Below are 72089 nucleotides of genomic sequence, written 5' to 3' on the forward strand. Positions count from 1 at the left end.
GTTTGAATGGTAACCAAATACACAACTTTTGACACTAACTAGGTACCACATGAATGTTGAAAAGTCATTTAACTTATGCTTTCTGAAGTTACTTCCAGCTACAAATTCTTAACTCAACTTATTAGCACCATACTTGAATTGAGAAGTGTCAGACATATGGCACAGTGTGGGCTCAATCAGAATAAAATGTAATTAGCAATATAAATTAAAATACAATAAAAAATAGTTAACATTACATTTTAAAACTAAGGCAATATGTGAGAATCTTTTAGGTATGGATTAGTATATTCCATTTCTATTTGAATTTGACATCATTGTTCTAAACATTACAACAGATAGAATAAACTTAGCTTGACAAATCCAATGACCAAAAAAATTAAGCTGAAACAATTATGCATACACATTAACGGTAAGCCAGACAAAGTTCCTTGCCTTCTGATAATGGTGAATAAAGGTAGAATAAAATCTATAATATAACTATTTTCAAACACCTTGCATTTTCAAAAGCAGTTTGCCAAAAATCAACAAAAATAACCCACAAAACCATTGTAGAGAATAATGATTTTATAACAAATAGAATACTGTTTTCAAACTTTTGGGAAAATGACTGCATCTTACCAAATACACCAAATGCCAAGATAAAGTTTCCATCTATATTCTAGTCTTATTTCACAATAAAAAGCATAAGGTTAAAGACTGAGATTAATAAACCAATGACTAAATTAAGATAAAAAATATTTTCTCCTTTGTCAAGAGTGAAAAAGATAACTTACGGAACTGTACTAAACAACTTGAGAGCAAGAAAAAAAAAAGAATTAGCTTTAACGTAATCTGGAAAAGTTTCAAAAAGTAGTATTAACTCACATTTATTTGAACAAATGAAAAGTAAGCATGGTGTGGAAAAGCCAAAAGTAAATTACCTGTGTTTTTTTTTTTTTTTTAAACATTTATCATTGTAATACTTCAGAGGACCACTTCATTTTCTGGTTAATATTAAAATTAAAAGGGAATAGAATAAGTATGTATGACAGTGTCTACTATGTACCAGGCACTGTGCTAAACAGTTTTTATAAATACTATCTCACAACAACCCTGTGAAATAAAGTACTATTATTATTCCCATTTTCAGTTGAGGAAACTAAGGCAAACAGATTTGTCCAGACTCAAGAGAATTTGGGAGAAAATTCAAACTTAGATCTCACTCTAGGCCCGATATAATATCCATTATACTGATAGCTGCCTAAGTAAATAATTTTGCATTTCCAATGTATATGACTCCTATAGATGGAAGCAACATAGTAGCACAGTGAGTAAAAAAACTAATTTGCTGAAGGGAAATTATGGTCAGTTAACATGTGGGAAAATTTTTAATACTGAAACATTTCCCCTTTTTTTTAACTCAGGTATTTTAGGTATTTGGCGGCTTCAAAAATCATACATTAGTTTTAAGGCACTAACAATCTTTTTTTTTGACCACAGAATTAAACTTGAGTTATGCCATCAAAATAACCTTATTTTAGTATTTATATTGGCCCATATTAAAGCAGCAAAAACTAAAGCCCAAAGTCAATGTCATTTTTCATTTCTCTTGATTTAGGATGTGAAAGACCTTTAGTTTACCAAATGAGGACAAAGGAGGAGGAAAAAAAATATCACTTAACTCTCCTCCAATGACCAGGTTTTTAAATTGTTTTGAAAATAATTGCTAAAAATTCAATGTTATTTAATAATACATGGTGACAAACGTTTTCAAAAAGCTATCAGGGTCCTACATAAGGAAAAGTTAAGGCATAACTCCTATATTTAAATTTTAGAAATTTTGCTTTTCCACATAAAGAATTCCAGTTAATATGCCTTTTCACTTTGGTAAGAAATGAATCCAATCCTTGTAAGCATGGCCCATGTTTCACAAAGGTTTGACAAGTTCCAATAATAGCACTTTTTAGATAAAAGCAACTTTTGGGTGATTAACATCTTTACAAATTAGAAATCTGACTCTCAGTGAAGCAAAGGACTTCAGAGATTAATCCAGTGAATCTCCTAGATTTAACACAAAATGAGGGTGGAGAAATGATCTGCTTAAGACTAAATGGCTAATTAGTGGGAAAGAAAGATTAGAACCCAGAGGCTACAATTCACAGGATCAGATTTAGGGGTACAAGACTCCTCAGAGGCCAGGCAAATCCAAAGTCATTTTACAGATGAAGAAATTGAGCACCAAGGAAACTAAATGACTTGCCCAAGATCACACAGATATGTTAGAGGAAGGATTTAAACTTATCTCCTCTTTCTCTAGGGCCAGTGTTCTTTCTACCATAACACTCTTTATTAAATTTCTTTTAATAATACCCACTCTGAATCATTAACAATGGTAATTGATGATACAGTTGCATTTGAAATATTGTCTTAATTCTGAACATTTATAATTTATGACACAAGGGAGACAGGCATATCATTTGCATAAACATTCTCTACTAAGGTTGTCTGTATTACCCTGTTTATGGATAACTAAAACTACTCACTGAATAATACCCATGGTTTTGTATTTCCCTAATGCCCAGGGTCTGGCTTTAGTTCGAGTTGATATTCTAAGACTCCTGAGGTCCGAGAGTGACTACTAGGCTAACAGTTATTTTCAAGGAACTAAGCTGTTTCATTATCACCATCACTCTTTCAAAAGAGAAGCTAGCTATAGCTATCACCCCATCCCTAAATTTTCTTATGATGTTATGGATACAACCAACTCTTTACTATTTCATTTGTTAATTAGGTGTCCAGTTATAAGTTTTATGATTTAGGTATATCAGGCATAATCAAATTATAATACACAAAAACCTTGTGTATTAAAAATCTATGTCAAAGGTCACAGTCTCTTTTAAAAGTGATTTTATTTTTGTCACACTAATTTTTAAAGACAAAGGTAAGACTAGATTGCCAATGTCAATTATCTTAAGCTTTAGATTATATTAATAATCCTTATAGTACTCTGTGCAATACCATAAGATTTAGCTAATAGTAGAGAAATTAATGTTTTCAAACAGTTGAAGAGATCACTTGAATATACTATCACTTTCACTTCAGGTTAAGTAGTGAATAGATGTCTTGGAGGCTATTGTTATTAATGTAAATGGATTTCTTAGTAGATTAGAATTGCTTATGTTTAAACCTGCATACTAGTTGAACAATATAATCCTGAGGGTCTATGTCTGCTGCTACCAATTACTGTCAACCTATTTAGAAGAAATTTAGTTTCCGAAATGGAACCAAGACAAAAATTTTCATACAAATATACAGTATGGCCAACATACTTTATGAAATATATAAAAATTATAAAATCATAAAAAATAAAAAGCCCATATTTTGATTTTTAACGTTTGATGGTCTTTATTTACAACTTTGTTGGCAAAAAAATGCAGAGGGAAAATTTAAAATGGTTTACAAAGGGCATTCCAGATGATGCTGTCAGTTTAAAGAACCTGCATCTTTAATGTCCATCTGATTAATTATCCAAAGAAACCCAACACTGAATCTGCATAAGTAGTCTATTTATGAAGTACAGTGCTCTTATTTTAGGCAGTTTTTTTAAATATATAAATACAAATGAAATCAAATCACTCATTAAAAAGATGCAGCTTAAATGAGGGATATCTTCAATATGTATGTTGTACTTAGTAATAACACATGCCCAATGAAACTCACAAGTTGGAAAAACGCAGTTATACTTTCTACTTCGATTATTTACAAAATCTTTTCTGTAATGACCATTATATTTCGGATTTCTTGTGACCTACTCTGAACTTACTATGAGGTGTAGTCAAGGTCAGAATAGAGTTGGTAAGGGTGAATATTCTTTTTTTTTTTTTTTTTTTTTTTTTTGGAGGAAAGGGTGCCTCCCCAAATCAGTATGAGAAACCATAAACATCCTGTTTAAGAATTCTAGACAGGAGAAAAAAAAAATTATTGTAGTCAATTTCTATTTATGCTGAGCTGAAAAATTTTTCCATCTGACTTGCTTGTTGTCATTCCTCTAGATCAAGTGTGTTTAATTCTTCTTCTAGTTCATCCAAATCCTCTCCAGTAAAAAGGTTTTCATCAACAGGAACAGCACCAATTACTCCATTTTCCTGTTCTTCTTCATTATTTTCTTCCAAATCACTTTGTTCTCCATTTTCTGCCCCACCTCCTGAAGCTTCACTCAACTTATTATCTGAAAATAAAGAAAAACCAATAAACCTGAAAACAGAATAGCCATTCCATCACTTGGCTGAAAATCTCCTATTTATTCTTTCTCCCACTTAAAAACTGGTTTATAAGACTCTTAGTATGTTTCACACTGCCATATATTATGGTATTACTGAGAACAAAACATATATGTCTTCCCAAAAACAAAATTCCTTGAAAGAAGAGATGTGTCTTACTCATTTCTATCTCTTCCTTAAGGATGTAGTACACTTGCTTGTACAAAGTAGATGTCAATTAATATTCAGTGAATTAGATACTTTTGGTGGATCTCTTTTGAAGAATGTATGCAGTATGTGGACAAGATTCAGACAGGATGAGAAGACAGATGGATGCAGTGGAATCTGTACAATATAGAGAGTACTTAAGTATTTAATGGAGAAAGTCCTACGATACAAGATCCATCACGGTATTGAAGTATGACTTTAATAAAAACCTTGTATATCAGCATGTCAAACTACCAAGTTGATTACACATTATATGTGTATTAAAAATCTAGTAACATTAAACAATATAAACCTATTACTAACATGGTAGAAACGATAAAATAAGCTGAAATATTGCCTTTTTTTTTTTTTAAATTATACGGAATAAAGTTTCTTTATGATAGACAATTCATTTAGTAGTTGCAGCATATTGCTGCAATTTGGAGTCTACAGACCTAGGTCCCAGATCTGCAACTTATAATCTTCTTACCATTTCATTGTTTGGTTCCTGATCTTCCTGTAAAACCAGTAGTTTGCTGCTAAAATCTATACAGATTCTGTAAGATGTTAAGTAATATTCGAAATAGAACTTTCAAATATATTGTATGTTTTGTGTACTTTCCAGTAATAATCTATGTCGATTGACTAATTTTTAAAAAATGGTGAAGTCTCAAAACTATTGTAATTATTAAATACGGCAAAAGCCTACACCAAAATTAAGGGAATATTGCAAAATAATGTTATCTAAGATATAAAGAAAATATACTTCATGTAGTTCTCAAGTGCCAGTTATAAACCAAGGGAAATACATATAATGTATATATACAACTATAACATTGTATATATTATAGTCATCTTTTACTATTACATTCTTCATTTCTTAACAATTAGGAGCAGAGATATATCACAAAACCACACATTTCTTGTGATTTCTAATTCTTGAGAAAAGTTTTTTTTTTTTTTTTTTTTTTTTTTTTACTATAACTTCATTCAATTTTTTCTATGTCTTGGAAATATTATAAATTAGTTTACTTACCATCCTTCTCTACTGAAGTATATGTACTGAATCTTTCAAGACTAGCCACAGTGATACCAGTTTCATCCACATCCTTTGGAATATACTGGCTCAAATCTATATCATTTACTCTTACCAGATCTTCAACCTTCAAAAAAAAAAAAAGCACAAAAATGAAAATTCTTTTAGAATTATGATTATAAACCAGTCACTAATGTAATTTTTGTACAACACTTTTCATAACTATCTAAAAATCAACTCTCAAATGGCCTCTCAGTAAACTAATGTTACATGATACTAGGTAAAAATCCTCAACTCTGAATGACAATCTAAGCAATTTATGCCTATTTAATTTCTTTTTGAGCTCCTGAGTACTACTTCTTAAAGGCAAATGGTCATTCCTTGAAATGTCATTTTATCCTTACTACCTTTTTTTCCAGCAGAATTTAGTCAGTCTATTTGCTATTATTGCCACGTGTATGCACAAACATGATTGCTTTGTTAACTCTGCTTACCCCTTTACTTCTTTTACATTCTTCTCCTCTACACTCCCCCTCCCTCCCAATAATTCTGTTCTGCTACTGATTTATTTTTTTTTTTTTTGGGGGGGGGGGGTTTACTTTATTTAGTTTTCTACAAAATCCTCTGGATTCTGTAGGCTGATCTGGTGGGTAGAGAATTTGATTCTGAAGTCAGAGGCCCTAGACTTGATTGTAGCTTTGTTACTTGTGTGATGTTAAGAAGCTTCATCTCCCTCATTTTAAATGAGGGGACTGGATTCAACACTATCTTTTAAATCTATCTTTCTTGTTTTTTTTAAACAACAACTAAGTCATAATTAGCCATCAAAAACATTCTTTTACCTCATCACCACCTGTTCCTTGGGTATACCGGGTATCATCTGCTTCTTCATCATCATCATCAACTAGCTCAGGACGAAATTCAAATACTTCACGGCCACTGATCTAGTCATGTATACACATACACACATTATATTACATACTCAATGTCAGAATTTCAGAATTAAAAAACAATGAAAAAACTTGTCTACAGCAAGTGTTTTGTCTAATGATCCATATATATATATATATATATATATATATATATATATATATATATATATATATATATATATATATATAATTAATAGTAACATAATTATTTTAGAACCTACCACCAGTGCTTTTCCTGCTTTAAAGTCTGCTTTTCTTCTTTCCATATCTTGTTCAAGCTTATCAATCTTTTCTTGTCTTTTCCTTTTCTTCCATGCAAGAAAAGACTCTAAAGTGATTTTGGTAACATTTGGTCCTAGGGCAGAACGCTAGGAGAGATTAAAAAATAGTTAAACACCTTTTTTTTTTTTTTTTTTTAAAAAGAAAGTCAGGTTTCCAATATTGTATCAAAAGGATAGCTTCTTTATAATGTCCCTGTTTCTAAGAACTATTAAATAAGGTTAACATTTAAGTTAGTTCCCCCCCAAAAAACACCAAAAGACAATAATTCTTTAAAAATGAGATTCAACTTAATGTATTAGACTCTAATTATATCATACTTTGAATAATGAAAAGGGTTTTTTTTTTATAAAATTAGAAGCAATTCTCAAAAGTACTTCATAGAATTATATTCTCAAGAGCCAAAAAAATTAAATCATACCACCCAAGAAAGCAGTGAAATAAAAGCTTTATTTAATGTTTTCTTGTAATTTAATTATTGATAAGGACAAATGAAAAATAAAAATGTTAACTGAAGATCGTGAATCATGTAATCTGTAAATCTACCAATTAGGTTTCTGATCATATAAACTGCCCATTTATATAATTTTACTGTATTGTAAATTATCCATGCTGAGACAGAAGGAACAAACCTTGAAACACCCAAACAATCCATATTTCATTTCAGTCAGTTTCTACGCCCTATTCTTCTTTCTTCCTTGGCTGAGCTGCTTGATTGCTGACAGGCCATAAATGAGGTGGTCATCAACAACTCCATTCCTTCTGATGAAATGGAGACCCACCAAGTCCTACATATCTCACTGGTGCCTGCTAAAGATGCTGCAGGCTGAGGAATCTTAACTTGAAATTAAACATCTCTATATACACATACACCCTTTTTCAATACAACTGGTTTCTTTTATAGTCCTAGTTATTTTATTTTATGAATTTATAAACATTATTCTTAGAAAGAGTTCATAGGTTTCAAATCCATTGACACATCAAATAAACTATTAGGTAACCTAATATTTTAGGGCCTTGCCATCTACCCTGCAGGTGAACTTTCTTTTATGTGTCATTTCCCCCAGGTCTTTGGGGGATTTTTCTAAGGTATACTAAGTGACACACATTAAGCACAATACTTTTAAATTGACTTGCTCATCCCTTTCTTTTTGATAAAACTCTCACTATAATTAAAGTTGCAAAAGAGAAAGATTTTTATTCTATCTCAAAATCTTTTCTTTTTCATATCTTCTTCAGTTATGTATGACTTTGTAATTCCACATGGATTTTCTTGGGAAAAGTTAGTGGAGTAGTATGCCTTTTCCTTTACCAATTGATTAAGGCAAACAGAGGTTAATTCACTGATCTGCTAGTGAGTATCTGAGAACTTAGGTCTTCCAAATTCAGTCCTAGCACTTTATTCATTGATCCAACTAGTTAATGAGAAAAAGCTTGAAGCTATCTCAATAAAAATAACATATGAGAGCTCAATGTCAGAACAATAAAATCTTTTCAATTAAACAGACTATATCAATCATATTTTTCAAACAAAACAGTGCTGCTGCCCCCAAGTGGCAAACATTAAAAACTCAAAATAAAGGCTTTCTTTAGGGTTAGAGAAAAACAAAACAAAATAAAACTTATAGTTACCTCTCTTTCTATTAAATCTTCTAATGAAATTTCATCTTCTTTTTCTTCTTTCTTCTTATCTTTTTTTAATACAAAACCAGGAGGAAGAGCATGACGATACATACAATTATCACCACCCCCTGGGCAAACCCAAAACCAGCCGTATTTGTTGTTTTCGATAGCATCAAGAAAATGCTTACACACCTGTAAAGAAATGATAATGTTCATGGATAATTGCTCCTCTGTCCTTGAACATTTTTTTTTTTTTTTTGCGACAATAGTAAGATTATAGAAAAGGCAAATTCTTGCCTATGGAAAATTTCAGCTTAAAAACAATTATGTTAAACACAATAAAAACACAGAGAAAAACTTTGGAGCTTTAAAATTGTAAAATAATGTAATGGTCAATTAAAAATTACACTTATACATACATACCCACCCACCATAGATTTAATTGAATCCTTAAAGAAATATTGTTAACATTTATAAAGTTTATGTTAATAGCCATCAAAGATAATAAAAATAACTTATCCTAAATGTTTATTTGCCTTACAAAATGCAAGTTTAGTAATCAGAGATAAATTATGTAGGCACTGTTAATTTCTAATGACAATTTAGGCATTAAGAAATATGAAGGCATGAAAGGACAAAGCATACTAAAGAATTATAAATTACAAATAACTACAAATTGTTATGATTATTAAAATTTTTATGATCTGCCCTAGTTCTTGACCTAAGGCAGATCATATGAACATCATATCAATACTTTGGATAGCTAAAGCCATTTCGTATCTAAAACTTGTCTCCCCAAATGGAAAAATGTTTCCTTCTAGTTTTAATAATTAGAAATTATACCAACTGAAATTTTAATTCCAAAATTTAAATCCAATTTGCATGGATAGGAAAAAAATAAAGGAAGGATTCTGATTTGCCTCTAAAATCATGTTTAGTTTTTAAGAAGTAATAAAATTTCAGGCAAAGCATGAAATGGGGAAGACATGATAAGTAAATAAATGAATGTTTTGGGGAAAATATCATGAAGGGTCCAAATATAAAAATCAACTCCTACAAATGGCAAGAACCTATTTTTACAAAGCAAACAGAAGGTGGGAATTGTGTGAGACAAAGAATTAATATTCAATTTTCCAGAGCCTAATGTCAGCATTTTTTTCCCAACAAAGTAGTTAAAATTTAATTCCCCTCAGAGAAACCAAGGGAACACAGGTACCAACTCTTCCTAAGAAGCTTACCTTTGACTCCCTGACCTAGGACAAGCAGTTAAACAGAAATGGGAGAATGAGATAATTCTCTTTGTGTCCTGCCATCCCCCCTCTTCCCAAAATCAAAGAAAAACATATCTGGCTTGGAGGTTTAAAATTTTAGGGAAATAAAATCCAGGAGATTGGAAAGACAGGGATTGCAATGGGGAAAGGGTGACAATACCTCCATCCTGTTGGCATTCTCATATCCCTCCCCAGGAACCCTTAAAAATCAGCCTAATAATCCACAGGAATTAAATGAATGAAAAAATATCTACTGTTCTGACTATGCCATGCATTTGAAAGACCAGATATTCTGGATAATTATTTTGGGCAGATGTTCTAGATAAACAATAAATTGGCCTATGAGATGGGATTGTAGAGAACAATTAGAATATGTACCATTGGATGGATAACCAAAGCAATGAAATAACAGATTAATTTAAGTCATGACCTATTTTAAAGAGGCACATTAATTTCTCCCTAATGATAACAAATACTGCAAACTCAATTCAAGAAAAGGACATACTATTTGAGTTTTTGGTTTTTTCTTTTCCGCCTCACCATGCTTCTTGTTCACCACTTCTTCTAGCTTTTTCTCATCCCAATTATCCATGGTATCTAGATATGAAAAATGTTAAAATTAATATAATTACAGTTTATCTCTCTACACATTTGTTCTAAGAAAAAACTGGATATTTTGTTAAAATTAAATAACATCACAAAAAGACTGCTGGTACAATTTATTGTTCTTTACATATTTTTAATTTAACAACCCCAAAATGATAAGGAATTATGACTTTACAAGTCAAAAGATAAAGGGCAATTTTTAGGCAAGTAATTCAAATTATATGTTTACTAAAGTTTTTTAAGATACTGAACACAACTACCAATGAACTAAAAAATGATATTCATATTTGATGCTAGGAAAAACTACATACCTTTTTCAAGTTCTTCATCTCTTGCATCTATATAAACACTTCGTTTTTCACATTTTCTTTCCAGAGATAAATCATGGGAGAACTTACATTTATCTCCTTTAGTACACTGCCCTTGTTTGAAAAATGCACATACTACTGATTTGGGATCTGCACCTATGTCAAATGAAAAGATAAAATTTGGCATTATAATCTATTGATCCTATTTGGAAGAAGGCAGGGTATAAATTCCAAATAAGTAAATCAGGTATTATTATCACCATCAGAAACAAGAGGAGCCATTTCAGTATGGACCATAATAAGTTTTGGAATAAACTTATGAGTTCAATGAACTGATAAAAAACAGAGCTATAATTATACGTAAATAATGCTATTTATTTTTAAAAGTCCAGATTTATGATACAGGGTAAATAATATGGAAACTCCTCCATAGCAGAATATTAGTAACTCATCTGGGTGAGAGGTTAAGATATTTGCCTGTGGTCAACAAATCTATTATGTATTAAGTCTTTCTGATAACTGCAAGATCACTTCACAACCATCAAATTTGGTTATCTCTTTACTATTTACTCTAATTCAACAAACCTCTTTAAACTACTTTGTGACAAGCACGTGCTACATACAAGCACACAAATATCAAAATAAAACCATCCCTGCCCTCAAAGAACTTTCTGAAAAATGAAATGTATACAATATGTTAATGCAAAGGGCAAAAAAAAGAAAAACATATACAATGTAATTTGCATGTGGACATTTTTATAAGCATGAAGTTTGAAAGAAGCTAAGGATTCTTTGAAAGAGGTGAAAAGACAACTCATTCTTTGTCAAGGGGCAAAACATGGAGATGAAATGTTACTAAGTCAGTTTGGCCAACTGACATAGGAAGAAACTATCTAGGAGATAAGGAATTGTATTGATAGTGTCAAAAACTGCACAAAGCATAAGAATTGAGAAAAGGATGACTGAATGAACAAGAGAGAAAGAGATCTAGGATGAAGGGGACTTTGTTAATGGCATGGAACAATGGCCCCTTTCTTCAAAGAGAAGAGAGCTGGAATGAAGTGAGGTGGCAAAGTTAGTTAAATACCTGATGAATGGGTTCTCTAGGCTGGTAACAAGCTTTCATGTAGCTTAGAGACATAGACTAAGGAGCTAATGCTTTGAATTACACAGGGTAACAGCCACGCAAAGATGAGGTACAGAAATAAAAACTTTTAGGGAAGAGGTCAGGTCATGTGTTGGGGTATTAGCAATAACAGTAACTCAAGTTTTTTCACTATTCTGACTTTTTTGGGAGAAAAGACTGGAAAAGCAGTCACAAAATTAATGTCTCAGACTACCTGTAGTTATCTTAAGGTATTCTACAAAAGTATAAAAATATTAATTCAATTTAAAAAATTTAAAATGTCACATATTATGCCATGTGTGAGCAATAAATAAATAGACTCAAACAAAAAAAAAATTATGCCAACTCTAAAGTTATAAAGTTGCTAGCAGAAATGATTATGTGGTTATTGCTTATAATTACAACAATACAACTTTCATGTTAATTCATAATACATGCCATAAAATGTGACTATTAATATCTTTGATGTACAGTTCAAATTAATTTGAAACTAGATTTTAAAATTTAATCTTTTCAATTAAAATCTCTTTCTCACTTGTTCTTTCTCCATTTGGGATGGAGGGGAGGAAAGAAAAAAAAAAAAAAACCCAATAACAAACATACACAGCAAGTAAAATACTCATTCCCAAACAGACCATGTTCAAAAACATATTTATATTAAATCTATACCCTAAGACTATTCTCCCTTTCAGGAAGTGAGTAATATTTTTCATCATGGATTTTCTGGAATTTGGATATACTGGAATGTTATTATATCACAGTGATAGTGTATAATAGGGAGGTCCTCCCAAGTTGAATAAATAATTAACACCAAGAAAGGAGTTATTAGTCAGTGGTAGACTGGGCCTAAAAGATCACTGATTAATTACAAGCTAGTTATTTTTAGCAAGTATGCTTTGAAAACACAAATACAAATAAAACGGATTAAAAGTTTTTAATGAGTTATGATTAACAATAAGAAACTGAATTTCCGATTTTACCTTTACTTATTTTCTGAGCAGCAACTACTGGTTTGAATAGTTCATTTAGCTCCTGAAGTTCTTTCTTCTTGTCATCTTTCTTCAATTTTTTATCACCTTCATTTTGTGCCGCCTATTATTTCAAATTTAAAGTATTAGTTTTAGATTACTTACACTCCAAAGACTAAATACAATAAAGCATTGCTATGCTATAAATTGGTTATATCATACATTAAGCTATGCTCCCATAGCACAGAGAAATTTTTATATCATACTATGCAAAGCATACAATGCAGGCATTATCCTTGTCCATCTAATAGTAATGGATTTTTCCTTTAGCTGGAATTGATAGCTGTGAAATAATTAGCATACAATAAACACAATAAAATCACTTTCTTAAAATAATATTTTTTTTCTTTTTGATTTTATAGTAATTCTTCAAAGTAAATATACAAACTGGAAAATACCTCAAAAAATTTCTTCTAAATATAGCAAACTCACAAAGGACTGTTAGCTCTGTTTATTAAAACATTTTGATTAATACGCATTTCCCAAGTACTTCATACACTTGTCAAAAATTTTCTGAACCATATTGTCTTGACTAAAACAATTAAATCAATTTTCCCCCCTACCAAGTTTCTCCCCCCCTCCCCCCCCCCCGGCTGGGGTTAAGTGACTTGCCCAGGGTAACATAGCTAGGAAGTGTTAAGTGTCTGAGACCAGATTTGAACTTGGGTCCTCCTGAATTCAAGGCTGGTGCTCTATCCACTGCGCAACCTTACCAAGTTTCTTTTAAGAGGTACATCTGTTAAAATCTTACTGCAAAGACTAACAGAAAAGTGATAATAGATGAAAGTTCCTATAGTCTTATGGCAGTCAGTATAGGTGTATTCCTCATAAATCCACATAATGAAAAATAACTTCCTAGTCTTATTGAATAAAGTAGAATCCTAATTCAATTCTACAGCCTTCTCAATAAAATACTTTCCCCCTTCTTTCCTTCCTCTCCCCAAGAGATTTCATGCACCCAGCAAAAGAATTTTCTAAACTAAGAAGAATGCTAGTTTTGTAAACTTGGCCAATACCACTTAAATTCAATTGTATGAATCTACTTGAACAAAGTTATGCACGTGAATTTATGGATGTATTCATGCAAACATTCTTGCAAAGTACATTATGTAACATTATTTATTTGGAACTATGTGATGACTATGAAGTATTTCACATAAAAGAAATTTTGAAAAGTAAGATGCACCCACTCTTGTACAATTCCTAGGCCACTTTAATTCTTGACACCATTTAATAAGTTCATGCCATACTTTAAAAAAAAAAATTCTTAATTTATTTGGTAATGAGCTTGCTCAGTTGACATACTAGTGCTTACACAAGCAAAGATGACAAAAAATAGGAATAGTAAATGTGGAATGGGTTGTGAAAGAGAGGCCTATTGATACCTTGTTGGTGAAGCTGTGAATTGGTTCAATTCTGAAAAGCAACTTGGAATCATGACAAAAATGCTCATATAGTTTGACCCAAATATTAGGACTTTTGGCATACATTCCAAGATTACTAATAATATACCAAAATATTTACAGCAAGACTTTTTGTATCAGTATAGAATTGTAAACAATATAGATGGTCATAGACTGGGTTATGACTGAAATGTCTCATATAGAGAAAAATGTAAAGGACTATTACTATGATTTAAGAATTAATAAAACTGAATTAAAAAACCTGAATTTTTGCATCAGGAAGACTGATGCAAAAGTTAAATAGGTAGAACTAGAAAAACAACATACAGAATGATTACAGTAATGTTAGTGAAGTACAAGAAAATATTTAAAGTTGCATGTAGAAAAATAATAATGTCCAATTTGGACCCCTCAAAAAAGAGAAGGCACCACTTTCTATTTCCTTAGAGAGTAGAGGAACAGGCACATGGAACACTACATGTAGTATCAGACTTTTAAAATATATTGGTTAGTTTTGCTGAACTGTTTTTCTCATCTTAAAAAATTTTTTTTTTGGTATAAAAGATGATGCTCAGGGAAGGGGAAGAAAGAACTTAACTTGACAAAAAACAAAAACTTATTTTATTATTATTATTATTTTGTAAATCTTGTCCTCTAGAAGTTATAGGCTAAAAAACAAGGTTATTCCCTCTTTGGAAGTCAGAAGTGTGCATATGGTTAATAGGAAAACGCCAACAGAATCAAAGGAAAAGGGAATCAATTTTCTGAATGAAGTTCCACTTAACAGATATTTCTTGTTCATAACAGTGTTAGAGCAAATACCATTCAAACCAAAGTCAAGGTAACTTAAAGGATGAAGGGGGCTCATTAAAATGCACAATAATAATTCATATAATAAAATACTATTTCATGGCTAAGTTATACAATTAAGCTTAACATGAAAATTACTTACCTGTCGTGGATTTTGTTGACCAAATTTAACTTGATGAGTCACAGCCTTGATGAACTTCTGTTGTTTTGCTCCTTTCTTATTCTTCAAACCAAAAGTTTTGTCCTAAATGAGGAATATCATAAATGAGTCTTCACCAAGAAAAAAGACAAAGGTTTTTACCCAGTCATTAAGTTCTCTCTTACATCAAGAAACTTTCTTTTATGCCTTATTTCCAATTGAGGTTCCTATTCAAAAATCACACTTAACATAGCTAATTGATCAATATATCTAATACCTGCAGATAAGAAAGATCAAAAAACAACTCCCCCTAGGAATTATATACACTCCTCAAAACCATTTGCACTGGTTAAAATACAGAAATGGGTATGCAGTATAAATAAATAAGGAACGGATTAAGATAAGCAAGACTCAAATATTATCAAATACAACAGTCTGGCATTCCACAAATTAATCTATTTGCATTTAGTATGCACCTACCATAAGCCAGGAAAACAAAACTAGAAAGTAGTATACTGTGGCAGAGATTTAGCACAGCATCATAAATTGCTTTAAAAAAAAAAAAAGATCATAAATAATAAGCTTCAAATATACACTCAACTTATATGTAAAAAAGTCCTATCATACAAAGATTTATGAGAATAGAAGGAAACCTTTTCATAGCTGTGGATTGTGAGAACCAAATAAGGGAGAAAGGTGATCATTAAAAAAATAATAATAATTTGCATTAAAAACAAAAATCTCATATCTAAGATGCATAGAGAAGGGGAAAAAATATTCAAGACAAGTAGAAAATGCTAATAGATGAAAAAGTCAAGGGACACATGTTTTCAGAACTCTATCCCTCAAATATAAGCTTGATATTATTAAAAGAAATAGGAGTTAAATATCTCACATTAACCAAACTGGCAAGGATGATAAAAGAAACAATGTTGGATAGATTTGGGGGAGACAAATTTACTAATAAGTACCAAGTTAGTAATTGGAAAGTTAGTACTTAGTCCAACTAATTTAGAAAATCAAATAAAGGATCACTGTAAAGGTCCAGAAGAGGTTTGTTAAGACCCTGAATTAACTAAGAGTGACTTCAACTTCTCTTATGGACTACAGTAATGGTTTTCTAATTGGTCAGTCTTCTTTCAATTTCTCCTCTTTCCATACTATCTGTAGCTGCTATTTCTGAAATATAAGTCTGAAGGAATGAAACCAAGATGCTAGGGGAAAAGGCAGGGACTTGCCTGAGTTCTCTTAAAACCTCTCTGAATATCTTCAGTAAAACAATTCCTGGAATAGCAGAACACACAAAAGGGTAGGTTAAAATAATTTTCCAACCAAAAACAACTTAGAAGGTCAGCAGGAAAGGTCTGTCACACCTGGGTGAGAGTAAAGCACAGTTCAGTACAGGTGCAGACCCAATTCTAGCAAAACAGATATATTTGAAACAAGGATACTTACAATAAGGTGTTAACTTGATGAGATAATGGTTCTCTAGTTCACATATATTTAATGTGCTGAAATCTGGAAATGAGACATTTTATCTTTGACCATCCTCCTGGTGGCTCTCCTGCCTCCTGCACTCCTCCACTAAGATCAAGACTAGGTCAGACTGTGACAGACACAGACTGTGAAGGAGACAATAAAAATCTATAGATTCTATTCCTATCGTGAGTCTATCCTGCTGAAACCTAGGCCTGTCCGGAGGTCCCCCAGAAAGCTAGCCTGGACATTACAACCATTAAATTAGTAGTTGTAAGAACTACTCCTGGAATTCTCAATCTACAGATAGTTGACTAATTGGAGTCTCTGTTAGCACTGAGACAGTACTGTTGCTTTGCCCATACTTGGAGAGAGATAAAAGTCCTAAGTGGCAGTCTCAGGGCGAGGAGGAGCACAAGCACATTAGAGCCTGTGGCCGCAGTGGAAGAAAAAAAGGGCAGAAAAAAAGTTCTTGTGGTCATTCCTAGACTAGTGTACACAGACTAGGAGTAAACGCACATCCTTAGATCATACTACCTTTGAAAAAACAAAAACTTATAAGTCCCTAGAAGTTGCACAAAACTCCTAAATATTGGAATAGTATACCCTCTATCCTGGAAGCAAAATCCTATTGTAACAAAGAATTAAAAATCAAGAAATAGGCTGGGGAAATAAGCCAACAAGAAAAAAACTCTGACCACAGAAAGTCACAAGGTGACAAGATTAAAACATATATGCAGAAGATACTGAAGAAAATTAAAATAAAAAGAGTAGGCCAAATGGTAAATAAGATACAAAAGCTCAATGAAGGAAATTCCTCAAAAATTAGAATTGAACAAATGAAATCTAACAACTTTTTGAGAAATCAAGAAACAACTTAAAAGCCCAAGAAAATGTTTTTTGTTTTTTTAAATAGAAGACAAGGTCTTTTCACTGGCCTGCATTTCTGAGGTGCAATTTTATTTTGTTACAGCAGAAATCTGGAGAACTTAGAATTTTCTGATCTGTTCTTTCTTCCCAGAAATCTTCTCTCCTCATTAACAGACTCCTTTTGTTTTTAGTTTTTCATACCCAATTCTAGCATACTGCTTGACACAGAGTAGGCATTTAATACTTACTTGACTGGAAGATGAATAGAGAAGGATTATAAGCAGCTTATAATCCTGCCATATTAGTGTCTGATAGTATCTAAACATCTCTAAAGAATTCATTTAGTTCAATTTCTTTGAAGATTAAGTGACTTGTCTAACACCACCTTGTTAATTAATAAGTAGTAAGGTGACTAGTACCTAGTTCTTACAAAGCCAAAACTCCTTTCAGTTAACAAATGTTTATAGAGAACTCTTATCTGATTTCAATGGCTAGACTTCTTAACTAGTACTTCTGTTCAATTGAAAATAAAATGTTTTTGATGCCGATTCCAAAGCACTTTCAAGATCCTAAAGAGTTTTTTAAAAGACGAAGATAAAAGTACATTTTTTCAAAGCCTGGTTTATTTTGTCATATTGCTTTTTTAATGTCATTTTTTGAATGCATGTTTATCTTGAGATACATTTGAACACATAGATGTGCATTTAGAATACAAACCAATCTTTATATCAATTCCACCCCAGCCTCAACCCATAGTATCTTATAGTCTAATGATAATTACCAATTATTCCTTCTCTTCCTATGTGTCACCCTTCCTAAACCAATTCTTTGCTCTTGAGACCTTCAATTCTTTCATCTCTTAGTACCAGCTCAGGCCGTGACCTTACCTTAGTTCATTTTTTCTTCTTTTGAATGCTGTCCTTAATTAGCCATGTTAACTCCATACTTACTGGGCTCTCAGCTCAATTTATCTCTTGCCAAATTTATCCTGGATTATCCAACTTTAATTAGGCCCTCTCAGCAAGACAGTCCTTTAACTCTTCTCCAATTGATTCTCCCATTCTTAAGAGAAGCTATTATAAACCGTCTTTGTCCTTAAACCTTTCATATCTCCCTCTTCTTCCACTTCTAAATTGAAGAACTTGCCTCTTAAATTTTACTGAAATAATTGATGCCTTTTAATTGAGTTACCTCTTCCATTCTCTTCATCTGAAAACTGCTCCCCATTAGTCCCCACTCTCCTTTTTCTAGTCTCTGATAGTTCTTCTCCCTGTCAAAGATAATTCTTCCACATTTGTATATGATTCCATGCCCTACCATCTTTTCCAGCAGACTTGCAAAGCCAATCATATCATTCACGAATCTTCAATCTCTCCTTATCTACAGATTTCTTCCCTGTTGCCTTAAAAACACGCTCATTTCCCTTAAATCCAGTAAAATAAACAACAACCCATAACTGTCAAGATATTAGGAGATACCTAGTTAACCAGAGATAAGACCTGCAAGCAAGCTGTGCCCTGACATTAGTACAAGTATTTGCATTCACCCTCTGAACAGATAAAGGTACCAGCAGAGAATTATTCCTCCAGAGTCTGATCCCACCCACTTTCTGTAGAGTCCCCTGCCCTTGTTTCTGCAGTAATCTGAGCTCCTGCCTTGGTTGAGGAAAAGTCCAACGCCCCTTCCTAGACGTGGATCATCTTCTTTCTAGTAAGAATACCCTTTCTTAACTGCACACCTCTTGTAAACTGGCCTCTCAGCATAACCCTGGTCCTTCATCACACAGTCCAGTAAAACCTGTGATTGTGTGCATGCCTTGGTACAATGTGCCTCAGTTCAACTAGTTAGAATCAGAATTGTAATTGTGTGTACTCCATTAGAATTGTTTGTGTGTTTATAACACATCTGCATTGTGATCTCTTACTTTGAAAGATTTAAAATACAGCTACCACTAACAGAAAGGTCTTGACACCAGCACCTGGGATCCCCATTTTGCGGCCAGTGCCTTCTGCCTCCCTCTCACACCACTCTAGCCTAATCAGCATCTTCAGTGCAGACCTAGCCCTTGACAAGCCTTGATGTTGCCCAGGAAGATCCTGGTGCCCTTGGCAGCACCTAGCATGTGTGTGGGCAAGGTAGCAGTGCCCAGGCAGCCTTTGCCCTTGGTAGAGAAGCCCGCCCTTCTCTATTTGCAGAATTTTTTTTTTAATTAACCTTCAGCAAGTTATTGTATCTGTTTGCCCCAGTTAATGTGTAAAGAGAAAATAGTGGTACTCTCTTTCCTTGTGTTTTTATGTTTGTGTGTACATCTATATATGTATTTTATATATTATATATTACATAGTGCAAAGTTTAATAGTAATTGTCATATGCTAAGCACTATATTATTATTATTGCTTTAATTGAATAAAATTGTGCCATACCTGATAACTCTAAAATGATTTTAAAATGTCAAAGGTAATAAGATCAATGGGTTTTATATGGGATAATTTGGAAATGTAATTGATATCACTAAAGTTTATTGTTTGTTATATCTAAAGTCCCTGAATATAAGTACTTTTAATTTATAAGTAAAGGATAAATGAAACGTTAATCATTAGGAAAACAGGAAAAATATTCAAGCCCTAAGTTGTGAAATTCTGCTATTTAAGGTAAAAATTCTTGGGAATGTAATTTTCTATTGTTTTGAGCTTTGATTACATGTATTTTTGTCTGTCTGAAGTGTCATGAAGCTAAGAGTAGAAAATGGCATGGGCTGTAATCAGGAAACTGCAAGTGGATATCCGTGCCAGGTAAAAGTTTTGGGGATGACTTAGGCTCAACCTAAGGTAGGTAGGAAGGATCATCTTCACCTTATTTTTCCATTGTGCTATTTCCTTTCCAAAAAGGAAATTTCCCCACCTGGTTGAGCCTGAAACTTGCTTTTGATACATTGTGATTACAAGATTGGTTATTGCAGCTGACTCATGCCTGGAATCAAACAACACCAAAGTAGTTTCTCCTCTTGTTATGACAACTTAGTTACATTTTTACCTTTTATAGCAAATTTCTACAATCAATAAGTTTTGTAAGTACAAATGTATCAGGTACTTGACATTGGGACATCTGAGTTACTATATAACAGGATACAAGTATGAACATCTTACAACTTCGACCTATATTTGTGGTCAAATTTTAATATAGAAAAGTTAATATTCTTCTAAGAGAAATGCTTAAAAAAATAACACAAAGCTGTAATATAAAAGTTTTCTAATTAAGTGGAACAATAAATTTTGAGAAAAATAACAGGATTAGACTTCTATAAGAATTATAAGCAGATGCAGAATTGGCTTCCAAAATTTATCTACCATAGAAATTCAGGCTTTGGATATGTTTTTGTGTTAAGTTCTCAAAATTGGATTTAACATGTAAAATTGTGTAATGGCAAAGTGGTAAATTTCACCATTACTAAAGTATCTGATAATTTTAAAAGGCAGAAGAGCTCATTTTGCAATTGGACCCTCATAAATTTCTAAAAGATTCTTATATCATATACAGTTTTAGGTAAGGGCAGAAATAGCATATAGTATGTAAAGTTAAGAATCAAATTTCAACGACTATACTAAACTTGATTATCAAGGAACCTCTAGATATGGAACCAGAGCCCATCTCAGAATTGTCCTGAGAATAAGTATACTGTCCAAGAAAATATTTATTTGGATCAGATGACTATGTGAGACATCTGGGACTTAAAAGATGTTGATTAAGAGGATATTGAGAATGCATTATTAGTACACAGAGACTAGTGAAGATAACCATCATTTTACCTTAGTATTTTGTTTTAAGATTTTTCTTGGTTACCTTGGTGACATGTAAATCCCTTTTTTAAAAATAGTCCACTGTGAGCCCTTTAGTGGTTTGATTTTTACCTGACTTTTAGGTAATTATGCAATTATGGAAATTGGGAGAAAACTTATTGCACTGTTTGAACCTAGTGCTATACATGGCAGGGAAACTGGACCATATCTCTCTGCTATTTAGAGACCTTTAATCAAGGGTAATGAGAAACTAAGATCCAAAGATTGATGCAAAGGAGTTTTCTCATAATTGCACATTTCAAGCAACCCATGTCTCCCCACACTAAAAGTAGGTCCCCCCACTAGGGCTAGGGCTCTAATAAAGATGTCTTTGCTTGTTCCTCACTTTGAAATAAACTTCTGTTTAACCCTTTACTCTTCTGTGTAGTCTACTTGGTTTGGTTCTGGCCACCCACAGATTAGAGGCTATCTGATCTTGCTGACAAAGAAAAACATTAGCTCTTACCATCTCCTTCAAGCTAATGTCCTTAATTTCTCCTCCCTTTATTGGCAAATATTCTGGGGAAAAAAATTGTCTTATCTACTTCTTGCCGCCTCCATTTCCTCTCTTCAAAATGACTTTTAAACTCATTACTCATCTAAAACTATTCTTTTCACCAATGAATAAAGATTACTGAATTTGTTTACTTTTTTTTCTCAGTCCATGTCCTTCTTAGGATCTATTTCTTTTTACATTTTTGAATACCTTTCCCAGTTATTTTCCTCCCTGTCTACCCACTTCTTTACTCAATCTCCTTTGCTGGTTCATCATTATTGCCATGTACTTTAAATTGTGAATGTTCTTCAAGACTATGTCCTATGACCTTTTCTCTATGCTCTCTTTTGGTAACTATCAACTTTCATATGTTCAAATCACCTGGATACAGATGATTTTTAGATGGACATATAAAGAACCACTCTATCTCTTGATTTTCAGCCCCACATCACCAATTATTGAACATTTTAAAATGCCTCAATCCCAACACATCCAAAACCAAAATCAATATCCTCTTCACAAACACCCCCCTCTCTCAAACTTTCCTATTTATGTCAAAGGCTCTATATTCTTATCTTCCAGGTTTCTAATTTAAATATTTTTCCTTTTCTGTCCTCTACTAGATACTGTAGACTATAAATTATTTCCTGTCTTTATGTATCCCAAATGTTTGGCATGGTTCTTTATACGAAGTAATCTCCTGATAAATGCTTACTGACAGAATGAGCAAACTTCAATATCTAATGAATTAGTTGTCAAATTCTATTTTTCACTCATACAACATTAAATATTATAGAAGGAAATGTTCATTCATCTGCATATAGTACAAAATTGAACTTAACCATTTCTTAAATTTCATAGGATTTGCACAACAAATCTGTTAACATGAAAATGTCTTTATATCAACAATAAAATAAAAACACAATGGTAGTAAAAACTTGTAGGTTGAAAAGATATAGAGGTATGGGGGAGAGAATTGGCTAAGCAAATTTAAGGCAAAACTAAATTAAAAAATTTAATATTTACTAAATAATTTAGGTTTTGAAACCTCAGTTACCCACTTTATTCTTCTTAACTTAAATAAGCTGTATATTTTTTGGGGGGGAGGGCTCTCATCTTAGTTGAATAGCTGTCTAGAGTTAAATTCTGATATGAAATTTGTCATGCTAATGCTTTTTTGGGACTTGAAATATAATCACTTTTATTTTTCTCTGGAGACTTTTCTATTGAGCAAAACAAACCTAAAGAGTTAGTTCAAATTTATTTTAAAAAGAAGTTTAATGTATTTGGACAAATTCAAAACTGCCCATCCTCAATTGGAAAATAAAAAATTAGATTAAATGACCTTTGAAGTTCTTTCTAGAAGCAATGATAGAATTACTTAGAAATGAAGCTTAAAATAAAAATTTGGTTCAGAAACAAGTTTGTTATTTGAATAGAACATACCTAGCAGAAAACACTCTGGCTGAAAATGGAAAACTGCAAGTGACTATAAACTTCTTAAAAACCAGAAAAGTCCAAATAAGCTAAAGAAAAAAAAAAATCCAACATTTATAACTGAAAGGTACATGAAATAGAAACTTAGATGGCTGAATGCAATGAGACAGCCCCAGAATACCTTTGTAATGTAAGTCCTGTTGTGTGAGATATGGTGCAATATATAGGACATGGATTTGGGGAAAGCAAATAGATGAGTAAAAGGCCATTCTACTTTCTTATCTCTAACTAGATAGAGGCAGGTGAAAAAAAAAAATCCAGAAATATTCCCAGTAAAGTGGGAGGCAGCCCATTCTCCACTTAATCTTTCAAATGTTAACAATTCTACCCCTACAACTCTTAACTGAAACACTGTATGACTTCAGGTGAAGTGAGACAAGATTTGAGATTTCTTAATGTTATTTTGTGACAATCTGAAAATGGAATAAGCTCTTCCTTTAAAAAAAAAAAAATCTGAGAGTGGAAATACCTTTTCTACTGTTACAAATTATTTTATCAAATACTTGTTCATAAATATTTTACTGAAACAAAATGTTTCAAATTGACATTGGATGGGGTTTAGTCTATATGTACTGAACTTTCATAACTATTACGTGGTAACAGAATCAACTAGACCCTAAGAGAACTAACTTTTAAAAGCATTGGAGAAATAAGAACCTCAAAATTTTTCTGATGGAAACAGATAAAAACTATTACATATATGTCTAGAAAATTTTACCTCTTTTAAAATTATAATTATGAGTAACACTAACACTAAGGAACAATAGGAATTTTAGGATAATCCTTTTAGGCAGTAAGAATTTTATGTCACTTTCTTCAGATTCTAGAACTAGAAGCATGGTAAGTTGAGCTATTTTCAAAAACTTCCAAATTTAAAAACTTGCTTTTGACTTTAACACCTCATAAATGAATAACTCTAAACAGACACCAAAAGTTTATGGCAGCATACAATTTGGAGGGACAAATTTTCTAAATTCTACTTTAATTACTCTGATCCTTCCCCCAAAACTATTTAAATCGGGTAAAACTTATAAGTTATTTTTGTAGTTTCCTTACAGAGGACATCAGAACGGCAATAATACTGGGAGAGTGGAACCAAAAAAACCTCTAAACATTTCTTGAAATCTTTTTTTCTTTGCATTTGTCTGTCTTTGTTTGAGCGACTATAGGGGAAGGGAGAAAGCCGAGGCCCAGAAAGTTGAAGGAATTGCTAGGCTAAAAGAAAAATCACTGGCGGGACCAAACATGACCCTTCCAACTCTTTAAGCACAGAGTGTACTGCACGGAAAGCACAAAGACCATTAGTCTATATAGGAGAGGACACAGGGGAATGGGGGTGGCGGGGATGGTCGTACTTCTACAAACTCCCCAAAGAGAATACAAAGTGAATGTGAGCACAGATTTTGCAAAGGTGGGGGAGGGGCAGCAAGAGCAGTAGCAGCCTCTCCTTTTCCCTCCCCCGCCCCTAGCGCATACCAGCCACTGGTCAGTCACTATGACGATTAGAAGAGAAGTGTTACTATAAGGATCAGGTAGAAGCGAAGTTAAGAGGGTGGGAAAGGGATGGGCGAGATGGTCACGAAGCTGGGAAGGTTGCGAGGGGACAGGGTTGGAAGTGAGATGAGACACGTGGACTCAAGGGATCGAAGGGCCTGCGAGACCCGGGCGCGGGCGCTCAGGAGGGCCCAGTTCCGGAGGGAAGAGGGAGGGGCCGCTGTCTTACCTCAATGATTTTCTCCTTTTTTTTCTGTTCTGCTTTCTTGTTGCCCCCGGCCTGAGCCTGTTTTTTGGGGGGCATGGCGGAGACGGCCCAGGCTCAGGGCACTGCACCGCTCAAACCCGAATGGAGGGGAAAAGGGGAAGGGAAGAAGGCCACCGCCGCCACCGCAGCCCAGCACGGAAGGCGAATCGCTCACGCACGGCCGAAAAGCGGCCTTTGCGACAGGTCGGAACCGGTGCCGCGAAGCATTGTGGGGGCTCCCTCTGTAGAAGCAACCGGAAGCAGGGATACGCATGCGCCGTTTTAGCGTGTTGGGAAGAGGGGAGGATAGAAAATCCCTCTGCGTCACGTCGTCCTACTACCTCTAGCCCCTTCTGGAGGTCCTGCGCGACTGACGTCTGGCAGGTACGCTTAGGACGCCCCGGAAGGCGTGGCTGAGAGAGCGGAAGTTCTAAGACGACCTCGTGGTTTCCTACGGGTAAGTAACTTCTTATTTTCCGAGTGACTTTACTACCTTCTTTCTGTTTGTCAAATAACTGTCAAATTAACTTTCACTTCTTGTTATCAGGTCAGGCACATTCTGGAGTGACCATCGTTCCTTGCGAATTGTGTGAACTAAAGCCGCGTTTCCTCCTTGAGTGAACTTGAGGTGGGTTCCAAATCTCCGATTTTACTCAGGCCACCTTGAGAACTTATCGAGAGACCCGAGGCTCATTTTACTGGTGCCCTTGACTCCAGGTGAGGATTTGGAGGAGAGGTTTGAAGGAGACCCTATTTCTCCGATTATGTGTTGGGTCTGGGGGCCCCAGGTATCTTAATTTTTCTGTATTGATGGTACCATTTTAAGAGGCCGGATTAATCTTAAGAAAACACCTTAAAAGTTGCAAACTGCCCATCCTCTTTGAAAAGTACCTGTGGCCTTAACGTCTCAGTAGCATCTTTAAAAGGAAACAAAACCACTCATTGATTTCCTCACGATAGTGTTGCAGTCCGAGTCATTTGTTGGAGTTTTTTTTTTTGTTTGTTTGTTTGGGTGAGGCAATTGGGGTTAAGTGACTTGCTCAGGGTCACACAGTTGGCAAGTGTTAAGTGTCTGAGACTCTGGTCCTCCTGACTTCAGGGCTGGTGTTTGAAATAATACTGATCTTGGGCAGCTAGGTGGCGCAGTAGATAGAGCACCAGCCTTGAATTCAGGAGGACCTGAGTTCAAATTTGGTATCAGACACTTAACACTTCCTAGCTGTGTGACCCTGAGCAAGCCACTTAATCCCAGCCTCAGGAAAAAAAAAAAAAAAAAAAAGAAAAAGAATTCTGATCTCTAAACTGTGAACCCCAGGAGGATTCCTTTCACTTTGTTGTCACCACTGACCTTTGAATTCAGTTTAATAAACCTTAAAAAGTTTAAAAAAAAAAAAAAGTTGAGTTCACTATTATGTGTAACTCCTAGAGGGGCATTTACCATTCAGCAGCTTATTTACTGGTAGTGGGGAGGTACAATAATATGATTAAAATTGGATCCCTATAGACTAAATGACATACTGGGAATAATTGCCAGATTGTGGATGGAAACTAAGGTCCTTTGATTCTCAAATCTTATCATTTTTTTTGTCTAGTATTCCAGTTACTATCTCTGCTAACAGTTATTATTTAATACTTATATAGCTTTTGTATATTAACTAATTTGATCACCATAGTTGTGTAGCTTTACTGAGTATCCCTGTTTCATAGATGAGGAAACTGCGGCTAAGGAGTTAATTGCACAGGATCCCACAATAAGACATATAGGCAATTTATTGAAGGAAGGAGCACTAAGGAAGAGAGTTCGAGAAAGCCTTGTGCATTTGAGTCATGTGCTGTGAAGGAAGCTATGGATTTTATGAAGGATAGATGGTGTTTCACATGTGTTATATCGCCTTGCACAGAAGCATTGCTGCAGAAAATGAATTTTTAGGAAGAAAAGCAGTTTGCCACTTTGGAATATCCAGGGAATGAAGACAAAGTGAAATAGAGACTTAGAAGAAGCTAGGTCTTGTTGCATTTTAAATTCTATGCAGAAAATTTTATATTATGTCCTGTAGGCAAAGGGGGAAGACTTTTGAATTGTGTGGGTGTGTCTGAGAGAAAAAGAATGAGAATATGTTTGTAAAATATTTAAAAAGGACATCTTGAGTTACTTTATGGAAATAACAAAGTTTACTGTTCAGTGTAGTCTTTATTTTTAATGAATTTTAAGGTATGTCATGTTTAAAATATTTTTGATTTTGATAAATATTCCCATTTATCCCATACTTCCCATGATTTTATAAATACTTATATCTTTCTGCATTTATATTAGAGCAGTGAAAGGCAATTGTACTTATTGAATAATGTTTTATAGTGGTACTAAAGTTCTTTTGTTCATGTGATCTTATAGATAAGAGACAAAATAATTATATTTCCAATTAATGTATGATAGTAAATTAAACTATGTAACATTTTCTCCAGAGATTATTATCTGCACTTTTTTTTTAAGGTGGGGTTTTTGTTGTATTGAAGATAGGATCTGTCTTTTAAAATTCTAGTTTTGTTCATTCCTTACCAACTTGGATCCTTGAATACCTATCAAATTAAAATTTCAAAATGCTCAAAATATGTATTTTGATGATACCAGGGAACAGTATTAAGTAATATTTTTTGAAAATTTTATTGTTGTTATTTTTGACACTTCATTGATATCTTGCTTTTATGACGCCTTGTTTCCCACTATATCCTCTCCTATCTAGGGAGCAGTCTTATAGGACAAAAATCTTTATAAAGTAAATTAGTATTTTCTCAAGTTTGACTGAGTTGGCTCTTTGTTATACTTTTCATGGCCTGAATCTTTTGCAAAAAGTATTACAACTTTATTAGGCTTTACGAAGAAATTTTTGTTTTAGTATTTTTGGGATCATCAAACTAAAAAAAAGTTTAATATATCTTTTCTTTGAAAGAAAACACTTTATGAATAGTCTAAATATCTGTGCTATATTCTTTTTAGGTATGTCTCTCAAAAACAAACTTTTATCAATTTAACATTATTCCAAATCCAAACATTAAAGAAATTTTCAAAGTGACATAATGCTCTCCAACATCCCCCTCTCCCAACACATTATTCTTAAAAGAAACTTTGAGGTAGCATTTATAAAAAATTTTGAACAAAGAAAAGGTCAGTATGTTCAAAGGGTTTAACTTTTGTTTTTTTTCTATCCAGCATATTGAGTTTCTGATCCTTGGGTCTAGGGGTCATGAGGTCTTTGAACTTGGATTGGGGAAAATATTTTCATAACCTTCTAAATAAATACATAATTAGTTTTCTTGGAATTAATTTATATATTTAAGCAACATGAGAAGGGCTCGTTTACCTGGCTTTACTTGGCTACCAGTGGAGGTCACATACAAAAAAAAAATAACTTCTATATAACAGCAGATGAGTATATCGTCTAAATTCTCAGATCCATTCTGAACCTCTCCCAGAGTAATCAATGAGATCACTATCCTGATAGCTTCAAAATTGGAAAGGGAATTATTCATCTTCATCAGAAGGATTTTTTTTTCCTTTTTTGCATTTAGTTACCATTTATAGTCTATTTTCCCCAGGCTTTAACTTCTGTTCTTGACTTTTTGAACTTTTCTAAGGGGCAAAAGTCTGGAAAAGACATATTCAGTTCATTCATTTATTAATATTTGGGGTTGAACTAAAAATGTTTCTATATCCTGCCACTCATCTATCTCTCTTCATGTCCTTTTAGTCATCCAGATCCATCACCTTAGTACTTCTGTTCCAAGTATATATAATAAATGAAGATGTATGTATGTTCAAAGTAGTTTGTTTTTCCTCTCCCAGACTGGAGTATATCAAAAAGTTAAGAGATCATTTGTCTGGACTACTAAGTAACCTACCACCTGGTCTTCTTGCTTAGACTTCAACATGTTCTTCATATTTTATATTCATATCTAAAAATCATGTTCTTGATATATAGAACTCACTTCATTATTTCCCTTCTGAAATAGGTTAACTTAATATCTCACTTTCTTCATTTGTAAAATGAGGGAGTTGGGCTAAATGGCCCAAGATTCCTTTAGTGTTATGATTCTCTGAATGTTACTCTAATATCCGCATTCTTTGTTTTAGCTTTGAAAGATCTCTGTAATCTGACAAGTATGACTTGGTTTTATTTCATGCTCTCATCCAGTACATATTTTAAATTGTAGCCAAACTAGACTACTTGCCATTTCCTGATCCTATTAGTAACTACTTTTTTCTGTATGTATTCTTGTAGACTATCCACTGCTCAAAATGAATTATTCCACATATCTAGCTGCTGAAATGTCATAGATTCAGAGCTGAAAGGGACCTTGGAGATTGTGTTTTCTTTTATGATCCCTGGTATCTTGCACACAGAAGGTACTTAATGTGTGTTGGATTAGTTTAGATTGAATTCAATTAATTTAAATTTGATCTAGTCAAACCTCACTTTGCACATGAAGAAAATTGGATCCCTATAGACTAAATGACATACTGGGAATAATTGCCAGATGTGGGTGGTAACTAAGGTCCTTTGAACTCAAATCTATCATTTTTTGTCTAGTTACTATTCTAGTTACTATCTCTGTTAACAGTTGTAATTATTAATACTTATATAGCTTTTGTATATTAATTAATTTGATTACCAATTGATCATAATTTGTGTCTAGCTTTGCTGAATATCCCTATTTCGTAGATGAGGAAACTGAGGCTAAGGAGTTAATTGCACAGGATCCCACAATAGGGTACTGATTCAGAATTCCTATTTAGGCATTCTTGAGGCCTACACTATCTTATATTATCTAAGCTTGTCCCTTCCCTGTTCTTTAACTGATCCTTCTCAAAACTTTTTGTTTGACTTAAGCACTTAAGTTTTAATTTGTATTATAGTTATTTGCATATCTAAGCACTATTGTTATCCCTGGTACCTTCCATATGGAAAGCACTTAATGTGTGTTGGATTAGTTTGTTGAATTCAATTAATTTAAATTTGATTTCTGAAATAACTAAATCATAGAACTTTCTCTTATAATTTTGATTACATTAGGTTGAAAAATTTTTGTACAAACAAAACCAATATAGTCAAGATTAAAAGAGAAGCTAAAAGCTGGGGGAAATTTTTTGCATTCAGTGTTTGTAATTAAGACCTTATTTCTAAAATATGTAGAGTATTGACTAAAATTTATAAGAATATAAGTCATTCCCCAATTGATAATGGTCAAAGGATATAAACAAACAATTTTCATATAAAGACATTAAAGGTATTTCTAGCTTATGAAAAAATGCTCAAAATCACTATTGATTAGAGAAATACAAATTAAGATAATTATGAGGTAACATTTCATACCTCTGAGATCCACTAAATGATAGGAAAAGGTAATGATAAATGTTGAAGGGGATGTGGGAAAATTGGGACACTTAATATACTGGTGGAGGTATGAACTGATCCAATCATTTTAAATAAATGCCCAAAACAGCTATCGAACTTTGCATACCTTTTGGTCCAAGAGTGTCTCTTTTGGGGCTTTATCCCTCCGAGATCTTGAAAAAAAGGAAAAGGACTCACATGTGCAAAAATGTTTATAGTAGCCTTTTTTTATAATGGTAAGGAACTAGAAACTGAGTGGATGGATGTCCATTTGTTGGGGAATGGTTGAATAAGTTATATATAAATGTAATGGAATATTAGCGTTCTATAAGAAATTATGAGCAAGCTGACATCAGAAAAGCATGGAAAGACTTTTAATATGGACTGGTTCTAAGTAAAGTAAATTGATGCTAAGTGAGAATAACCAAGAAAACATTGTATATAGCAACAAGAAGATTATGTGATGATCAACTGTGATGGATTTGGCTCTTTTCAGCAATGGGGTGATTCAAAGTGGTTCCAATAATATTGTGAGCCATCTGCATCTAGAAAGGGAACTATGGACAATGAATGTGGATCAAAGTATATAATTTTCATCTTTTTTTTTTTTTTTTTCTCTTTTGATCTGATTTTTCTTGTGCTGCATGACTTGTAGAAATAGGTTTAGAAGAATTGTACATGTTTTTATACTATGTTGGATTGCTTGCTGTCTGGTGGGGGGGTAGTGAAAGGAAGGAGAAAAATTTGAAGGGGAATGTTGAAAACTATTTTTGTATGTATATGGAAAAAGAAAAAGCTATTATAAAAAAAGAATTTCTTCTCTTTGAAATAGTATGGTCCTACTTCAGTTTATTGAACATAAATGCATGCCTCAGAACATTATTGAAGATAAATATGGGAATAACTGTGAAACTCCAATATAGCCACTGACAAAGAAATTAATATAAGAGCTTTTCATACCCCATGATCCGATAGCAATTTTTTCAGAGATAATAATTCCGTTCATACTTTATATTCTATCAAATATCAGTATTTTCTTTGGGCAAAATATTGCTGAGAAAAATCGTAGCAGAAAAGATCCATAGATATGGAAATCAAAGACAGAATCTTGGCATAGATAAATCACTTGGCTTGCTTAGAAAGATAAGTACCTAGACTATTTCTAAGTTCCTAGACTAATTTTTTTTTTTTTTTTTTTGAGGTGGGGGAGGGTTAGTTTTAATCTGTGTTCAGTAAAACAAAAAAACTAGAATTTGTTAATAGAGAGTGTTTGGAAATGTTTCTGTTGCATAGAAGCATTTACTTTTACTGTAGCATAATATGGTGGGTCCTGCTGAGTTAGAAAGCCTTTGAGTTTGGTACTTATTTGGTAATAGAGGAATGTCTGGTAATTGAGGATTAGCTGAGCTAAATTCAGAGAGACCCTTCATCAGAGATTTAATTAACCAATGATTGTTTTAGATGCAGAAATTTATGAGATACCTAATGAAGTGTTTGGTATGCATCATTGGTGGTGGAAGTACCAGTACTATTGATGAAATTGTGAATCTATGATGTACTGAAGTAAAATGATATTCTCTCAAATATATTTAGAAAAAAGACTTTAAAAATGTGGTAATGGTATATTTCTACCAATGAAATTAGTAGGTCAGAGGATATTTTGTAAATTCTACAGATCTCTTAGATGGATTTTTGTAATGTTCTGTTGTCTCCAAATTGTGAATCTGTTCTCTGGGAGGAGATCTCTTGGGGAGCTTCTGGGGAGGCAGCCTTGGTTTTAGTTCCAGTAGCAGTAATCCCCAAAATGAAGCCAAAAGTTAAAGTCCAGATCCTTTCTGTCTCTTTCCAAAATCTTATCTCCTTCACTTGGGGCTCTCTCTGCTAGTTTTCAGAGGCCTTCCTTATCTTGTCTCTAGTTCTTTGTCTCTTTCAGCTAGCTTCTCGGCTCTAGTTCCTTCTGAATCCAAAGCCTCCAGCCAGCATGAAGGTAGACTTGGGAATGAATCACTTTGCCTCCAAGAGTGTGGGATTGTGGACTTCTGTCTGTTTGGCCCTGAGAGTTTCTTGCTTATATGATGCACACTGAGTATACACCAATCATTTCATCACTAGAAACCATTATTTGTTGTAGGATTAAATCAATGCCAAATTAGACTTAATCATTGTCTCCTCAATTCCACTCAGTACCTTATTTCAAGTTCTGGCCCATAACATCTCCTTGTAGGATCAAATCAATTGTCTCTATTCATTCCAGTGATTTAGCACTTTGTAAAAAATCCTAACAGATTTTTAATAAGATTGTACTCAATTGTTCTAGTTTTCTTTAATCTCTGCCTATTAGAGGGTAGCTCAGGGTTTTATTTTGCATCTTTTTAATTATTAATGAAATTAAATTCCCTCCCCCCCTCCAATTAATCATCAGTAATCCAACTAACCTATTGAAATCCTTACCAGTTTATAAGTCTATGGTGCAAAATTTATTTTTTATGGAAAATCAGTTATCCCATAACCATGAACTGGCAGTTAGCTCTTTGAATTTGTAACCATTCTTTATATTTTAACTTTTATTAGCATAAGTATTTAAAAATAATTTATTTTGCTTATATTTTATTGCATTGAAATTTATTTTAGTAACTTGTTTTTAATCTTTCCAATTTGTTATATAGAAAAAAGTAATTTACTCTCTACAAGAGTTAAAATATGTTCTATTCTCCTATATTTTTATAGTTTTTTAACATGACTTATCATCCTTATATAGCTCATTGATGTATATGACATGAGATAGTTTAGCAAAGCAGTTATTAATCAGTTTTCCCTAATGCATGCGAAATGAATCCTTTCCCCAGTTTTTATTTTATAAAATTTCTATAACTTTATTAAGTTATTATTAATATTAATATTTCATATACTTATGCTATCTTATTTCATTGATATATTTTTGTTTTGTTTTATTTTTCATTTACAATCAACCTGGTAATTTTGATGATAAATCCACCTAATTTATTTTAAAGTCTGAAAATGGCAATGCCATAGTCATTTGTTTTTTACTGCAGTGCATTCCTTGATATTCTTTTCTGCTTGTTTTCCTCATGTATGTTTTACAATGTCTTTTATCTAGTTGTGTTAGAAATCTTTTAATGCTTTGATTGGAATTATTTTTAATGTATAAATGAATTTGGAAGTTGTTGTTTTTTACTACAATAATCCAGTATAGGTTTATTTTGGTTGCATTTTATAACCCTGTTTTGTTTTATATTCTATCCTGTGGTTTTTCCTGATTTCATTTTATCTCAATTTTTTTATTGAGATGGTTGGATTTTTTTTTTTAGATACACTAGATAAAGAGATTGATAGAAATCAGTTAACAAGCATTGAGTCCACTGTTTGTCATATGCCAGTTCTCAGTGGAAGGAGACATATCCATTAATAGAAATGCTTCATCTTGATATTTTTGAATAACCTGTGTTATCTAGGGATAATTTGTTCTTGGTTTGAAAGAATGTACCTGGGAATTCCATCTTGGGGGGTGGGGGGTGTGTACACATTTTGGGCGAGGGGCAATTTTTTGATGATTTGTCTTGTTTCTTCCTTTGAGGTTAGTCTAATCGTTGTTGTGTTGTGGCCTTTTCCTAGATTCCGCACAGCCATGGCTCGTGGTCCCAAGAAACACTTGAAGCGTGTGGCAGCCCCAAAGCATTGGATGCTTGATAAATTAACTGGCGTTTTTGCTCCTAGACCTTCCACAGGCCCCCACAAGCTGCGGGAGTGCCTCCCTCTTATCATCTTTCTTAGAAATAGACTCAAGTATGCCCTGACAGGAGATGAGGTAAAGAAGATCTGCATGCAGCGGTTCATCAAAATTGATGGTAAAGTCCGTACTGATATTACCTATCCTGCTGGCTTTATGGATGTCATCAGCATCGATAAGACAGGAGAACATTTCCGTCTGGTATATGACACCAAGGGCCGTTTTGCTGTTCATCGCATCACAGCTGAAGAGGCAAAATATAAATTGTGCAAAGTGAGAAAAATCTTTGTGGCTACAAAAGGCATCCCTCATCTGGTGACCCATGATGCCCGTACAATCCGTTATCCAGATCCTTTAATCAAAGTGAATGACACAGTCCAGATTGATTTAGACACTGGCAAGATAACTGATTTCATCAAGTTTGATACTGGCAACTTGTGTATGGTGACTGGTGGTGCTAACTTGGGTCGAATTGGTGTGATTACCAACAGGGAGAAGCATCCAGGTTCTTTTGATGTTGTCCATGTGAAGGATGCCAATGGCAATAGCTTTGCCACTAGGCTTTCAAATATTTTTGTTATTGGCAAAGGTAATAAGCCTTGGATTTCTCTGCCTCGTGGAAAAGGTATCCGTCTCACCATTGCTGAAGAAAGAGATAAGAGATTGGCAGCCAAACAGAGTAGTGGATAAATGAAGATGAAGACTTAGGGGTATATGTGATCAGATCAAGTTGTTAAATACAGAAAAAAATGTCCTTTTTTTTGTCAGATGGCATTCCATTCAAAATCAAGAACAAATTATCTCTAGATGACACAAGTTATTCAGGAATATCAAATTGAAACATTACTATTAATGGACATCTCTCTCTTTCACTTGTGACCAGTGTGTGGTCACTTAGTAATAAGTGCTTGTTAACTGGTTTTATTTAGTAGTTTACATTTTCTTGGACAACTGTTGATTCTAGTTTAGTAAAACAGTATATATTATTTCTGCCATTTATAATTTAGTATTTTTATGAGTATTCTGTATACATTTGAAAAGAATACTTATTCTCTGCTTAAAGTGCTCTCTGCATATATTTACTATTAACCTCCTTTATTGGGTATATCATTCTGATGATGGAATGTTGACATCTGTTAAATTTTTGACTTTTTTGTTCATATCACTTATATTTCCTTTAGTGTGGCTCAAATAAAATGAGAATTATTGCACACAGTATTAATGTTTTCTGTCATAACTTTATCAAATCCTTCTTGTGCTTCAGAAAGCATCTACTAACCAGCCAATAAAAACATTAAATGCTTATTCTGCCAGGCACTGTGCTAGTAGTAAGTACTAGGAATACAACCACAAAAAATTAAAAAAGAAAAAAAAAGCATCTTAAGGATTTTATATACCAACAGGGGAAGATAACATACATTAAAAAGCTGAAAAAAGCCGGGTGGAGAATAGTAGTGTTAGAAAGGGGGGAAATGCCAAAAGGGAAAGTAGAGCAGAGAGAATTCCCAGTATGAGACATGCCTGCATTTATGAAATCACACATCTAAGTCAAAACATATAGTTACCAAGACTCAAGAAGTGATGGTCCTACCACTCAGTGCTGCTAAATTTTGGGAGTGAACTTCATATTTCTTTCATTTAAAGGCCTCTTGTTCCTTGGGACCTATCAAGCTGGAAATGTAAACTCTTCTACTTCAAAGTCTGAGCACAATTCAAGCAATTGTTTCAATATCTTCTTCTTAAACCAGTGAAATCTTTGGGCACTTCCCCCTTGGACAGGTATTTAATTAATCATTTCAGTTCTGGAACTCTTCTGTAGGATGCTAAAATTTAGAGGGGACCTTAGAAGTTATCTAATTCAAACTCCTCATTTTCACAGATGAGGCTATTCAGGCCCCAAAAGGCCCAAATGAGTTGCCCATAATTAATCACAGATAAACTTTAAACCTGGATCTTCTGAATTTCAACCTAGCACTCAATTTTTAGTACCACAATCATATTCAGAAATCCAGTACTAACTCCTGGGCTAAATAATGAACATTTATGTTAGGTTTTAATGGAGGACACTAAAATGATGAGGATATATTCAGAGAGACCTGTATTCAGCCTAGCCTGAACTCATTTAATTGTCTTCTGAGTCTTGAGTTGAGGAAGCCAAAGAAGTTGCAGAGTGTCATGCCCTTGTAAAGGTTTGAATAATCCCTTTTAAGATCAAGTTATGTTATGTATGTCTGGAGGAATCTTCCCAAGGAAGTGTTAAATTATACTATTAAATAGCCACATGTCATTCAGATCGTTCCAAGTTACTTGTTCTCTTCAGAATCCTGAGGTTGTATGTTAAGAAAATATCTGATCATAACCTGACAGATTTACCTTTCTCTTAATATGCAGAAGATGGAAGTAGGGGCAAGTAATAGGATAGAGAGGAAAAGATAAAAGAGTTCTGTAGAAATTGGAAGATTACAGCCCAGGGTTTTCAATAAATACTAAGGATAATAGGTAGGACTTTTACTTCATTTGGTGAAACTACCATGAATTTAATTACCATCTCCTTGCTGCTGACAGTTCTCAAATCAACCTATCCTCCCTTAGCCTCTCTGCAGTCTCACATCTCCAACTGCTTTTCAGATATCTTAAAATGGATGTTCAATAGAAATTTTAAACTAAACATGTCCAAAATAGAGTTCATTATCTTTCCTCCTTAACTCCTCCTCCCTCTTACCTTCTCTATTATAGTGGTTGGGTATGTGCAGGAGAACCATCCTCCTGGTTTCTCAGGCTCACAATGTAGGAGATATCTCTCCCTCCTCCCCTTACACATCCAATTGGTTGCCAACAGTTAACTTTATCTCTGTAACATCTCTTAGAATGCACTCCCTTCTCTCCTCTAACACAGCCAGTCCTCTGGTTCAGATTCTCAATGCCTCATACCTAGTCGATTGCAGTAGTCTACTGGTGACCTAGATTACAGGTGTTCAGCATGTAGCTGGCCTACAGATCCAAGTACTGTCTGAAAAATATTAAAATGAAATTGAGAAATATTTAACAAAATAAAAAATACAATAGAATATGGATAATAATATATATGATTTTCTAAGTTGACATGCATTAGAAGGGATATATATATATATATAGTTTAGTGACTCCCAGTAATTTGACTTTTTTACTGTTGACCAGAATAAATATACATGTGTGTATATTTATTTACAAGAATAGAATCTTAAATAAATTCTTAAATGATTACATGGAAAGAATGAAGGGAATTTTTAAAAATTATATATAGCATGATATATAGTATCAGCTGAATGATATATAGTAAAAAATTGCCCATTTCCACAAATGTGCTTTAGATTCCAAGTGGAAGAGTTAGCTTTTCTTGCTATTTATAATATAGCCACCAGATGTCATAATTAGTATACTCTGAAACCATATTTTCTGTTTCCTTCATTTCAGTAAAAGCTTTTCTAAGTTCTTTTTTACCTTTATGGTTTGGGTTTTTTAAATACATAAAATTACATTTTTAAAAGAAACCAAAGTTTACCCTTAGAAATTTCATATTGATTAGTATATTCCACTTTACCATTCCATGGGATTTTTGTAGTCTAATCCCAGACTGCCTGTATAGTGAGAGAGACAATAGCAATATTACATGGATAATCAATACTTATCGACATGGTGATGATTGTTCTAATGTTAGGTATTTTAAAATTATTAATATTTTGTAACATCAGAGATTTTCTTTACTATTCATTCTCAAATAATTTCAAATTGAACAAGACAAGTTTCAAAAACTAATTGATGTTTGTCAAATGTAATATTATACTCTATTTTCATATCACTATTTTATTATTTGTTAATAGTAATTTACCATTTATACTCACAGTGAGATACAGTGAAATTATTGCATTTGAGTTTATTAGCACCTATTAAAAACATGATAGGGTATTATTTTTAAAAGTGAAATCACTTCATTTGTAATTTAGTTTTTGAAGATTATCATAGGATTTAAAAATAGAGATTAGAAAAAAAAATTATTTTAGAGTCTTTTGCCTTATTTTTCTTTTGTTTTGAGCTCTGAGTATTTTTTTTTTCCTTCTTGGAGTGTCTTCACTAAACCAAATATATTTTTTCTTTCTATTCTTTCCTTTTTTGAATAATGTATATAAATGAGATCAGATCCAAACATTTCTGAGATAGGAGGACCTGAGCTACTAAAGTATTCAGGAAAGCTACAATATAAGGAGAGAACTTCATTAATGGAAAATCATAGAATGTTACTCTGGAAGATACCATTTCCTTACTTTTATGATTAAGAGAGGGAGATTAAATCACTTTCAAGATCACATAGCTAGGCAGTGTTAAAGCCTGAATTGGAACTCAGTTGTCTTGACTGACTTTCTCTTTAATTTTCTAGCCATCATGCTACTTCCTTATAGTTTTCTCTTTAAGGAGGGTTCTTATTTATGCTGTACAGTTCTGTATTTTATATTGTTCCCTCTTTGTTCCAAGTACATATTGAAGTAGTATAGTATAGTTCTTTATAGAATTCTCAAGGTGCATTTTTTCTTTCTAGTTTAGAAAGGTACACTTCTTTGTGGATTTAGAGCAGGTCTGAAGTTTTTTTTTTCTGATGAACTATTTTATTTATTTTTTTACTGTCAAAAAAATTTTATAATTATAAAATTTAAAAAAAAAGAACATAATTACAAAAATATAATTTTAATCAATAAAAAAGTTGGTAAAAGGCTTTTTAAAAATTTAATTTAATTTTATAATTATAACTTTTTTTTTTTGACAGTACATATGCATGGGTAATTTTTTACAACATTATCCCTTGCACTTACTTCTATTCAGATTTTTTCCCTTCTTCCCCCAACCCCTCCCCCAGATGGCAGGCAGTCTTATACATGTTAAATATATTACAGTATATTCTAGATACAATATATGTGTGTAGAACCGAATTCCTTGTTGCACAGGAAGAATTGGATTCAGAAGGTAAAAATAACAGTTTACACTCATTTCCCAGTGTTCCTTTTCTGGATGCAGCTGATTCTGTCCATCATTAATCAATTGGAATTGGATTAGCTCTTCTCTATGTTGAAGATATCCACTTCCATCAGCATACAACCTCGTACAGTATCATTGTTGAAGTGTATAATGATCTTCTGGTTCTGCTCATTTCACTTAGCATCAGTTGATGTAAGTCTCTCCAAGCCTCTCTGTATTTCTCCTGTTGGTCATTTCTTACAGAACAATAATATTCCATAACATTCATATACCATAATTTACCCAACTATTCTCCAATTGATGGACATCCATTCATCTTCCAGCTTCTAGCCACTATGAAAAGGGCTGCCACAAACATTTTGGCACATACAGGTCCCTTTCCCTTCTTTAGTATTTTCTTGGGATATAAGCCCAGTAGTAGTATGGCTGGGTCAAAGGGTATGCACATTTTGATAACTTTTTGGGCATAATTCCAGATTGCTCTCCAGAATGGTTGGATTCTTTCACAACTCCACCAACAATGCATCAGTGTCCCAGTTTTCCCACAGCCCCTCCAACATTCATCATTATTTGTTCCTGTCATCTTAGCCAATCTGACAGGTGTGTAATGATATCTCAGAGTTGTCTTAATTTGCATTTCTCTGATCAATAGTGATTTGGAACACTTTCATATGAGTGGAAATAGTTTTAATTTCATCATCTGAAAATTGTCTGTTCATATCCTTTGACCATTTATCAATTGGAGAATGGTTTGATTTCTTATAAATTAAAGTCAATTCTCTGTATATTTTGGAGATGAGGCCTTTATCAGAACCTTTAACTATAAAAATGTTTTCCCAATTTGTTACTTCCCTTCTAATCTTGTTTGCATTAGTTTTGTTTGTGCAGAAACTTTTTAATTTGGTGTAATCAAAATTTTCTATTTTGTGATCAATAATGGTCTCTAGTTCTCCCTTGGACACAAACTCCTTCCTCCTCCACAAGTCTGAGAGGTAAACCATCCCATGTTCCTCCAATTTATTTATGATTTCGTTCTTTATGCCTAAATCTTGGACCCATTTTGATCTAATCTTAGTATGTGGTGTTAAATTGTGGGTCCATGCCTAGTTTCTGCCATACTAATTTCCAGTTTTCCCAGCAGTTTTTGTCAAATAATGAACAATTCTCTACTAAGATATCTAAATTTTCATGATTATTTTATATAAACTTAGGTCAGTCATTCTTATTTAGTTCCATATTAAAACTGGTAGAGAGATGCTAGAGATCAGGGAGCACAGATAATTTTATTTCTTGTGGATTCTTCTAAATGCATGTCCCCTAAGATGTTGGGGCATTTGTATATTGAATAATTGGGTACAATTAATCCATCAAAGCAACCATTCTCAACTAGGAAATTAATTCTAGAATCTTATGGTGGAACTAGAGGTTGGGAAAAGTACACTTGTGACTGATTTTATATCTTATACTTGGACTTTGGGCCCTTCTCTGGGGCCAGAAGAACTTTAAATAGAAGCATGTGACTAGAATAGTTCAAAAAGATACCTGTATTACACTAATGATTCTAAAACTAAATGTTCAAATTACAAGAAATAAGCTTTACATGTTTATCTTTCCCTCACCTAACATTTTTTTTTTCTTCCTCATATCCTGAAAGAACTCCATATGTGTAGAATTTGGAGGCTGAATTTGGAGTTTTTTAAAAAGGACAATGCCAATACAGTCCAAGAGATGGCAGTCAGCATCTTTAAAAAAAAAAAATCTCAGTAATTCTATTAATGTGCTTTCCTTATTTTAATAACATCAGCACTGCAGTAATCATTAAAAGAATGAAAATTGTGTTGAAATTGTAAACACGAATATTTCATATATTTGTTGAGCTTAAAAAAGATTCCTTGGAGTACTTTACAAGGTAAACTGACAATTTTTTTCTTAACTTGCTTAACTTCATTACTATCAGGGCTTAATTTCCTCCTAAATTATTTAGTCAGCAGTAGGATTAAAAAATAATATATCATTGAATGCTAAATTCTGAGGTGCTTATGTTAAAGCATATTTCATTGTAACATATAAAAAGCTATAAATATCTACATTCTAATAGAATATTATAGTCTAAAAATGACTTTTACTTGATTATCAAAACAACCCTGTAAGAAAGACAGGAAAGATATTATTTCCAGTTTACAGATGAGGAATTCTTAGAGATGTTAAAAAGACTTTTACTAATGGCACACATTTTGTAAGTGGAAGAGCATGGAGTCAAGCTTTCTTTCCATTACACCATATTTTCTTCCTTTATAGAAATCATCTCCTGAAACTTTCATATTTAATGTGAAATTAATTTAATAAGGAACAATTTCTATGAGGCAAATACAGGATATTTCACATAGAGTAGAACGGAGAGATAAAGGCAACGACTTTTGTGAAAGGCTTATTATCTATGTTACATCAGACTTTTACTACATTGTGTTACATTTCAAAGGATGCTAGAGGAAGAATGCAAAACCATATAAAAGATGCATGGCTGTATTTTAATAATGATCATTAAAAAAAATCTTCTGTCCTTCATTGCAGCATCCTACTCTTTGATAATAGCCTCTGTTCACAGTACCATCCTGTGATTTGGGTCTCCTCACCTCCAGGGGAAAGTAATTTGGGGTTGATAACACTCATTAGACATGTACAATCCATGTACCACACGATAGTAATGTAGGCGATATAGTTCCATGTTTTTTCCTTGGTAAGTTGTATTTGGGATATTAGCACTATCCAGATCTTCTCTCAAGGAATCTAGGTTGAGAACTCTCCTTTCATGAGGCTACATAATTTCTTCTGTGAACTCCTTAGCCACTTTGCCCAGCTGCTGCCATTGCCTTATTAGGAGACTGATCTTATACAATTTTTGTTTCCTTCTAATTCTATGGTTCTATTGTATACTTTGGTACTTTATACTTATAGTTTAGCTAGCAGGCTTAGTTTAGGGAAATTTGGCTACTTTCAGTTATTTCATAGTTGGTTACCTATTTCAATATGAAGTTTTCCTTTTTTACCATTCTCTTGGATTACACACATTTGACACTACAGGTTAAGCAAGAGGAACTGGGTAGGTTGAAACTTAAATCTTTTGATCAACTGGGTTCAAATTCTGCCATAGACACTAGCTGCTTAACCTTTCCTGGTTTGGTCTAAATAATATTTGAGTCTCAATTTCCATATCTGTAAAATTAAGTTATCAATCTCAGTGACCTCTGTCTGTGAACTCTTGCTATGTAATATTAAGGTATCAAATTCAGTGACCTCTATCTCTTGCTGTTTGATGTCATAGAAGTGCCATTTATGTTACAAAGCATGCAGATTTTCTATTTATTTGCTTTCCATTTCTTTTTATTTTATTTTATTTTATTATTTTCTCAGTCAATTTCTCTTTATTTATTGTCTCCTGTAAAGGTAGACGTGAACCTGGAAGTAATTATAAGATGTTTTCTTGAACCTTTCAGCTACATAATTAACATAATTATTATGCTTCTGATTGTATGCAATTATGACAACAGTAATCATGTTTCATCTTCAAATTCTAATTGGAGCTCATATATCCTTATCAAAGATAGTTGCAAATGAATAATAAATATTTCCTCTATGAAAAATCTCACTATAGTGGAAATGATCTCTCGGACAGATTCTTCTTCCTGTAGAGAACCGTTGTCTCCAGACAGTTGTCGTTAACTGTTGTCCAGAGAAGTGACTTCCCTTCCTGCAGAGAGCCGCGTCAAGCCTGGTCTAAAGCAGAGATTAATTTTTTCTTCCAGAGCTGCCCTCTTTATCCTTCCAGAGAATGGGCGTGGGATAATGCAAGGGCTTTTGGAGAAGTACTTCAACCAGTGAGCTTGCTCCTCCTAAGCATGCAAGCTCTTCTCCAGGAAAGACCAGAACTAGAGAATTATCAAGTACCGATTTAGCACTTAGTAAGAACCTAACACTGGGGTACCTCATTATCCTTAAAAAAAGGTTGATTGCCACTTATTAGGGACATTTATAAAGGGAAGTTTCTTCTTCAAATAGAGATTAGACCACATGATCTCTAAGGTTTCTTCCAACTCGAATTTTGTGATCTAGGAACTTTCCTCCAGGCAGATGTGGTTTCAATGTGTGATACATAGTAACCTGGTTCTGTTTGAATTTATCATGACTTCTCACCCATATATTCAGATATATAGTAGACAGTTCTTTGTTTCAGTTATTATCATAGCCAGACTTACTTCATTCAGTGTTGCACTCTACCTCCCAGGGATCAGGTCTTTCATTTTCTCCCCATCTGTTTCACCAATTATCCCACTATTGCTTTATCTGAGCTTTTAGTGTAAAAATAATGTTTTTTTAAAAATTGGAAATGCAATTCATTTCTTTAAAGGTATCTCTATATATTCAGTTCCTTTTTGAATTCTATTCAGTAAATTACTGTATATGTTTTTAGTTATCAAAGTATGTAGATAAGGTTGAATATGTTTCATGTCGTTTGAACCTTATATTGAGTGTGGCTTTAGAAACAGTTCTATAAAAGTGAGCTACAACATAATCAAAACAAAACAAAACAAAACAAAAAACTTTACTTGCTCAGTACCAAATTTTCTAAGTTTGCATGTTAAGAAGCATTTCTTTCCATGAACATGAATCACATTCAAAATAAAGAATGTATTTGTGTAATTTTTGCTAATGTTAATGTGACCTATTCATATGCATCCATGGGAAATATACTGTCAAATTCTCAATTAAAATGTGCATTTTTGAGTTTCTTGCAGGTAGTCATTATTAGGTTTCAAAGGTTTATCATTAATGACACTGTGAGTATGGCAGCCAAGAGATTAGAATTCATAAATCAGGTACAATACTTCTTTAATGTTGCTTCAATGCTAAGGGGAAATTGTGCCTTTAAAATGGACAAAGAATTTTTCCAAGGAATAAGCTAATGTTCTAAGCTAATATAGAAAGCTTTTTTGTTTTTCTTCCAATTTTATTGCAACTGACATCTGTTCTATGATTTTAATTTGGTCATTGTAATGTAAAAAAGAATTAGAAAACTCTAATAAGTATTGGTCTTTGAATGTATAAATTTATAATCATATTTTTATGTTTTAAATTGTACTATTGTGCAGGAAATAGTTTGGAATTATTAAAAAAAGGATTTAAAAATATTTCTTTTAGAAATAATCCAAACATTTGTGTTTTTAACATGTGCTATATTGTGCTAGTATCTAGAAATCCTGAGCTCTTCAGAACTTGTACTTAATATTTCCTTCCTATATGGAAATGAAGAGAAATTACTGACTTGTGCTGAAGGAGCACAGAGACTGTCAAGTTCTACCAAACTCAAAAAGTTTCAGTTACTGCTCATTTGAAAGGCTTTGTCTGCTTCCCAAAGGTCAGCTCAAATAAGGACAAAGAGGCTTAATTAAATTTTTTTAAAAGTGGCCATTGAGTTATGATTTATTTTGTTCACATCAATTCATAATAGGAACAAAAATATAGAAATGCAAATTTAAAAGGAATTTTTTTTTTTAATGTTTGTGTTTGTTCAATTCAATTCAACTGGTCAAATAAGCAGCAGAACTTTTCAACCTGGGGTCTGTGAACCTCTTTTTTTAATAATAAAAACAAAAACAAAAAATCTTCAATACAATTGACCTACTTTACAATCTTCTGTCTTTTATTTTATGCATTGAAAACCTTTATTTTGAGAAGGGGTTCATAGGACTTTATCAGACTTCCAAAGGGATTCATAATACAAATAGTTTCAAATTGAATAACTACTTATTTAGACCAAGTGGTACCTAAACAAGAATGTATGCTACTGATTATGTTGGGGGGGGGGTATTTTAGCCTTGTGCAACTAACTGATTACTGATCCTTCTCTTAAATGAGAGACACTCCAGTATGTAAAGTAATAACCAAAATGCTCTAAGGAAATACAAGTATATTCATTGTACCTATTGCGTGATTTAGAGATTGGAAATTGGAGAGTGCTGGAGAGTTAAAAATTAAATTTGGAATTTAGCCTATGAGCAAATTTTGGCATTTTTTTTTTTTTTGTTACTTTTATGATCTCATGACTATTTCTATTTGTACTAAGAAGAGTCTGTCAGAGGTTTAGCCAAGGCTATAGAAAAGCTGTTTCTTCCTTCTCTCTGTGTGAAGGAATTAGCCACAGAATGTCAGATTCCCTCTTCATTTACTTTAATCTTTCCCTTGCCTCCTCAATCAATTACAAAGCTCAAAAATCCCAAAATATAGATAGATATTGCTTCCTCAACAATTATCACCTGAAAGAGTCAATGATCATCTCTAGAACAGAATACTTTTCCTATTCAAAAGGGAAAAATTTGAAATGCGATTTGAAAGTGATAAATCATCACCCCCAAATGAATGAAGATTGGAGAATTACATAGCGCTCTTGCAGCTCATCCAGTTACAGAATGTCTTTTAAATTATCAAAACAATTTGGTACTAAGAAATAGAGTGGTGAATTAGTAGAATAGATTTTATACAAATTACATTATAGTAAAAGACCATAACAATTCAGTATATGGTGAACTGAATGGAAGAAGTTAGAACCAAAGAGGATATAGAGAACATTGTGAAATATAAAATAGATTATTTTGATCATATAAAATTAAAAAGTTTTTGCATAAACAAAATCAATACAACCAAAATTATAAGGAAAATAAAATTGGGAAAACATTTTTGTAACAAATATTTCTGATAAATATTTTATTTCTCAAATTAGGACAGTCACATTTATAAAAATACAAGTCATTCCCCATTTGATAAATTAGTCCTAAAGGACTAATGAAGCCTCCAGAGGAAAAAATTGATATTGTTTGATTACAGATTGAAGCGTGCTTTTTTTCACTTTCTTTCATTTTTTTCTTTTATTTGAGTCATATTGTACAAAATGACTAATAATGGAATGTTTTATTTAATTGCACATGTATAACCATATCTGCTTACCTTCTCAAGTATCTGCTCTGTAAGGAGTAGAAGAGGGAGGGAGGGAAGGAAGAATGAAATTTGGAACTCAAAACTTTAAATAAAAATGTTTAAAAAATTGTCTTTTAATAAATTTCACTTGGGCATACACATTTTTTGTGTGAATTTTTCTTCTATTTCTCAGCATAGGTTGGTGTGCTACCAAATTTTGGACTTGGGCAGCAAAGTCTGATTAAGTCAACTCCTTTAAAACCCTAGTAATTACACAAATAACCTTCAATTAAATTGTTGTGATGAGTCGCATGATTATCAAGGGGCTATATAGCCACTATTTGATGACTTTCAATTATGGTGGACCCACTACTTCTTGTGTTAACTGTTTTGGACAGTTCTCATTATTAGAAAATATTTTCTTACACAGAACTTAAATTTGACTGTGTAGAACTAATATTCATTGTTTCTAGATCTATCCTGTGGAATCAAGTAGAGTAAGTTTAATTTCCCTTCTACCTGAAAGCCTTTCAGATGCTTATGTGGAAAAAAATTCTGAATTATTTATTAATATTGTTTTAACTAGCTTTACATGGGCAGAAAATTGTCTAACTTGAAAGCTTACTTTAGAGGCCAGGCTGAACTCTGAAACATTCCAGATAAGCCACTGGAGATAAGGATATATTTGAGAAATGAAGCCTTTATCAGAGATACTTGTTACAAAAATGTTTTCCCAATGGGTTTTGGGTCCCTCACATGTTGTTTTGAGTTCATCCAAAGCTTGTTATTTGGATTCCCCAAATTAGGTTGACTTAACTGCTGATATATATCAGACTTCCCTTCTCTGAGACTATCTACTATTTATGTAATGCAGGACTGGAAACCAGGGGCTGCCAGTTCAATCTTGTGACCTGACAGGAAAGGAGTTGAACTGTTTTATTAATATTAGTATCTTGTCTTGGTTAGCAGATTGAGTTTAGCATTAGTTCTACACTCATTCTACAATTAGGGAAATCCTAGGTTAGTGAGGGGTATTTGTATTTGCCAGGCAGTGAGATAGACTTTGACTATGGCTTTCATTTCATAAGTTCACCAGCACACACAAGACTATATTTACCTTAGAGAGATTTTTGAAGGGGAACAACCAAGCATAAAGGGAGCTTAGAAGAGTGGGAAAGATTAGTGAAGCTTCAAACCTAAAATAACTCTTCTATCTATCTGTTATATTGGGCAGGGACTTTTATTAAACTTTTGATTAGATTTTCAGTGAGAGAGAAGGATAAAAACTGAAATTCTTTCATTTTCTTTGCCTTCACAGTTTTTGGACAGGTTGAAAATTACAAAAGTAAAGAATGACAGCAAAAAAGGACATCTTTTTCTAGTTTACAGAAATTTAGGCCATTATAAATGAGAGATTAAAATCGTCACTGAAATGTAGAATCTTTAATGCTCATTTTAAAATGATAGTTTAAACATAATTATAACATCCAGAGGTAATGCTAAAACATTTTAGTGGATTTTTGGAGGTTTGTAGCTAGGGTTAAGAGGGAAGTCAGGTAGTGAAGTGGAAAGTGCTGGGTCTGAAGTCAGACTTTTTTCTGAGTTCAAATCTGGTCTCACTAACTTGCTGGATAAGTCACTTAACCTTTTACTTCTTTTCTTCATTTATAAAATGAGTTGAAGAAGGAAATGGCAAATCACTCTGGTATCTTTGCCAAGAAAATCCCAGATCAGCTCATAAAGATTCAAGACAGTACTGAAACCACTCAACAACTACAACAATAGAGTTAGGATTAAAATTATATGCATAAAACATTTCCTAGGGGGTGTTTGTTCTGGTAGATGATGATTTCACCTATAAAAGAATAAACAATTAAAGTTAGTTTGAAATGATTCAGCAGAATTTTTTAGATAAATTAGTAACAAAACCACTTAAATTGAAATAGACTATGCAATTTGAGAAGTACAATTAATTGATATTAAACAAGGACTCTGTATAGGAGAGATTTAGTAGAGTATCAGATTAGAATATAACTGAAAAGAAGATGAGATGAAGTTAAGAAAAGTAGAAGATAAAATTAAATGTAGAATAAGATTGTTAAAAAATAAAGTTTTTAAGTTTGAAGGGTTTTAATTAAAGTCCTCTGAAAAGAAAAAAAAAATAATAAGAGACAAGAAGAGATGAGACAATGGGTGAAACCTTTAAAGATGAATGGAGTCCCCTTGTACTGACAAAGTCAATGGAGAATATGTGAAATATGGATTTGGAGCTTTGGAAAGAGGCTTGGGAAATTTTTGATCTCATTGAAGTAAGAAGGATTATGAAAAGCTTTTTGGAGAAATATATATTGGCAATTTCATACAGACTATGTTTTATCAAACTATAACCTTTGCCAAATGGAAAATATAGAAATACATTTACAGCATGAAATTGAGTATAGCATTATAAAACTTTTTCCTCAAAGAATCATTAGAAGGGCATATCATAATCTTAAGAAGCTCATGGATTCCAAAAGAGGATGAAATTGTGAGACTGCTATACACCAACATAAAGTGTGCTAATAACTGGAAGCAGTGGACCTATAATTTGAGATATTGGGAGTTAATGGCTCAAAATAATTAAAATTTTCAATATTACTATTTATCATCAATCCAAATTTGATTGGGTTGAAGTTTGTTCAGAAACTAAATATTATTATAGTTTTATTTAAAGAGAAATATGTTCTTATTAAGATAATCATTGTAAAGCCAAATTCAGTGTAAAATACATTTATAACTAAGTATTAAAGCAATACACTTGAAAACTGCATGAATCAGGAAAATCTGAATTCAAATCATATTTGCTAAATGTGGAACCCAGAACCAAATCACTTTGCTTCTGTTTGCCTCAGTTTCCTCAAGTGTTAAATTGGATAATAATAGCATCTACCTCTTAGGGTTGTTGTGAGGGTCAAATTATATAATAATAGTAAACTACTTAGCACATGGTAAAAGCTATATAAATGTTTTCAATGTGATTAGTATAGAATAACAAATTGGTAGCTATATGACTTCCCATATAAGATGATTAATAAATTCATTCAACTGAATTAATATTATTTGATAAAAGTTCTTTATTATGTTTTTAAAACTATGTAATATAACGTGTTACTGTTAGTCTAATATTTTTATATTGTGAGTGCTACAAAATCACTATACAAGAAAAGTTGTTAATTTAAAAAGATCTAGAAAATGATACAATTGCACCATTAGAAAAGTAATCTCTTTTTAATCTGAATGCTTTTGGATTATAAGTCGAGCTTTTAAAAAATGTGGACATAATGTGAAAATTATAAAATATTTAATTGGATATATTTTATTTTAAAATGGATAATAATTATGATAACAATGACAACAACTTACTATGTGGGGAGAAAATACTGCTTGCCTTTTTGTTGTCTGTGAAGTTTTTCAGTCTTCCCATTTGGGCAAGGTTTTAAAGTCTTATTAGCCTTACTGACAACAGATAGTCAGATTCTAAAGTAAGGAAGTGATTTAATGAGAACCTAAGTAAGATCTTTCACAGATTAAGCAAAGAACTTATAATTCTTCACATAGTAAAGAGTAATTTTATCTGATAGGTTGTTGGGCTATTACTTATGAAAACTATTAAATCATTCTGAATTACTATATATTGAAGATGTAAACTTTGATCTAATGGTATCAACTGGTCTTAGTTTTATTAAAGATTTTATTTTTGCTTAATTTAATAGGAAATATGGATATCCAATTGTCTGGAGGTTTATAGTAGCCGGCATTTTGTTTGTTTTTTGAGTGAGCTATTTTGTATTTATTATATTTGCAATATGCCAGAAAGTGATTATTTTTAATTCCTAAATGATTGATTTTTTTTTTTTTTGCTCCAGGATAGATTTAAACTAGAAAGGATAGATATGACAATGCCTTATATGTGTTTATTTTTGACTGTTATTGCAACATGCAAAAAAATAATAACAATATTGCCCTAAACTGTGATTAAAATAAATCTATTATCCCAAGGAAATACTAAAGAAGAGAAAGGGACCTGTATGTGCCAAAATGTTTGTGGCAGCCCTTTTTGTAGTGGCTAGAAACTGGAAAATGAATGAATGTCCATCAATTGGAGAATGGTTGGGTAAATTATGGTATATGAATGTTATGAAATATTATTGTTCTGTAAGAAATGACCAACAGGAGGAATTCAGAGAGGCTTGGAGAGACTTACACCAACTGATGCTGAGTGAAATGAGCAGAACTAGGAGATCATTATACACTTCAACAATGTATGAAGATGTATTCTGTTGAAAGTGGATATCTTCAACATAGAGAAGAGCGAATCCAATTCCAATTGATCAATGATGGACAGAATCAGCTACACCCAGAAAAGGAACACTGGGAAATGAGTGTAAACTGTGAGCATCTTTTTTTGTTTTTCTTCCCAGATTATTTTTACCTTCCAAATACAATTCTTCCTTTGCAACAACAACAAAATTCAGTTCTGCACATATATATTGTACCTAGAATATACTATAAGATATTTAATATGTATGGGATGCCTGCCATCTAGGGGAGAGGGTGGAGGGAAGGAGGGGAAAAATTAGGAACAGAAGGGAGTACAAGGGATAATGTTGTAAAAAAAAAAAATTACCTATGCATATGTACTGTCAAAAAATGTTATAATTATAAAATTAATTTAAAAAATCTATTATTTGAGGTGAATTTTCTTGAAACTGAAATTTGGTATTGTTGTGAATTTTGATTTCAAGTGTGATTGTTAGCATTGTCATTAAATCAATAGTCCACCATTCAAAGGAAATGCCATGTATTACCCAAAAGGAATGGAGTCTGAAAATTGCTACAGTAGATATCTGTATCTGGGAAGGTTGAGGAGATGTCCTTGAATGGGCAAAGGTAGGTAGTATCCTTCTAACTAATTTTCTCCATGTTTTTATTTCTCTTTTAATAGAAAAATTTCCCACCCAATTAATTTTTAGCATGACTAATACCCTGTGAATAATGTGGAACTTTTCTATATTATTGATTGTTCCAAAATAGGTTAACTGACTCAAGAGGAATCAAATAGAGCTTAGGAAGCTCTATTTTGTTTTGATTATGTCAGGTCAGTCTCTACTCTTGAAGAGATGTTTTTTTAATATTATTATAACCATATCTCTTCTTCTTTTCATAGAAAATTTCTATGATTAAGGCAGATAAAGTATAAAAAACCTTTTTAATATGATGAATCTTGTTGCAATAAGCCAATATTTCTAAGTTACTTTAATGTGATGCAAGAATGAAAGATCCTGCTGAGTGAAATGAGTAGGACCAGGAGATCATTGTATACTTCAACAACAATACTATATGATGATCAATTTTGATGGATGTGGCCATTTTCAACAATGAGATGAACCAAAGCAGTTCCAAATGTTCAATAATGAAGAGAAACAGCTACACCTAGTGAAAGAACTCTGGGAGATGACTATGACTACATAGAATTCCCAATAAAAAATTATTTTTGTCCATCTGCATTTTGGAATTCCTTCACAGGCTAATTGTACACTATTTCAAAGTCTGATTCTTTTTGTACAGCAAAACAACTGTTTGGACATGTATACATATATTGCATTTAATTTATACTTTAACATATTTAACATGTATTGGTCAACCTGCCATCTGGGGGGGGGAAGGAGGGGAAAAATTAGAACAAAAGGTTTGGCAATTATCAATGTTGTAAAATTACCCATGCATATATCTAGTAAATAAAAACTATTAAAATATTAAAAAAAAAAGAATGAAAGATTTTATTGTTTTTAAATTTTCTGTTATGAATTTGTGGTTCAACTTAAGATACTCAGTTCTTAGGCTTGCTATCCATTTGCTAATAGTTATGTAATTATGTACAAAATTAGATTTTTGAAGTATCTCATTCTTTCTGGATGATATAAGGATAATAGAAATCCTCAAAGCATATAGGACAAAAATGTGATGTGATAACCATGCTTTGAGAAAAGCAACAAGATTGCATAATTTTCCCCCCCTAAAAACTAGGACAAATATATTTGGCTTTCAAATGTTTCTATTAAGAATTATGACAAAAGGACCATTTTAACATTAGCTCTATAAGGTTTGAACTAGTTTTCACTCCATGAAATGATTACTAGAAGACCAAATGAATGGTAAAATGTTGTATTATGCCTCAAATAAGTTGTATTAAACTTTATCATTGCTAGGTTTTTAGCAGAATCACCAAGGAAATTTTTCTGAGTGACTTGGAACCAGAGAAGCTGATTTAGTAGGAGGAATGCCCTTTCACAATGATCCTGAGAATGAGGCCATTCCAAAATTTTCAAGAACCAGATAACTATATAAGCTATTTGTGTGAGATTATCAATTCTACTTGATTAAGTTTATTCAGTTTTTATAACACTGAAGAAAATATAAATGTCTTCTTTTTTTTTCTTTAACTTTTTGTGATACTGTGACTATATAGTTAGTTTATATAGGTTATCTTTTGTTGCTTCAATGACAGATTTTTCTATATTGTGTAGTGCTTTTGTCTTCTGATGCAAGTTTAAACTTGTTGACTTAAAGTCCTTGATGCTTACTCAGTTTGACTTCTTTGAGATGTTGGGAAAATTATGTCACCAATCAGACCTCTATATAAAGAAATTCTATCAAGCCCTTAATAAGTTGAACACTGTGAGCAGGGAATGCCTCCACTGACTCAGATTATTTTTAATGAAATTCCTTTTAATCTTTAATTTAGCTCTCTGCTTTTATAATTATGCTTCCACTAAAGGTTCCAAAGGAGGGAAATTATGAGAAAACTTTTTCTATTTTTTTGAAGTTAGTCCTGTCTGCTTAAAGACCACATTTGTTTAATGTTTAACAAGAACTTGCAGGTTGTACTGACCTCAGAAACCTCCTAAGAGCTGAAAATTTCTTCGAGGAATATATAATTTCCTTCCCTTATACATCTCAAGCATAACATAACATAACTCATATCTTTCAAGCAACCTTGTTATCTGGAAATGTGCTAGTCAATTAGCTATTTATGTGTGTGTGTATCTTTGTTTGAATTCTATATTATGTAAAACTTATAGAGGATCAGGAGCATAGGCTACTCCCTTCCCTCCCCTCTCTTTCTTCCCTTTGCTAGAGAACTTGATAAATTTATTTCTAAAATTTTTTTTCCCCCCAGGTTCGAGCTCTCAGCTGATAAGGTCAAGTGGTGATATTGCTGAGTCAAAGAATATGGGATAATTTAGTGACTTTTTTGGGCACAGTTTTAGATTCCTTTTCAGAACAGCTAAAATAATTCATAGTTTTCTTTGCACAACATTTAAAAACTTGATATATGGTGTGAAATATTGACTTGCATTTTATTTCTATCTTATCGCTTCCTAGTTATCCCAGTTGTTTTATTAGTGAATCCTTACCTCAGAAGTTGGGGTCTTTAGTACCAATGGCCTTGTGATCAAAAGAGCCATCTATACCCAGAGCCATCTATACCCAGAGAGAGGACTGTGGGAAATGAGTGTGGTTCACAACATAGCATTCTCACTCTTTTTATTGTTGTTTGCTTGCATTTTATTTTCTTCATCATTTATTTTTCCGGTTTGATTTGATTTTTCTTGTACAGCAAGATAATTATGTAAATATGTGTGAATATATTTGTTTTAACATATATTTCTACCAGATTTAACATATATTGTACAAAGTGCTATCATTGTATTTGCTACTGCTAATCTCTCCTAATTCCCAGGGCTTTCAGAGAAATATCTGGTAAATATTAATATCAATTTTACCTCTTCCTGAGGCCTTCAGAAATCCTCTGGCTACTATCTCATATGGATGCAGTTTGAGCACAACAGAGCACCAGAGAGTTTTAGCAGACAACCTTAGACTTTATTCACCTGGTTTATACCTTACTCTATGACCTCCTGCACTCTATTAGTATCTCTCCCCAAGGCCAAGCTCCATGTGAAAAAGGGTGGAAAAAAGATAGAGCTCCTTCTCCACTGAGCTTATATCAGGTCCATGAAGTCACAGGAATAATCCAATCATAGATGGAGATTGCTTCCTGTTCTTGATGGGATTTCAGAGTGTTTCAGATTCCCTCAGTGGCTGGAGATCCCATCCAGGAAGGAAATCCCTATGTACTCAACTCTTCACATCCAGGGACTTCTAGGCCATTGGCCTGCTTTACATCCTAACTGCATTTGCCTGACCTCTCTAATGAACCCTTACAATATTGGACTACTTCCTATTCAAAGGAGAGGGGTGCAGGGGGGAGGGGGACTGGAAAACAAGGTTTTTCAAGGGCTAATGTTGCGGAATTATCTGTGCTTATGTTTTGAAAAGTAAAAAGTTTTAATAAAAAAAAGAAGTTGGAGTCTTTAGATTAATTGAACACTAGTCTACTATGTTTGCATTCATGTATGCTTGGTACCTGATTTGTTTATATTCTTTCAATTTTATTTTTTTCCAGTTCTGAATTCTCTACCTTTCTCCATCAACTCCCCCACACATTGAAAATTCTTGAAATACAATCTCCATTATACATATGAAGTTATATAAAATATAGTTCCACATTAACTACCTTAAAAGAAAACAAGAAAAAGAAAGAAAAAATTATCTTTCAGTCAGCACTTTGAGATCATCAGTTCTTTATCTGTAGGTGAATAGTATTTTCCTAATCAGTCTTTTGGCATTTTGAATTATTATATTCATTAGAGCAACTAAATCTTTTACAGTTGATTTTCTTTATAGTATTGCTGTTCTTGTATATAATGTACTAATGGGTCTCAATTCACTTTGCATCAGTTACTGATTTAGATCATAAACAAATCAGGGGAACATAGAAGAAATGATCTGTCAAATCCATTAATGGGAAAGAGTTCATGATCAAACAATGATAGAGAAATTTCCAGAAGGTAAACTGGATAATTTTGATTAAGCAAAATTAAGTTTTTATATAAGTAAAACCAGTAAAGCCTTAATCAGGAGAAAAGCAGAAAACTAGGGAAATTTTGTGGCAAATTTCTCTGATAAAAAATTTAAATTTTGAAATGTACAAATTCAGTGAAATTTTTTTAAAAAAGAGCCATTTTCCAATTGCTAAATGGTCAAAGGATTTGAAATGGCAGTTTTCAGATGAAGAAATCAAATCTATCAATAGTCATTTGAAATATGATTTTTGATTTAATAATTTTAATTAACCTCTCTGTTTTTATAGATTACACTAGCAGTTACATATTTTACTGTTTCCTCCCTAAATTGGTTCCTAATTTTATTATAAATGTAATGGTTTAATTTGCTTTCAACATTGTTAATCTCTTCTTTGATATTAAGAATCCTTAATATGCTGTTTTTTTGGGATTTTTTTATTTGCTGCTTTTCTAAGTTTTAAAAAATATCTTATTTTTAATTTATGAAATAAAACAAATATTTCCATCATATACTAGAATAATAAAAAGATGATTGAACTTGAAACTAAATCTATTATGTACAACTTGCTATTCTTTTAAAAAAATATAATAAATTTATGATGTAAATTAATTTTCCCCTTCTTACCACCATATCCTTAGATACATGTATGTGAATATATATGTATATAACATATCTATGTATATGTACATGTAAATATATAAATATTTATGAATATATACATGTATGTGTGTATGTATATGTTTGTAAAACCAGTCTAATCAGTTCTTTCTCTGGTTGCAGATACTATCTTCCTTCATCTGTCCTTTGTAATTAAATTAAATGTCTTTAGTTGCTCAAAGTTGTTCTTAAAATAATATTCCTTTTACTGTATATGACATTCTCTTGATTCTCCTCATTTCACTCTTTGTTACTTTGTGCAAGTCTGTCCATATTTTCCTAAAATTAACCAGTTCATTATTTCTTATACTGTAGTTATATTCCATCATGATCATATGCCACAACTTGTTAAGCCATTCTAGTTTTTCTGGTTTTTGAAATTGCATGTCTCTTTGGGCTAGATATTGCTCCCTTCCATACTCTTTGATAATGTAAGAAAATAGTTCCCTTCTTATTCCTTCATATGTTATCTAGGACTACACCTTCTCTTCTGAAGTTTGATATAGGTTGTATCTGTTCTTTCTCTGTCTCTTTCTTTTGTCATAATTCTGAATTGGGGTTTGGCTCTGCCCTAATCTGGAAGCCTGACAGGGCACTCAGATGTTGATGATGCTGGCATCAGGCATCCTGGGAGACCCCAGACTTTTTGTTTCTTGGATTCTGCACTTGCCTTTTTTTCTACTATGGGCTGTTTGTATTCTGGGAAATTTAAGTGTATCTATCTGGGACTGGGGACTGGTCTACTCTTATTTTCTGCTGTCTTGGGGGTAACTATCTGTGCACTGAGCTGCCCACACAGCGAGCTGTCAAAAATGGTATGCCTTGCTGCCCAAACACTGTGCTGGCATATCTCTTACTATGGCCTTGTTTAGATTTCTTGGTTGTTATGTGAGTTGCACTACCTGGCATTAAATTTCTGAGACAATATCTAGCCTGATGTTCCTGTTTTAGAACTGCCTGGGCTCTGTGTGCTAAGTTGATTGGGGAATGATTTGGCCTAATCTCCTAAATTTTATATATTGCCTAGTCATTGAGCTATCTGTACTAACCTACCTTTGTGCTGTTTGTCTTGCTACCTGGGCAATAATCTTTTTTTTTTTTTTTTTTTTTTTCCTGATTTTGTTTCTTGCTTTGGTTATTGACTATTTTAGATTTTGAAATTATTCTGAATAGTTTTGGACTAGAAAAAGTAAAGCTTTTTTTTTTTTTTTTTTTTAATCTTTTTTATCTTTTTTTTTTAATCATTGTTCCTACTGGCACATTTTCGGGGGGTTTTCTGGGGCTATTTGTGGAGGGATCTGGTCTCCTATTAGTTCTAACATGCATCTTCCCTCATGTCCTCACAATTCTGTTTTTGAGAATGATTTGTTTTTATTGTGTATTATAGCAGTTCAGTTTGACTGAAATGGAGAGTGCATGAAAATGAGTAATATGAAATAAAACTACAAAGGCAGGTGAGATTTTTAGTATAGAGAGCTTTTGATGCCAGGAAAAGGATTTTGTAATTTATTCCATAGACAAAAGGGAGTTTTCAAACCCTTTTTTTCTAGAGTAATGTCATTGTTAAATCTGTGATGTTGGATTTTCTATTTTTAGTAGTCATATTGAGGATGGAGTAGTAAGAGAAAATATGAATCAGGAAGAACAACTGGGGGCTAATGCAATAATATAGTTGAGAGGATCTGAATTTGGAAGAAAATATATAAACATAGATAAAGGAAGAGATACAAAAGATATTGTCATACCAAGAGACCAAGAAAGATCAGTATTAAACTAAAAGAAGCTAAGAGAAGAAATGGTGCTCAAGGAGGAGATGGTTGACAGTTTCTAAATCTACACTTGTTAATTTTATAGAATGAAGGCTGGTTTAAACAATTAAAAGACTGTTATGTTCAGTAGCCTAAGTGTAGACCAATGGAAAGCACATTGAATTTGAACCCAGAGGATCTTGGTTTGAATTCTGGTTCTGCCAGAAACTTTTGGAACTATGAGTAAGTCACTCCTCCTCTCACATGATATCCTTATCAGGCAAAATGAGAGGATTAGTTTAGATAATTTCATTAAATCCTTTGCAGATCTAAGAGATGGTTGACAATCTTGGAGAAAACAATTTCAGCTCACTTATGAAGGCTGAAGAGAGATTGCAAGAGGGTTATGAAGAAAGTACTAGGTGAGGAAATGGAAACACCCTCAGTATAGATGATCCCTTCTAGGAGTTTGGTTATGAATGGGAAAATAAATGTGGCATAATTGCTTAAGAGGATGATAGAGTAAATAAAAACTATTTTAAAGATTAAGGATACTGGAAATGTTTACAAATGATTGTGAGGAAGCCAATAGATAAGTCAATGGAATTGCAATTGAGAAATATATAAAGGAAGAATGAAGGATCAAGCTGTTAGATAAGTTAGATATGAATATGAATAGAGAGGTTAGCTTTGGCAAGAAAGGTCACCTCTTCATCTGGAAATGGAGTAGAAGAAGAAAGAGTATCAGATAACAAATAAGAATTTTGAGAAATGAAGGAAGGAGGTTGCAATGGATGTATTTCTTCATTTTCTTAATAAAAATAGGAGATAAAACTTATGTTTGTAAAATAGGAGATAAAGTGTTCCACTTGAGAGTAATTGGGGGAAAGAATTGGTTTGACTACAGAGGAAGCTTAAAGTAGCTATTGCAAAGAGTGTGGTAGTCAACTAAGAATGGAAAGATTGTTGTATGGTAAGGGCCCAACTGAGGTCATATAAATTTGTAGCGAACCAATCATCCCATGTTCAGTAGTATAATGGTAGGAGTGGGGAAGACAGATGATGATAGTAGGGGAAGTGGAGTTATTATGTTGATATATTGTGAAGAGAGAGAAATGAGTCCAGAAGAGGATTCATGAATTAAGAGAATTCTCTGGAGGGATAAAGGTTATGTTGAGAACAAGTGATAGGTTTAGTGTAATGCTGGAGAAACTGAGCAAGATAGAGATTAGAGAGTATTCAATACAGAATTTATTAAATAGAGACATTTACTGGTACCAAATTGATCCATGGTTGGTCCCAGGGCTGAACAAAACTATTGTCTTAAAGAATCCAGCCTTGAATGTCTGATAACAAGATTCTTTTATAGGGTAACAAGAATAATGACATAATGGAGGAGTTTCCTGGATGGGGATGACCTAATGGGGGGAGGCACCTAGGATGACATAATGAGAGGTACTGCAGAGACTCCTGATATTCTAATGATATCTAAAATGGATAAAGACCTTTATCCCATCAAACATTTAGAGGGAATGCCTATAGTCTAAGGTCTAAGATATAAGACCTTTATCCTAACATTAAGAGGGAATGATTATAGCCTGAGGCAGAGTAACTGAATGGGACAATTAGGGAAACTGGGTCAGAACGTTAAAAGAGAACTGTGGCACAAAGTTAGGAGGTGTGAAGCAAAGAGAGAAATTGAAAATGAGGAAATTTTAATCAAAGAAAGGAATTTCAGTTAAGGATCATACAACAATTAACATTTATATAGCACTTTAAGGTCTGCAATGTGCTTCATGAATGTCATTATTTTATTCCCATAATAACATTGGAAGGTAAATTATATTATCCCCATTTTGCAGATGAGGAAACTGATGAAAATGGATTTAATTGACTTATCCAGAGCCACACAGCTGATAAGTGAGACTGGATTTGAATTGACATTTTCCTGATTTCCGGTCCTGTGCTCTGGCTGCTGTGAAATCTAGCTTTCTCAGCCATGATACTGAGCAGAAATAAGTAGTGAGATCAAGGACATGATATGTGATTGAACTGGAATAAAGATAGAATACAAGGAAGTTTAGAAAATTGATGAAATGGGAGCCTAGTGTTTTAAGGAAACATCGACTTATTAAAGTTTTTATAGATGAGGGTAGAAGTTTGGGTGGAAAAGAAGATTATGAATTAGATAATGAATTAAGTGATTAGGAGTCAATAGTGATAGTGATTATAAGTGTGGTATGGAAGTGAGAGTGAGGAGTAACTAGTATGATTATTTCTATTTTGACCTAGACTTTTGGGTAACATGAAAAAAAGGGCAGTTATTATGGGACAGGGTGGTCAGAGATGTGATGTCTTTTGGTGAGATCCAGGTTCCCCTTAGCATAAGAATATATAAAAAGAGCAAAATAAGAGGTCTAAGTTGAAAGGAAAAGTTCAAATTACAGAAGATATAAATTTGGAAGTATAGAAGGGGAACTTGACTGGAAAGTTAAAGTTGAAGTGGATAAGGATAAGATTATGGGGAGAGATATAAGGGAGAAAAGATTTTCACATTATTAAGGGGAAAAAAAATCAGAGAATGGGAACTAGGTATTTTCCTGCCATTAAAAATATGTTGTTTTTATAATCTGAAGCTGCATATAGTCCACAGATAGACACAGAGAAGAAATGGGTTTTTGAACTAATATTTAGATAGCCCTTAATACTAACTACAGTGGCAGAATTATTTGTTGCTAGGAGACAAATGGTTCCAGATGAACATCTTTTGGATATATTAGGATAATTCTGAGTATGTAGAGTATTGGACTGATCAGGAGAGCTGAGTCTACTAGGTATGACTCACAGGAATGTTGGAGTTTGATCGCGTTGCCTATGAATCCTTTGTCTTTTATATTTCTGTGAAGCTAAACAATAGTTGTCTGGTACTCTATGTTATGAAATAGGTTCTTGCATGGGATCTAGGAGAGTATGGAAGTATGAGGGCTTTTTACCAACATCTGAGGAGACTTTGCCATGAAGTATATTCTGAAATTTTCAGGAAAAACCCTGAGTTGGGCAACATAAGTCAAAAAGTTATGATTTATGGAGTAGCCACCATAGATTGAATCCAGTCCACAGAATCCAGAATTTTGATATTTGATATTTTGAGCAACAGAAGTACTAAAAAACATTCCAGATGATTAATCTGTGACATAAAGTTTGCCATTCTAGTTTGAGAATGATATAAAAATCTGCATGTAGTTAATTTAATGACTCTGGCTAATGGTACTATAGAAACTGGCTTATAGTAAATATACAACAGGATACAAGAAAACATAAACTTATCCATTTCCTGACCACCACATTTCTCAATGTTAGTTTTGGTCCTGATAATGAAAGAGCGGAGTAATCAAAGCTACCCAGAACTGCAGGTTGTTTAGATATGCTCCAGATCCATGGTCATGGACAGAAATTATTTTTTATCACTGAGGATATGGATAAGAGAATACATCTTAGAGATCATTTCAAAAAGTGTTTTGAGAGTGTAATACCAGAGAAACTGAGGCAAGATAGATATGAGAGAGTTTTTAATATTTTATTTGGATTTCTGAGAGGGAGAGATTGTACTCTCAGAAATGTCCAAAGCATCCAGCAGCAAATGTGAGTTCTCAATGACATAGTTATAGCTCGTACCTCAAGTAGCTAGACAAAAGCAGGGGGTAGAGTCTAAACTCTGGTGAGTGGGAATCTCTAGGCAGGGGCCATCAACCCGGTTCTTGCAGTTGGGAGGTAGGACCAAAAATTCTTACGAACTGGGTGTTAAGGAGGTGTCCAGCTTAGAGCCAGGAAGTCTGAAACATAAACAATGACAAGTATCTGAAATAGGACATTTGGAGCCTTACCTTCTGGATCTTCACAGTTCTAATTATCTCAGTTCTAATGGGCAGAAAAGGAGGGTTTACAACCAGGGAAACTGAGGTAGAACAATTCAAGGAAACTGAGGCAGGACAATAAAAGGGAACAAGAGGAGCACTAGATGGTGCAGTGAATAAAGCAATAGAATCCAGGAATATTCTAGACTACAACTGTTACAGCTGACCTACCTATGCTCACTATGTAAATGGCATAGCACTAGAAGGGTTGGTAGATACAGGTGCAGATTGTACAGTCTTTAGAGATGTCAGCTGGGTCAGTCATTGGACAAAGATTAAGATAGACACCTATATGTCTGGGGTAGGAGGATCAATAGCAGCTGAAGTTAGTGCTACTCCTTTAAGATGGACATTAGAAGATGAAATAGGAGTTTTTATTCCTTTTGTAGTTGAAAAAATCCCCATCAATCTGTGGGGAAGAGACATCTTACATCAGTTAGGATTATAATTGAATACTTTTGGCCCAGAAGTCAGGAGGACTTGGTTCAAATCCAGCCTCAGACATTTACTAGCTAGGTAACCCTGAACAAATCACTTAACTCTATTTGCCTTGGGGGGGATGGGGAAAGTATTTTGAGAAATAGCAGGATCATTAAAATAGGTAATTAGTTTTTCTTAATCACAACTCTGAAGAAGACAGCACTTATCTGCATATGTACATTCTGCTCTGCTTGTTAAGTATTTCTCAAGTTACTTTATGGTAATATTTTGTGTGATAAGAAAAACAATGCAGTGAAAAGAACATTATGTCTAGAATCAGAATTGGGTTCAAACCTTAGATTTGTCACTTAATGACTTAGTGATCTTGAATAGATCAGTCAATACTTGCAGAAATTAACTCAGGTTATTTACTGGAAAGTCAAATATTGAAGCTGAAGCTTAAATACTTTGGCCACATAATGAAAAGAGGTACTCATTGGAAAAGGCCCTGATATTGAGAAAGATTGAAAGCAAAAGAAAAAAGAGATAGTGGAGAGTGAGATAGATAATATCATGGAAAGAAGAAACATGAATTTGGGTAGACTTTGAAGGAAAATGGAAGATATAAAAGCCTTAAGTCCTATGCTCCATGAAATTGGACACAACAAACAACAAAATCCAGATAGGTCACCTAAACCCTCTTTTTAGGCTCTGTCTCTGAGGGATTCAAACTCAATTGTGTCAGAGGTCCCTTCCACCTGTGATTTTAAACCATCATTACTCTAGTCAATTTTCCACTGTCTTGTGAAGAAATTGTTTACATAATTTTAACTCAAATGGTAGAATATTATGTAACAAGGCACCAACTCCTTTTGCCATACTAACTGACCTTCTTCCCCCCTCCCTCAATCTTTCAGTAAGCTTAACTTGCTTAGTTTTTAAGACCTTCTAGGATTTTACAAGATCAGTCTGGTTGATTGGTCTGGCATTTTGAAATCTCTTTAGCCTCTATTTTGTCATTTATTCTCCTTTAGAGTGCTCTTGGATAGGCCGAGCGAATATAATTAAGATGACAATACTCCCTAAACTAACCTATTTATTTAGTGCTATACCAATCAGACTTCCAAGAAACTATTTTAATAACCTAGAAAAAATAACAACAGAATTCATATGGAACAACAAAAGGTCGAGAATTTCAAGGGAAGTAATGAAAAAAAAATTAAGTGAAGGTGGTCTAGCTGTACCTGATCTAGAACTGTATTATAAAGCAACAGTCACCAAAACCATTTGGTATTGGCTAAGAAATAGACTAGTTGATCAGTGGCATAGGTTAGGTTCACAGGGCAAGATAGTGAATAAAAATAGTAATCTAGTGTTTGACAAACCCAAAGATCCCAAATTTTGGGATAAGAATTCATTATTTGACAAAAACTGCTGGGAAAACTGGAAATTAGTATGGCAGAAACTAGGCATGGACCCACATTTAACACCACATACTAAGATTAGATCAAAATGGGTCCAAGATTTAGGCATAAAGAACAAAATCATAAATAAATTGGAGGAACATGGGATGGTTTACCTCTCAGACTTGTGGAGGAGGAAGGAGTTTGTGTCCAAGGGAGAACTAGAGACCATTATTGATCACAAAATAGAAAATTTTGATTACACCAAATTAAAAAGTTTCTGCACAAACAAAACTAATGCAAACAAGATTAGAAGGGAAGTAACACACTGGGAAAACATTTTTACAGTTAAAGGTTCTGATAAAGGCCTCATCTCTAAAATATACAGAGAATTGACTTTAATTTATAAGAAATCAAGCCATTCTCCAATTGATAAATGGTCAAAGGATATGAACAGACAATTTTCAGATGATGAAATTGAAACTATTTCCACTCATATGAAAGAGTGTTCCAAATCACTATTGATCAGAGAAATGCAAATTAAGACAACTCTGAGATATCATTACACACCTGTCAGATTGGCTAAGATGACAGGAACAAATAATGATGAATGTTGGAGGGGCTGTGGGAAAACTGGGACACTGATGCATTGTTGGTGGGGTTGTGAAAGAATCCAACCATTCTGGAGAGCAATCTGGAATTATGCCCAAAAAGTTATTAAAATTTGCATACCCTTTGACCCAGCCATACTACTACTGGGCTTATATCCCAAGAAAATACTAAAGAAGGGAAAGGGACCTGTATGTGCCAAAATGTTTGTGGCAGCCCTTTTCATAGTGGCTAGAAGCTGGAAGATGAATGGATGTCCATCAATTGGAGAATGGTTGGGTAAATTATGGTATATGAATGTTATGGAATGTTATTGTTCTGTAAGAAATGACCAACAGGAGAAATACAGAGAGGCTTGGAGAGACTTACATCAACTGATGCTAAGTGAAATGAACAGAACCAGAAGATCATTATACACTTCAACAATGATATTGTACAAGGATGTATTCTGATGGAAGTGGATATCTTCAACATAGAGAAGAGCTAATCCAATTCCAATTGATCAATGATGGACAGAATCAGCTACATCCAGAAAAGGAACGCTGGGAAATGAGTGTAAACTGTTATTTTTACCTTCTGAATCCAATTCTTCCTGTGCAACAAGAAATTTGGTTCTACACACATATATTGTATCTAGAATATATTATAATATATTTAACATGTATAAGACTGCCTGTCATCTGGGGGAGGGGGTTGGGAGAAGAAGGGAAAAAATCTGAATAGAAGTAAGTGCAAGGGATAATGTTGTAAAAAATTACCCATGCATATGTACTGTCAAAAAAAAAGTTATAATTATAAAATTAAAAAAAAAAAAACAAACAAAAAAAATGATAAAAAAATTTATTCTCCTTTAGGCACAATATTTGATTAATAGCAGTAGAAAAACCAAACTAAGTGGAATCAGACACAGATTGATAGACACAGAAATTCCTAAAGTAATTTACTCAAAATAACTCAAAATAAAGGGAAATATATTAATATATCAAATTTCAGAAAAAAAACAGGGAAGAAAATGACTTATACTTTATTCTACTTAAGAATAAAATGATTTGATGTTTAACTCTCAGAACCTTCTGATAGTTGAAATATATTCTGAAATAAAAAAAAAATACTCTTGTCCAATTCATATTATATAAACACAATCTTGATCAATGTGTGCAGTACTGAGAACCCTAATACACACACACACACACACACACACACACACACACACTTTCTCTCTCTCACACACATATATTTCCTTAGTAAAGGCTTTTGTAGAAGATACTTTTTTTTGTTGTTGTTGTTATTGTTGCATTATCCTGCATAAGTATACATTGCTTCAATATAGATTGTCTGAAATGAAATTGTTTTATTTGGTAATCACATTGCAGAAAGGTCAATAGTGCAAACCAAAGAAAATGAGATACTTTAGGTTTGGTTTTTATTTATAATCTGTAGAAATGTTCTAGTTTTTTTTTTAATGTATCCATATGAAATAAACCAATATATTTAAATGGGTTCACAAACTATTACTGAATAAAATAGAGTAATCTAGAAAACAATTTAACCTAATGGAATTCAGTGTTCCTCTATAGCAATGTTTTTCTATTGAAATAAAACTGAGCTCAATATTTAGCATTATAAAATAATTTGTCTTTTGAAATTTCTATTCAAATGTTATTATAGTCAAAGAGAAGTATTTTCCATCTCATCTAACAGATCAAGTACAGTTATGATGCTCAGATCAATTAAATGTTTCTAGCTTCAAAAATAGAAGCCATAAGGTGCCAATTGATAATAAAATTCTGCATCATCAAATTAAAGGTCAGGAACATTTGGATACCAAGCATTTCTATATAAATAAAACTGACTTGTACTGCTATTATTGTTTTTCATCATCTTAATCATATGCATAAGTTTTGCGTGAATACTAACAGAAACATACTCAGAAGATGGTGTTTTTTTTGTTCTTGAGCCTCAACCTTTTAAATCTTATTTTATAGTTTTCTTCATTTAAAAGAGAATTTTATGTGCATGAACAACTTCCAAATACTTTTAGAATAAATATGATATATGAGTATGAAATTTAAAAGAAATTAATATTATAATTTATAAATATAAAAACATTCTTGTTTTATTTATTATTCAAATCTATATCAATAACAAAAAATAAAAATTTTAAATTTCAACATAGCATTTCTACAACACAGAGAAAATTCTAGGTTATCTGGTAACCAGATTAACAGTTAAATTTTAGTTTCTTAAGTTGACTGAAACAACTGTCTCTTCGACATTTATAGTATTGTCACCTCTGACTAACTTGGTAAGAGAGAAAAATATATCTCTGTAAAATCTTTTGATCTTGTACATCTATTATAAGCAAATAAATGATAAAGAATAATAAGGATTGAACCTAAAATTTCTTGGTGTAGGGAGCTCCACTGAGGAATTTCCTATTCTAATGAAGCTTAGTATCTTCTTTGCAATTAGAGAGTTGCTTAGAGCACTGAGATGAACTAAAAAACTTGCTCAAGGGTACAATGTATGCCTTAGAAGTGGGACTTCAACCTACACACAAAGACTTTGGGGATATTTCTTAGCTTAACTAAAATCTACATATTTTACACACTGAGAATCTTTCTATAAATTGGGTATATGATGATATGAACTTATGTAACTTCATAACTACATCCAGCAGGTAAAGAGGAGAGCTGATTTTTCCTCTTTCTACCAGAAAAGAGAAGAGTCAAAAGAATGATTAATTAAAAAAAGTCAAAGGAATTATCTGGGTGGTTTCATTGACCCCTATAGGTTTAATTATTATTTATATATATATGATTTATAGATTATATATTTAGTATTTACTTCTTCCCTGGCCTTCTGTCCATATCACCAATAGTCTATGGAGTATTTATTAGTCAACCTTCGGGGAAACTCTGCACTCCATTCTGGCCTTCACATGAGTGATAATGGTTTTCCTTAAGCAGGTTTGACCATGTCATTATTCTACTCAATAAATTCCAGTGGCTCTTTATTGTGTTTAGAAGAAAATATGAATTCCTTTGATTTTTAAAGCCCTTTACAACCTTTATGCATGCTAGCTTTCCAGTCTCATTACACATTATTCTTTCATTCCAGTCTGGCCAAACTTACCTCTTTGGTCCTTACTCATGACTGTCCACTTTTATCTCTCTGCCTTTGTATTAGCCATCCCTCATGTCTGGAACATACTCTATCCTCACTTATGGCTCATAGAATTCTTCTCTTTCCTCAATATGTTCCTTTGAAAGCTCCATATGAGAATGTACTTTCATCAGGTATGCTCATCTTAGTTCAGCTTTTGAAACTCTGAAGTATTTTTATACTTTTTTCCTTCCCACTGACCTTTTCAGCTGCCTTTTATGGGTCATCTTCTCCCACTGGAATTTAAGTTCCTTGAGGACAGGAACTGACTTGCTCTTTTGCTTATATTTGTTATTATCAGGGCTTGACACAGTGTTTGGCCCATAGTAAGAGCTTAACAAATGAAGCATGTGATTACATGTGTAAATATTTATTTGTGCATGCATTCATATATACATTTGTACATAGATAGGCTCAAATAACAGCTTCTACACAAAGCCTTTACTGATTTTGACAATTAAAAGTTTTTTCCTCCTTAAAACCTTCTTTGTCTTTGAATTTACACACACACACACACACACACACACACACACACACACACACACACACACTCTGTATATGGTATTTTCTCTCCCAGGTGAATTTAAGATTTTATTGAATAGAAATTATCTAATTATTTTTATTTATAGCATTAGCACCTATCATAATAGCTAATATATAGGTGTTACTTAATACTTATTGATTGATTGAAATTGCTTCTTCTCTATGAAACTAATTTTTGAATTGTAAAAGGAGATAATGACCATATTAGGTTATTTTTCAAACCTTCAAGTGCTATATGACTATAAAGCATTATTTTGAGAGCAAGAAATTCAGCAGATCTTGAATAAATTGAAATAGGAGGGCAAGATACATAACCAGTTGGTACAAACAGCTTTCTCTGTACTTCCTTTTTTCCACTTGCCCTGGTTCCCAAGTTCCAGGTCAGAACATAACAATTATAGTTTTGTTCTTCCTTGCATCTTTTTCTCTGAAGATATAATGAATTCATTACTTGATCCTAGCTAATGATAGTTAATTTTCCTTGAAAATTTACCCTATTTTATATTCTTACTCAAAACGTGTGCTTGCTTAAGCTTTCAAATAGCACTATATGTTCATTTTCTGTTTACTTTGTTGAATGAGAATGTATGGAAAAACACAAACTTTAAAATTAGGTTAAAATTTTTTATCTTATAATACCATTACCATAATAAATTACCTTTGTGTACTATTTTAATGTTTTCAAAGCACTTTCTATGCATTGATAATACCTAGAATTTATATTATTCTTTAAAGTTTGTAAATAATATTTGTATATTGTGTTTCAATTATGCCTGACTCTTGGATCATATTGTCTATGAGATTTGCTTGTTAAAGATTCTAGGGCAATTTACTAATTTCTTCTCCAGTGGATTAAGATAAAAGGAAATTAAGTGATTTGCCCAGGATCATATAGCTGGTGCATATCTGAGGCCAGATTTGGATTCTGGTTTTCTCAACGCCAGGCTCAGTGTGTTGTCTACTCAGCCACTAGCTGCTTCCTTAATATTTGTATAATAAAATTCTATGCAAATTTTAATCTAATTTGATCTTCATGAATTCCTGGATGACAGATTCTCTTATTTTTTCTTATTTCTTTCTTATGCATGAAAAAGTTGAGGAAGATAGAAGGTTACATGGCTTGCTCAAGGTCATAGCTAGTAAATGTTCAAGGTAGGATTTGAACTCAGATCTCTTGTTGCTGAGTCCAATTTTATATCAGAGCCTCACAACCATCTTGTGAAAAATACAGTACAGTCATTGATATTTTCTCCTCAGCTTTTTGTTAACAAGGAAACCAGTCTCAGAAGATAAAAGTGAATAGCTAGTCAGAGGCAGGATTCAATTCCAAGTCTTTCTGACACCAGGTCCAGTATTTTATCTGGTATACCAAATTACTTCTCCATCATTGTTGTCACATAACTGTTTTCTATTTATACCATAAGCATATTTGTAGGACACTTAAATAAACAAATGGAAACCAATATGTGTGATACAAATTCTCCAAAATGTTTTAATTTTCTCTGTTTGTTTTATCTTCATATTTATGCTATATTTGTTTTTCACTTTCTTGTGAGTGCTGAATGTTGTTATGATATCTTTGAAGAAAGTTCTACTCTTTAAATCTGAGTAAAGACAGGTTATCTGAGGTGCTAGGCAATAAGGTCAGGGGATTCTTGGTCTTTCAGTAGTCTGAAAGGTTAATACTATCAGCTGTCAAAATTTGAAGACAACTGTAATTTAGTATTTAATAAAGACAATAAAGTTTAAAAGTACTTACAAGTCATCTGATCTTCATGGTAATGAACCAACTGATACCTGAAGGCATACTGGAGATTTATTCACATTGATAGTTTTCATGCTAGGAAAAAAAACCCAAAAACCTTTTTTTTTCATTTTTAATAAGTCCTACTAATTTAATACTGAAGAAGAAATCATTATCACTTGGTTATACCTCAGGTCATTTTGCTATATACCCTTTAATAATTCTGTTTTATTATAATTTCTATTCATATGACCTTCCAAGATATATTAACTTTATTGAGTCATGCCTGGGTCAGAAAAATTAGGATTTTGTCCCAAGGTATTAAAATTTGGAGGGCTCTAGTTATGTAGGTGAATGCACATCTGTGTCTTTAAGTCTTTGAGTTTTGGTTATTCATAAAGACATATGTGTGTAGATGTATATATATATATATATATATATATATATATATATAAATACAAATCTTTACACTCATATATATACACACATACACATACATAAACATATATATATATATATATATATATATATATATATATATATATATATATATATATATATATATATTCTTTCTTCTTTATAGAACAACCAAGCTTTGCACCTAGTTAGCAAAAATAACTAATTATAGTAGGAAGTCACAGGATAGCTGCATTCTTTCTTCTGCTGCCCTCTCCCAGGTGAGTTTGTCTCTGGTTTGGTTCCACCTTATTCTTTTTCCAAAGACCACCCCCACCTTGATTTGGTGATATCCTGGGGTCTCTCTCTTTTCCTTATGTGTGTTCAGCCCTGGATCTCTTCACCCCATGGTATTAGAATTTATTTTAAAAATTGATTTGAGAGAACAATTTGTATTGTTCCTGCTGAGTGCCTTTTAAAAAATGGTATCAAGTGCTAATAAAATTTGTTAGTTACAGCTTTGAGTTCTAGTTACTCATAAATATGACAGGCTAGCCTTCATTTATGAAGATGATGCTTCTAAACAATTAATAGAATACATGTAACTTGAATTAATTTTTTTCTAGTTGTGGAAATAATTTTGCATCTTATTCCAAAATGCCAGACATTTTAATTGTTTTGGAGTCATGGGACTCCTTTGGAAATATGATAAAGATGCCTTCTCAGAATGTTTTAAAATGCATTAAATTAGATACTTAGAATTACAAAGGAAGCTAAAGGAATTAGATTATCATTTTTTTTTTTTTTTTCCAAAACGTTCATGGACCACAGATTAGGAATATCTGTTCTTTACTTTCTCTTAAAATCTATTTCATGGCTAGTGGCATGCATTTGTAGGATGACAGCTGTCTCTATATGGCTTATTTTCCAACCTTACACTAATATGAAGATGTTGCAATGGATTAATCATTAGCACAATGCCTGATTTCATAAATGATCTACCTATTTATCTATTTGTATAACTAGGTGCTTCCAGGATTTGAACATGTATTAATAGTTTATTGCTGATGAAGTTTGAAAGTCCTCAATAACTTTGTCAATGATCTTTGAGGAGGACTGTAGCCAAAAAACTATTGATCTTGAAGCCAAACTGATGATCAGTCTCTACCAATTTAGTTAGGCTTGGCCTTAGAAACATGCATGTTAATGGTCCAGAACTTGAAGCCTTCCCACCTTGGCAGATCTTGCTGGAGCTTGTACTCTTCTGTCAACTTTAATCTCAAGCCAAAAAACAAAATCTGTTCTATTATGATGCAGTAAAGGACTTGGGGATCTTCAATATAAGATCAAGCAGTTGCTTTTCTTAAACATGTACTTTAAAATATCCACAGTGAATAAGGCTTTCAGTAGTCTTCCTTTATATATAAAAACTAAACCCATTAAACTCAGGTAGAAATGGTTTACTTGAAGGTAGAGATTCATTTTTTTTCCCCATGTCTGGTTTCCAGAGTGAACCTCTATGTGATCCTCCTAGAAACTTCTACTTTCTAGATAATGACCCATTTAAGTGCCACCTCCTATGCTTCCAGACAATGCCCTTAGAAGGAAGTTCCATATAATCCACTACTAGCTTCAGCAACAATGGTAGCCTATTTTAGTTAATTCACAATCTACCACAGCCTTCAATAAAAGGATCATTTCCACACCAAGATGAAGTATTGGGGCATGACTTTATTATGGATGTTTTATGGGAATTAAAGCAAAAATGAAGTTTACCTTATGAAGCAGAAATAACAATATTGTTTTATTTGTTAATTCTACCACAAAATTATTTCTGTGATGTGAGTAAAATCAGAGAATCATAGAAAGTTAGATCTGTAAGGAACATCAGAGATCTATTCCAAATCTTCTATTTCAATTAGGGAAAGTGAAACTCAGTAAACCATTGTTGAACATTAATTTAGACTAAAAGCTAGAATTTACTTTTCTCCTGTTTTAAGTCTGCTTCCTGGTCACAATGGCAAAATTTCTATATTCCATGCTGTCCCAATTAGCCTCATAGTTGGAATCAAATGGAAATTGTTATTTTCCCTCTGCTTTCTCAGACAGAATGACTTTCACCTATGGTAAACCTGACAGACCTCCCCTCACACCCCATCCTTTCAGCATAATAACTGACAAAATACCAAGAAGGGGGGCAAGAGCAATTAGTCATACTCGGTAGTGACACAATGCATGTTCTACATCAATGAATGGGATTTAAATAGGGCACAAGATGAGCTCTATTTGTAGCAAAGCTGACTAATGGGCTGAGCTAATCTGAGAAAAATGATTTGGTATACAACTCTAAAGGTTAGCTGACAAAACAGATGGCTGAAAGGTTTTTTTACTTTCCACTTTGAGATGTTGCTTTTAGAATGGATACTTCATATAGAAAAATTTTGACTTTGGGAGCCTTTTTCAGGAAATGCTGAAAAGATCATT

At 33.0% G+C, this 72089-nt stretch overlaps 2 protein-coding genes across 3 annotated transcripts; one reads left to right on the forward strand and one right to left on the reverse strand.

The window, feature by feature from the left end:
- Positions 1-3358: 3358 nt before the first annotated feature.
- On the reverse strand, positions 3359-25074 carry ZC3H15 (zinc finger CCCH-type containing 15). Its single transcript, XM_074302914.1, has 10 exons — positions 24905-25074; positions 15010-15111; positions 12607-12718; positions 10504-10656; positions 10092-10183; positions 8325-8507; positions 6635-6781; positions 6324-6425; positions 5482-5608; positions 3359-4207 (listed from the first exon to the last, which is right to left on the reverse strand). The coding sequence occupies exons 1-10, from the start codon at positions 24977-24979 to the stop codon at positions 4020-4022; spliced, it is 1281 nt and encodes a 426-aa protein (XP_074159015.1). The 5' UTR covers positions 24980-25074; the 3' UTR covers positions 3359-4019.
- Positions 25075-25169: 95 nt separating this feature from the next.
- Positions 25170-35278, forward strand: LOC141562781 (small ribosomal subunit protein eS4, Y). 2 transcript variants are annotated; one of them, XM_074302915.1, is made up of 3 exons: positions 25170-25379; positions 25470-25639; positions 33946-35278. In XM_074302915.1, exon 3 carries the CDS (start codon positions 33959-33961, stop codon positions 34748-34750), a length of 792 nt encoding a protein of 263 aa, XP_074159016.1. In that variant the 5' UTR covers positions 25170-25379; positions 25470-25639; positions 33946-33958; the 3' UTR covers positions 34751-35278. The 2 variants fall into 2 exon arrangements, with proteins under 2 accessions (XP_074159016.1, XP_074159017.1); XM_074302916.1 differs by having other exon boundaries at positions 25244-25379; positions 25470-25550.
- Positions 35279-72089: the final 36811 nt, after the last annotated feature.

This window comes from Sminthopsis crassicaudata, chromosome 3, assembly GCF_048593235.1.
Source record: "Sminthopsis crassicaudata isolate SCR6 chromosome 3, ASM4859323v1, whole genome shotgun sequence".
NCBI lineage: Eukaryota > Metazoa > Chordata > Mammalia > Dasyuromorphia > Dasyuridae > Sminthopsis > Sminthopsis crassicaudata.

Coding starts and splice junctions, on each gene's coding strand:
- ZC3H15 (XM_074302914.1), bottom strand. CDS start 24,979: ATGCCCCCCAAAAAACAGGCTCAGGCCGGGGGCAACAAGAAAGCAGAA. Junction 12,719..15,009: donor GTCAACAAAATCCACGACAG/GTAAGTAATTTT, acceptor TTGAAATAATAG/GCGGCACAAAATGAAGGTGA. Junction 8,508..10,091: donor AAAAACCAAAAACTCAAATA/GTATGTCCTTTT, acceptor ATTTCTTTACAG/GTGTGTAAGCATTTTCTTGA.
- LOC141562781 (XM_074302915.1), top strand. CDS start 33,959: ATGGCTCGTGGTCCCAAGAAACACTTGAAGCGTGTGGCAGCCCCAAAG.